At 36.7% G+C, this 72,089-nt stretch overlaps 1 long non-coding RNA gene across 1 annotated transcript; it reads right to left on the bottom strand.

Annotated features, from left to right (window-relative positions):
- Positions 1–34,216: 34,216 nt before the first annotated feature.
- LOC133816416 (uncharacterized) lies at positions 34,217–39,601 on the bottom strand. Its single transcript, XR_009885223.1, has 2 exons — positions 38,962–39,601; positions 34,217–34,468 (listed from the first exon to the last, which is right to left on the bottom strand). It is a non-coding gene; the product is annotated as an uncharacterized LOC133816416 (long non-coding RNA).
- Between the last annotated feature and the right edge of the window lie 32,488 nt (positions 39,602–72,089).

Genomic DNA, 72,089 nt, shown 5'->3' with positions numbered 1-72,089 from the left:
TTAGTGATCTTGATTTGATAATTTTTCCAACTCAACTTAGTTGACGAGTTCTCACCGTCAACACACATAGCATATAAAATTATAGTTATACCCTCAATGGGTCAAAATTACAGAAATGCCCATTTCTAACATAAGCGGGTCTTTAAGCACATTCAATAGACATAAGCATGCATAACTGGTCATATCATAATATTACTCACATAATTCACTTAATCACATATATATATAATTATAATCACATAATTTCCAATCATGCCATCTAGGCATGTTAATCAACAAACTAATCCTTATTAGGAGTATTGGGACACTACATATATGGTGAAATTGTTTAGGCACGAAGAAGTACTAAAACAATAACGATTTCACAAAAGACAACATATGAAAGTTGATTTTCGGTATAGGAATTTATAAATTATGTTTTTGGGTCCAAAATGTTTATTTGGAGTATATAAGAGTACCCAAGAAGTTTGGGAGCATTTGGAGATGTTTTGAGACAAGTCTTGGAGTGCTAAGTCAGAGGCATTGGAGATGCATCGCCTAGGCCTTTAAAAATGGCTCAAGATAGACCAGGCGATATATTGCTTGGTGTTAGGTGATGCATCACCTGGTAGGCGATACATTGCCTGGTGCCAGGCAACGTGTTGCCTGCGCCATGCATGCATGTCCCTACAGTTACATGTTTATCTCCAAAACATAAATTTAAATACTCTAATCTCATTGGTTGAGTCTAATGAGGGTCTTATACTATTTAAGGGGTTCATATGAGTTAATTGGTTGATTGGTCACTCACCTCTCTCTCTCTCTAAAAGAAGAATTCTCTCTCTCTAGCTCCAAGATTACTAGTTTCTCCAAGATCTTCATCAAGAAAGCTTGATTTGTATGAAGGATCAAGGCTTGTGTATTCCAATCTCATTCCATTGTAGTAACTTCAAGAATTTCCACAGAGAAGGCTATGAATAGAGATTTTTGGACTGCAAATCTACATTTGTGTCAAGCCTTGAAACTTTTGTGTTTCACATAAAATCACAGTTTTGTGATTTTATGTTCTAAGGTTTGTTCTTCAAGAAAGATCCACTCTACACTTTGATCTTATTTATGTTGTTTTCATTCTAAATTCATGTTATATTTATTTTATCTTTAAGTTTCAAGATTTGCATTCATACATTGAATATGTTTCTTTAAGTTTCAAGATTTGCATCCATACATTGAATATGTTTCTTTAATTATCATGATTTGCATTAATCCTATGAATATGGTTCTTGCTTAGTCTCTCGGGTTTGAAATATTATACTATTCACATTATAATTGTTTATTTAATAAAGTATAAGCCTTATATCCCAAACAATAAAAAAATCTCTATTCTCTAATTACTTTCTTTTTGTATTTTGCATAATCTACAATGAGTAAAATGTGTTCATCTTCTTCAACCTTCAAATCCTTGATTCAAGATTTGGTTTGTGTTGAACACACAACCATGGGAGATCAAAGAAAATAATATTTGGATATGCTCTACATGAATGTTGATATTGATTCAAAGTCTTCATCAACAAATGATGAGACAACTCAATTGGATTACATACTTAAGGAGGTTGATATCATCACATTCCTTATTTCTAAATGTGTAGAATTCAAGAATTTGAATGAAGTGTGTTTGCTGCAATATTTTTGTGAGTTTGAGATATTAGTTATATTAAGAGTACAATAGTGAATTTTAATAAAAAATTCAAGGGATATTATTATACTTGTTTTGTTTGTAAAATTGTTGATCATCATGAGAGATATGGTAATTGCAAATTTAACCATGATAACATTAGGGTTAAGGAAATTGATGTTGAGTTCATTGCACTTCTAAATGAATTTAATTAGGTCACTATATTTGATGATGAGATCTTTGTGACCTTGATTAAATTTATTGCATTCAATGAGGGGGGCATTGTAACCCTCATTGAGAATAATGTATTCAATGAGGAATGCATTGTAACCCTAATTGAGAATAATGCATTCAATGAGGATTATATGATAACCCTAAAGAGAATTGACATAGTTAATGCATGTAGTGATTAGACTAATGCAACCTTAAGAGAATGTGAACATATCAATGAAATTGATGATGAGATCATAGAAAAACAAAGTGAAGATACTTAGGTCAATGCATTTGATGATGAGATCATTGCAAACCTAAGTAAGAATACCAAGGCCAATGCATTTGATGTTGAGATCATTGCAACCTTGAGTAAAGTTAATGAACCTATAATAAGACTCTCTTCAAATCCTTTGAAAGTGAAAAAGGAGGGACTTAAAGTCCAAATGAGAAATGAAAAGAGATCCAAGGCACTTGTAAGGGGCTGCATTGATGTGTTCTTTACTAATGGAAAGAAAGTGACCCTAACTAATGTTTTCTATGTTCCCAATATGAATAGAAACATTACAAGTGGAAGTCTATCAAGAAAATCCGGTATCAAAATGGAGTTTGAATCCAGTAAACTCATTTTGACTAAGTTGGGCACTTTTGTGGTAAATGGTTATTAATGTGATGGGATGATCAAACTATAACGCCCTACTAATCTAGGTCCATTAAATTGTGTGTTTAAAATAGTGCTTAAGTCGATAAGTGAGTCATTTGGACTCAAAAGTGTAATTAAAATTAATAGATGGTTTAGGTACTAAAAATTTTGGTCGATAAAATTAGAATATTCATAAAAAGGTTGGAATATATTGTTGGGATTAGTGCCCTTTAAAGCATATGTTTTGAACAATGTCTTATGAAATAAATAATTGAATGGATTTTTGCATATATTGTTTGTTTATAATTAGTATTAGAATAATATTATATGAATATTAGAAAATTCCCAAATTCATTATTGTGACTACAATCTTGTATTGGTACGAGAGGATTAAGACTGTAGGGAACAAATTTAAACAATTTGCAGTAAAACAAAGTTATGTGGAATCTTTGGATTAAATACTGTAAGTACGGTTCACTAGTATTATGAATACATGTAATCTAGATCCAGATACTGATGTAGTAGGACATCTTGGTGGAGATACTTTGTATAAAGTGGTTATACATGAACGCAACCCGATATGTTATTAATATCGTTTACTTTATAAGTATTAATTAAACATACCAATAAGATGATCATATACAAATTGATCTTAATCCTGAAGTTATTATGAACTCCTATTTATGTCATAGGAGTTCTTTGATTCACTCGTTACGGTTTGTCAGAATGATCAGGCTGAAAACTTTTGTTTTGGGAAATCTTTGATTTAAATGGCTGGAGACATAATATACATATATGAAATCTATATCTTTTCGACATGAAATAAATAATGGCTCTCTTAAGGGTTGGCTTTCGGAACTGAAAGGTTATTGAGCTCAAATTCATAAATCAGTTTATGAATTAACATTCACTAATAAAGTTAATGGTACTTAAGGAAACAAGATATAATTAAAGAGGTTAAACATTGATTAATTCCTACTACTTAACTATGAACTATTGATAGAGGATTTAATTGTATGTAGTGATTAAATCGATGGACACTTTTTATATATTTAAAAGTACTCAATAAATAAATGTCTATAATTACAAGAATGCAATCTCATATTTTTAGTGGAATAATATTGAGATTAATAAATTAAGGTTATGATATTAAAGAGTTTTAATTAATAATCTAAATTTATTGGAGCTTAAAATTATAGGTCCATAGGTCCCCAAGATGGCTCTATCAACACTATTCAAGGTAAGAGGTGAAATTGGGAAAAATCACGAAAATGACATATTTGGAAGAAATTTGTTCTTGAGGGTCAAATATGTAATTGAGAACAATTCATTAATTACTTATATTTTTTTGAAAATTATTTTGGTATTTTCGAAAATAGCACTTAAATGATTAAGATAATTAATTTTAAATTAATTAGCTTTATTTATTTAAATAATGTGAAAAAGATTTATCTAATAATTCAAATTGGATTTGAATTTGAAATGATATTTATTCTTTAATTAATCTGATAAATAATTTATTAGGTTTAGATATTTTTAATAAATAATTATTAAATAATAATTAAAAGAAAATGGTTGGAATACATTCTTGAAATCAGGGATGTGTTACACGCCAACTATAATGCATGCACTAAGTTGGTGTGTAACAAGGTCCAAGAATGAGTCTTGGATATTTATTTAATTATTTAATAATTGATATATAATTTTAATTTTTGAATTTTGAATTTAAATAAATTAATTAATTCTTTTATAAATCTATCAGATGGAACTAGTTTCATAACACTTTTGACAAAAAGAAAATAGATCTTATTGTTTTCTCTATCCATGAAAACTATCTCAGACATAATATTCCAAGATATCATGTGTTGAGAATATCTTGTGAATCAGAAATTTTTCCCTACCATAACTCTACGTGCCCACACACGTTTTGAGGTGTAGAGATACATCTCAGAAGATCTTAGTTTGAGTATTTTGAAGAATTTCTTTTGATTGGATGTTCGTTGGAGATACAAAAAGATAATGAGGATTCTTGATAGTTATTCAACTGGTATATCCTCATTTTTATTTCTCTAAGATTAATGTATTGCATGTTAATGGATCCGATTATTTAAAGTTCGTTTAAATAATTTATTTTTGAAATCTCTGGGCCCAACACCCCGTGCTTTCCGCTGCGCACATGGTAAACCAGTTGCCAACAAATGGTACCAGAGCGGTCATTAATCTCTACATGCATTAATTATTGAGTGGGTATAATATGCATTCTTATATTATCGTAATATGTGATGAATTCATGGATGTTTATATTGGTGAATGTATGTTCTTAAGATTCGTTAATTATATGGTTTTTTGGGTTTAGGAATTGTTCTTATTTTTCAAGATCTAAAAAATTGTGAGCCATATATGGGGCATAGGGTTTTTTTGTAATTTAATTTTATGCAATAGTATGATTTATTGCAAAAGTGCAATCCCGAGCCCCAAAGGGTGCCGAGACCCTCTCGGCAAACCCTAACCCCAGCCCCATGGCTGCCCAGTTGCACCAGCCTCGTGACTACCCTACACCGCACCCCTAGTGCACCTTGTGCGTCCCTTAGGTGTGCCCAGCAACGCCCCTGGCGCACATCGCATGAACCTTGCACATGGTCCGTGCCTGCCCAACCGAGTACCAATGTGCCCCGAGCCCATGCCACTTCCCCTACGCAGCTCCCGCACCTACCCGCGTGTCCTCTCGATTGCGTGTGTGCCTACCCATGCGCATGCACGTGCATGTCGCGCCGTGTGCACCTAGAGGTTGGATCTTGGGTTCGTTGCATGCCTAGCTGAGCCCCTAGCTGCCTTGTTGAGCCTGAGCCTTTACGACTTGGTAAATGGTGGCTCTTTGAGTCGCTCCACCAAGCCGAGCCTTAAAATTGCAAGCCCTAGCAGTTGTTAATAAGTCAAAAGAGAAAATAGTTGGTTTTAAGTTTTCACTTATGAATTTCAGAAGTGTCTCAAAATTAATTTAAGATTAGTCTGGCCTACCCTAAGGTTGGTCCATTAATTTTTTAAACTAATTTATTGCAGGAGTAGTAATAATTATTTTTTATGTGTTATTTAAATTTGTTGATTCACGCATCATGTTTACTATTCCAAAAATTGTTGATAGTCATAATATATGCTAAATTCATTTTTATGATATTATTTATTTATTTAAGCAATGATGAATTCAAACCCTATTATTGCTTTACTTGCAAACGAGAAACTTAATGGTGATAATTTTATGAATTCGAAATCAAATATGAACATTGTTTTTATTTGTGAGAGCAATGTCCAGAGGTCCCTGCTGCCACTGCTCCCAAAACTGCTAGGGAGAAGTATGATGCTTGGATTTTATCCTACAACAAGGCTAAGTGTTACATGCTTGCTAGTATAAGTGATGTACTCAGAAAAAAGACATGGAGACTGCATATGAGATATGGGAGTCTGTTCAAGCCATGTTCTAAACATTAGGGTACTAGAACCTACATGAACATGAAGAAATGAGTTTCTGTCAGAGAACATGTTCTAAACATGATCAATACAATGCATGATGCAGAAGTTCATGGAGCAACCATTGATGAGAGAACTCAAGTTAGTCTGATACTTGAATCACTCAGTTTTTTCCACATTTACTACCAACTATGTTATGAACAATTTGGAGTATAATATGACCCATCTATTAAATGAGTTGCAGACTTTTGAATCACTCAATAAGAGTAATTCAAAAGTAGCAGAAGAAAATGTTGCTGATTCTAAACCTTCCTCTTCTAAATGGAAAATTAAGAAGAGAAAGAAATCCATGACAATGAAAAGGACAAACATGAAAGGAAGCCTAAAAAGTCATCCAAAGGCAAGGAGATCAGAGATAACAAAACTTCCAAGAAAAAGCAACCTAAAGGGACATGCTTTCATTGTGGAGTTGAGGATCATTGGAAGAGAAACTATCCTATGTATCTCTCAGACATAAAAGAAAAGAATAAAGGTAAATATGATTTACTTGTTTTAGAAGCCTGTTTAGTGGAAGATGATACATCATCCTTGATTGTTGATTCTGGTGCCACTAACCATGTTTGCTTTTCTTTACAGATTCTTAGTTCTTCAAGGGAACTTGCTGATGAGGAGGTGACTATGAGGGTTGGTAGTGGTTAGGTTGTAACATCCTGAATTCCTAATAAGGCTTAGTGCCTTGATTAGGGGGTTAGGAGGGTAATATTGGATTAAGTATGTGTTTATGTGATATATGTGTATATTATTATGTGAGTTATATTATGATATGAATACGCTTGCATGTTTAAGTGTATTAAATATGCATGTAGGCTCGTTTCTTAGTAGAAGGGTATTTTCGTAATTTTCACCAGTTGAGGGTATATTTGTATATATGTGTGCTTTATGATTGAGACCACATTATTATGTGGATATATTTAAGTTATTTGACAGGAGACGACCCTTTTAAGAAAAGTAGCGGTTAAGTCACAATGGGGTTAAATACTCAACTCAGGGTGAGCCTAGGGGTATTGTAACGACCCAAATTTGCTAATAAGGCTCAAGGGCCTTGATTATCATGCCGGGAGGGCATAAATGGGATTAGAGTGGATATTGTTGACTTAAATGTGTGAATATGTGATTAATGTTGATTATATGATAGTTGATGATATTATGTGATAATATGAAATAAATATGTGATATATGTAAGAACCACATTATTATGTGGGCAGGTTCGCAGAGCACGACTCGAGACGATCCTAGGGTCAGATAGCGGGAAAAGTCACAATGGGACTTAAGATATGACTTTGGATAAGTCAGGGGTATTTTAGGTATCGGGTAGCAATTTGGACTATCGGGTCATGAAAATAAATACATGGAGATATATTTGAGGTTAGGATGTCTAGGCGGGAATATTGGGGGATTTTACCGTTTTGGCCTCGGGGACAGTTCCGGCACCCCGAGCCTTGGGATTGACTTAGAAATAAGATAGACTTAAGGAAACCTTTAGAAGAAAAGATAAACTGACCAAAACTCTTTACCTCAGTTCTCTCTCACTCTCAAGGAAAACAAAGGGGAAGGAAAACACTGAAATTCTAAGGGAAAATCAGCTGAAGCTTGGAGGATTGAGGGATTAATCTAGAGACTTAGCTCAGGAATTAATCAAGATTAAGGTAAGGGCTAATCCATGTGTTTTTCTAGAAGTTTAATCTTGTGTACCAACTGGTTTTGAGATGCTGTCCAATTATTGATTAGGGTGGAAATTGAGCTGGGAACTTTGGGAATCAGCTGGAATTTGGCTAGGGGAAAGGTTTTGTTGACAAGGTAAGCTCTTCTCCATGAATTAGAGGTTTGAATTTGGGTTCTTGGCTGGTTAGTTTTAGGTGTTTATGTTCTTGGGTTTCAGAAATTAAAAAGAGAATCCTAGTGTGTGATGGGCTGAATTTTCTGTGAAATTTTGTGTTGTTTAAGATATGTTAAAAGTGTTGGGATTGTTGGGTGTTGAAGTAGGGAGCTTAAGGGTGGTTTTGGCTGAGGTTTTGAGCCTTGAAATGGTGGATTTTATGGGTTCGAAGGGAAGAGTCGTGGCTCTGTTCTAGAGCGCTGCGGCCCTAGGATGAAAAAGGGCCAAGGAGGCTCGGCCATGGGAGGGCGCCGCGGCGCCCAAAGCAAGGGCCGCAACGCGTGTTATGTTTGGGAAGGCATGGGTTCTGTTTTGAGGCTAGGGCCGTGACTAAGCTTCAAGGGCCGCAGCCCTTGGTTGCACACATGAGTTTTTGAGGGTTTTAGGCACGGGAAAGTGGTCTAGTATGATTAGGATTGAATTCACCACCGTGTTTGGTGGAATTCGGATTCCCGGGAGTTAGTTTTATAACCAGAAACCTATATTCGAGTATTAATGGAACCCTATACTTTGGTTGTGACTAGGTGATAAAGGCTTAGGCTCGGGAACGGATTGTGCTTGAGGGGCGTGGCTCGTAATTAAGAACCGTACAGACTAAAGGTAAGAAAACTGCACATGGTTGAATATATGTGACGGGACTAAGGGCTCCCTATTGTAAACGCTTGAAAAGATGGTTTTATGCCATGCAAGCCATTTAGTGAACCAACGACCTAAGGGTGCCATGGGTTTCACTAGCGAACAGGGCGCGACTCGGCCACTGGTAGCCGAGGATAGCTTATTATGCACTAAGCTCGGTTTAAGCGGGCCGGAGTCAGTGGGTTAAATAGAGGGTGCGGCCTAAGTCGTCGGCCCTGAATATTTTGTGATATGAGTGTAATATGTGATTGATTGTATCTTGAATCTGAATGTACGTGCTGAATATCTGTTGTGGATTATCTGATGGGAATACATGCATAATGAATTAACTGTCTGTTATCATTGATTGAGTTTTATAAGATGTTTTCTTGTTGGGCCTTGGCTCACGGGTGATACGTGGTGCAGGTAAAGGCAAGGGCAAGTTAGATCAGCTTTGATTGGAGAGCTCAGCGAGCAGAATGTACATAGCCAGTTGCCCGGCCACCACGGTTGAGGTTTAGGCAGGGACGCGAGACCTGAAGACTGCCTTTTTGCCTTAATATGGCTAGTGATTACTCATGTACTTTTGGGAGTCTGTAAACTTATTTTAACTCTGTTTTCTTATGGGTTCCCGTGTTTATAATAGTTTAAATATATGAAAAGATTCTTTTGAGACCAAAACCTTTGTAACCCTAGCTCTTACATGTCCAGTGACACATTTTTAAAATAATGACTTGATTAGTAAGTCTTGCACCTTTATAAGTACACAGTGTAATAGTCTTGGCTATCCCGGGCGTTACAGGTATTTTGGTCATTTAGTACATTATCGGGAATTGTCGAGTAATGGGAAGTTAGTTGTTAATCATTTGGGAATATTGGAATTAATTGGGAAATATGGTGTTAATTGAGGATTAATGGGACATGGTGGCATATGACCGTTTTACCTTTGAGGGCATTCAAGAGCTAAGGTTTGGCAACAGGCATTTTGGTCATTTCATGCCCCTGAATTGACTTAGTCAATTAGAAACCTTTAGAAAATCAGATTACATAAAACTCATTCCCTCTCTCTCATTTGGTCTCCCTCACTTTCAATATTGTGCTTTGGAGTTTGGAAGGAAAAAGCTTTGATTCTTTGTATTAAGGGCAAGTTTTAGTGGGAATTGGAGCTGTGGTTAGAAGTGAAAGCTTATAAGCTTAAAGAAATAGATGGGAACGATTTAAAAAAAAAGTAAGTTTGATTTTCTTAAGTTTTGAATTCTAGAAGTTCTTTATGAATTTTACTCACAATTGCCCTCGGTTACTAAGACTGTTTCCACGGTCAATTGTGAGTAAAATTGGGAGTTGGGATGTTTTGGGAGGTTGGGCAATTTTTCAAATCGTTGGAAAACTAGGTTCGCAGGTTCGTGGCGCGACCCTCATGATCTTAGAGAACAGGGGATGTGCCTTTAACCACTCTGGCATCGTGGCGCTAAGCAGGTTGGGCCGCGACATGTGCCCTGTGGTTTTGGGCTCAGGGCTATCTGACTTGTTGCACCACGGCTCAAATTGGGGAAAGTGGCCAAGTGACATTTTGAGTTGTGGGGATTCAAACCTAAGGCATTGGGAAGGATTCTACTACCCGATTTAGTATAATTCAAGGTCCCAAAGTGTAACGACCCAAAATTACTATTAGGGCTTAAGAGACTTGATTAGTGTGTCTGGAGAGCATAATTGGTTTATGTGTAATTTTATGATTATATGATTATTTGGATAATCGAAATGCATGTTTGTGAGTATTAAATATGCATGTGGGCCTTGTATAGTTTATAAGGACATATTTGTAATTTTGGCCCGTTGAGGGCATAAATGTGATTATTTCTGGTAAATTGTCGAGACCACATTATTTTGTGGATATACTTGTAGTATATGGCTCGAGACGGTCCTAGTGAGAGGATTGGAAAAATAGTCACGACGAGGATTTATACCAGGCTCGGGGGAGCCTGGGGGTATTTTTGGGAATTTAGAAAATATATCGGGGATTATTAGACATTGGGTAAATAATTAGGGATTAATTGGATGATGGGATTTAAGTGGTAAAGATTAGGAACACTCGAGGAATTAGCGGGAATTGGGAGCAAAAGACTATTATATCCTTAGATTGAGTAGAGGATTAGTTTTATTTAGTTTTACATCCTTAAATAGTCTTTTCCTATGTCTAAGGATATACTCAACATTTTCTTAGAACAAAGTAGAAAATTCTAGAAGTAACTCAAGGAAAGAAACAGAAAAGGCTCTCTCTCTCGTCTCTCACGTTTCCTTCTCTATCTCACTCTCCCTTGTGGGGATTTGAAGCTAAGAATCAAGAAGGGGCCTAGGCTTGTCTTTGGGGCTGGTGATCTTTGAAGATTTGGAGGAGAATTAAGCTGGAATTGGAGTTGGAAAGCAGAGGAAAAATTCAGGGAGTTGAGCTGAGTTGGTGTGAAGGTTTTTGTTGGAAATTGGGTCACAATTTGAGGTAAGAATGTTGCTTTAATTTCTGTGTTTATCTGAGTAGTTTAGGTTGAATTTTGAGCTCTTGAACTTGAATTGGAGGATGAAATTAGACTAAGTTTTTAGGATGTTAACAACTAATGAATTTGGTTAGTGACTTTAGTTTTGTTGCTAAGGTTTGAGGATTAAAATAGGTGATTTATTCTTGAAATCGTAGTTTGTTTGGTGTTGAATTGAGGGTTTGTGTTTGGAAAATTCTGGGTTCATTTCCTAGTGTTCTTGGCTAGCAAGAAGAAGAGAAAACCCAGGTTTTCTCTGGGTTCGAAGGGGCGCGCTACGACCCAGCCTGGGGGGCGCCATGGCGCTTGTGGTCCTTCTGTCCTGGGTTTCTCTCTGACTTGGGGGCACGCCACGACTCACTAGGCCAAGTCGCGGCTTGCCTGCCCTTTTGGCTGGGGTGCTTTCTCTCTAACTTAGGGGCAAGTCGTGATCTACCTGTGGTGTTTAGCCTTAGAATTGTTTCAAGAACTATTAGGGCTCGGGGGTTCGAACTTAAGCGCTTAGGACAATTTCTACTACTCGATTTAGTAGAAATGGAGGACCCGAAGGTTAGTTTCTGTCTCCTAGGTATTTATATTGATTGGAAGTTAACAAATATCATTGGGCCTTGTGACCAGGTTTATCGCCAAGGCTCGAGGCTAAGGATCGTGCTTGGAACCATTTTACCTTCTCCGCTTGGAATTAAAGGTAAGAAAACTACACCCGTTTGTGTGGCTATGTTGGGACTAAGGTTCCCTATATTTGAATACAAATATTGTATGATTATGATATGCCATGTGAGCATGAAATAAAAGGCCTAAGAGTGCCGGGGCTGATATTTGCGCACTAGATGCGGCTCGGCCACTGAGAGCTGAGGTCAGCTAAATAATCACTGAGCTCGACCTAAGCGAGCCAGAGTCAGTGGGCTAATTAGAGGGTACCTTGAGTATTGTATGATGAGTATGATATGTTTATTATTGTTAAGATGATGTTTATGGTTTATTGAATACTAAGATGAATGGCTTGCGATTCGTTGATTTCCATCACTGATTTCTGTGTCTGTTATAACATGTTGAATACCTGGTTAATTGTCTGATGGATCATTTGATTGTCTGTATTGTTTGTGCTATGTTATATGGTTTTCTTTCTGGGCCTTGGCTCACGGGTGCTACGTGGTCCAGGTAAAGGCAAGGGTAAGGTGGACCAATCCTGAGTTGGAGAGCTCTGGGGGCGGGATGTACATAGTCAGTTGCTCGTCCGCCACGGTCGAGGGATAGTACAAGGATAGGAAAAACCTGAAACACTTATTTTTCCATTAGAGTGGCTTGTGATTGTATATGACTTTTTAAATTTTGTAAATTGTCCTTTAAACCCTATTTTTGGGATCCCATGTACCAAATGTTTATTTAAATGAAATTTATTTATTTGTGACCAAAATCTTTTGACCCTAACACGGTTATGGTTCTAGTGTCACATTTTTAACTAAACGACTTGATTAGCAAGTCTTGAACCTTTATAAACACACATTGTAACAGACTTGGTTATCCAGAGCGTTACAACTTTGTATTAAAGCATCCTAGGTTTAAGGGTTCCTGAAGACTAGTTGGACATGTACATTCATCGCTAAAGACAAGCTCGACTCAGGGTTTGGTAATTGTATATTCATGTTTATATCTTTAAGTGTTTGAAAGGAATATGAATGCTTTAATCTATTAGATTAATAGGGAGCATGAGATACTGATAGGGCCTGGCCCTTGACTGATGTGTGGTGATATTGAGGCATGCTTATTAGCATTGCCGTTGCATGTGAATGAATATTTAGATAATTGTTATATCTTGTTTGCTTGTGATTGGTTGTGTTCCAATGGTGGATCATGGAAAGATTGTTACCCTGTCATCATAGTCTGACCGCCGAGTCATTGATTGCAGATTAACTTGGATAGCTATGTGTCCAAGGCGATCTATACGACTAGCCGGTGCTGGGTCCGAGGCTAGAGATGATGACCAGGGCTAGAACCCTCAGCCAGTTCCTGAGAGCTGGCAATAGATTTTTGTAGACATGCAAGCCCGGATTCAGAGCCAGGAAGAGCAGATCTGTCTACTGAGACAGTAGACTCCGTCAGGGACTACTGCATCTATTGCACCACCTGCTGTGGCACCAGTTTTGCAGACACCGGAAGTTGGGAATAGGTGGGAGCCACTGTATGAGCGGTTCAGGAGGCAGCATCCTCCGACCTTTGAGGGAGGACCAAACCCATTGAAGGCATAACAGAGGATGAGTATGATTACCTCTATCCTAGATTTCATGAGGGTAGAAGGTAATGACTGGGTGGCCTGTGCCACATATATGATGAGAGAGGATGCCCGCATCTGGTGGGAAGTGGCATCACAAGCTAGGGATGTTACTACTCTGGATTGGGATGGATTCAAGGATTTGTTCAATCAGAAGTATTATAACGTTGCCGTCAGGGCAGTGAAAGTGAAAGAATTTATGGGGTTGGTACAGGGCAATATGACAGTTACAGAATATGCCGTGAAATTTGACAGACTTATGAAGTTCGCACCAGACCTTGTGCCTACTAATGCAGCTAGACAGTAAAGATTTATCATAGGGCTTAATGCTATGATAGCCCGGGATATGAGAATTAAAACAGTATCTGGGGGGACGACTTATGCCCAGGCTGTTGAGAAGGCTCTTACTGCTGAGAAAGAAGAGAACAAGATTTGGAGGGAGAACGCCGCGTGTCAGGAGGTTCGCAGGGTGGTGCCTCCATACTATGGGTCTAGTAGGGGTGGGGGCACCAGTGATCTGAAGAGGAAGACTCCTGACACTCCGAAAACTGCTGGCCCTGATAGGAGGGGTCGGGGTGTTCAGGATGGCCGCTAGGGAGGCGGTGATACATGGAGGAGCTACCTAGAGTGCACGAGGTGCAAAAGACGTCATTCGGGTGAATGTTGGGCCAAAGGCTGTTATGTGTGTGGGGTGGTGGAACACCTCAAGAAGGACTGCCCGACAGTGAAGAAAGGAGAAGCAGGGAAGGTGGATAGCTTGACTCTAGCTCGAGTGTTTACCTTGATGCAGGCAGAGGCTGAGGCTAGTCCCTCGGTGGTGATAGGTCAGCTTTCTAGCGATGTCTCTCCTTTTATTGTATTGATTGACTCTAGTGCTACACATTCATTTGTTTCTAGTAAGCTGATTGATATATTGTGTAGACCTAGTGAGTACTGTATTGTGGGGTTCGAGACTATTTTGCCTACAGGGGAACTGGTAGTTTCTAGGAGATGGATTAGAGCATTGCCAGTGATGGTTGATGGTAGGGAGATATCAGTAGACTTGATTGAGTTAGGTATGGAGGACTTTGACATGATTCTAGGGATGGATTGGCTGGTCAGATATGGGGCTACCATTGATTGCAGGAAGAAGATGGTAACTTTTAAGCTTGAGGGAGAGGATCCCTTTGTTTTCATGGGTGTGGTATGTGGATCTTGCATACCCATGATATCAGCACTAAGAGCTAGGGACCAATGACAGGGAGGATGTATAGGTTTCCTAGCTAGAGTGATGGATACTACCAGAGTTTTACAAACAGGCCCGGGAAAGACCAGATTAGTTCATGAATTCTTGGATGTGTTCCCTGAGGATTTACCAGGGCTACCGCCGCACAGGGAGATTTAGTTTGTCATTGAGTTGGCACCGGGGATAGAGCCAGTGTCAAGGAAACCATATAGAATGGCACTGATAGAACTGAAGGAATTGAAGATCCAGTTATATGAGCTTCTTGATTTAGGGTTTATCAGGCCTAGCTATTCACCTTGGGGTGGTCCGATTTTGTTTGTGAAGAAGGATGGGACTCTGAGGATGTGTATAGACTACAGAGAGTTGAACAAGTTGGCCATCAAGAATAAGTACCCTCTACCAAGGATCGACGACTTGTTTGATCAACTACAGGGAAGGATGGTATTCTCGAAGATTGATCTACGATCTAGTTATCACCAACTGAGGATCAAGGATGAGGATATACCGAAGATGGCCATCTGAATGAGGTATGGGCACTATGAGTTTCTGGTCATGTCATTTGGTTCGACCAATGCCCCAGTAGCCTTCATGGACCTAATGAACAGGGTGTTTAAGGAATTTTTGGATTAGTTTGTGATTGTCTTCATCAATGACATCCTAGTGTATTCCAGTTCAGAGGCATAGCACGAGCGACATCTTCGATAGGTCTTGCAGAGGTTGAGGGAGAACTAGTTGTACGCCAAGTTTAAGAAGTGTGAGTTTTGGCTACCAAAAGTGACATTCCTTTGACATATTGTTAGTGAGGATGGGATTAAGGTTGATCCATCTAAGGTGGAGGCAGATAGTGATTGGTCGAGGCCAAGGAATGCCTTAGAGGTTAGGATTTTTCTCGAACTAGAGGGTTATTACATATGATTTGTGGAAGGGTTCTCGAAGATTGCTGCACCAATGACAGAATTGAGACGGAAGAATTTGAAGTTCGTCTGGTCAGACAAGTATGAGAATAGCTTTCAAAAATTGAAGCGACAACTAATTATGGCACCTGTGTTGAGTCTTCCTTCAAAGGGAGGAAAGTTTGTGGTTTATTGCGATGCATCAAGGTTGGTTTCGGGATGTGTGCTAATGCAAAATGAGAAGGTTATAGCTTATGCGTCAAGACAACTGAAGGAGTATGAGCAGCGGTACCCTACCCATGATCTGGAGTTAGCAGTTGTGGTGTTCGCACTGAAGGTATGGTGACATTATCTGTATGGAGAGAAGTGTGAGATATACACTGATAACAAGAGTTTGAAGTACTTCTTCACCTAGAAGGAACTAAACATGAGGAAAAGGCGTTCGCTAGAATTGGTAAAGGACTATGATTGTGATACTCTTTACCACCCAGGGAAAGCCAATGTAGTGGCATATGCATTGAGCCAGAGAGGTCCAGGAAAATTGTTTAGTTCCACTCAGATATCGAGAGAATTGGCATAAGAGATGTCCAGAGTGAAGATAGAGCTAGTGGTGGGCCGGTTGGCCAATATTACTTTGCAGTTGACCCTGCTGGAGTGAATTAAGGAGGGTTAGTTGGTAGATGTGCAATTACAAGAAGTTAGAGGGAATGTCTTAGTGGGAGCGGCTAAGGACTATTCTATTTCTGAGGTTGGTTTGTTACGGTATCAGGGTCGGATCTGTGTTCTGACTGATATGGGGATTAGACGTGAGATACTGGATGAATCCCATACTATGCCATAGTCACTTCATCCAAGCACCACGAAGATGTATTAGGATCTACAAATGTTTACTAGTGGCTAGGGATGAAGAAGGATGTGGTTGAGTATGTGGCCAGGTGTTTGACCTGTCAGCAAGTGAAGGCGGAACATCAGTGACCAGCGGGGCTGCTACAACCTTTGGGTATTCCCGAGTGGAAATAGGAGGATATTACGATGGATTTTGTGGGAGGTTTACCTAGGATAGTGGGGCTACATGACTCGATGTGGGTGATAGTACACAGATATACCAAGTCAGCTCATTTTCTGCCAGTGAAAACGACTTATACTGTGGATCAGTATGCGAAGCTGTATGTGATGGAGATTGTGCGTCTCCAAGGGGTTCCCAAGTCTATAGTGTCAGACCGGAATCCTAGCTTTACTTCCAAGTTTTGGGGTGGATTGCAGAAGGCTATGGGAACTCAGTTGAAGTTCATCATGACATTTCATCCTCAGACTGATGGATAGTCTGAGAGGATGATTCAGGTGTTGGAGGATATGCTTAGAGCATGCATGATAGATTTTGAGGGGTCTTGGAGTAAGTATCTCCCGCCGATTGAGTTTTCATACAACAATAGTTATCAATCAACGATTGGAGGAGCTCCATATGAGATGTTATATGGGAGAAAATGTAGATTGCCCATTCATTAGGATGAGATGGGTGAGAGGAGGAATTTGGGACCAGACATAGTTTAGAAAACTAATGAGGCCATTGAGAAGATCCGAGCTCGAATGCTCACTTTGCAGAGCAGACAGAAAAGTTATGCTGATCCTAAGCATAGGGACAAGAGTTCCAGGTAGGGGACCACGTGTTTCCGCGAGTTTCACCACTGCGAGAGGTGAGAAGGTTTGGAAAGAAGGGCAAGTTCTGCCCTAGATTCATTGGACCCTTTGAGATCCTAGAGAGGATCGGGCAGGTGGCTTACAGATTAGAGTTGCCACCATCGTTGTTGGGAGTTTATGACGTATTCCATGTTTCTATGCTTCGGAAGTACGTCTTAGATACAACACATGTGTTGAAGTATGAAGACTTGGAATTGCAGACCGATTTGTCTTATGAGGAGCGACCGGTTCAGGTCTTAGACAGGAAAGATAAGGTTCTAAGGAACAAGATGATTCCTCTAGTTAAAGTGTTATGGATAAATAGCAAGGTTGAGGAAGCAACCTGGGAGCTTGATTCAACAATGCGGGGATCAGTATCCCGAGTTATTCAGGTAAATTTCATGGACGAAATTCTCAGTAGGAGGGGATAGTTGTAACGACCCAAAATTACTATTAGGGCATAAGGGCCTTGATTAGTGTGCCAGGAGGGCATAATTGGTTTATGTGTGATTTTATGATTAAATGCATGATTATATGATTATGTGGATAATTGAAATGCATGTTTATGAGTATTAAATATGCATGTGGGTCCTGTTTAGTTTATAAGGACATATATGTAATTTTGCCCCGTTGAGGGCATAAATGTGATTATTTGTGGTAAATTGTTGAGACCACATTATTATGTGGATATATTTCCAGTATATGGCTCGAGACGGTCCTAGTGAGCAGATTGGCGAAATAGTCACGGCGGGGATTTATACCAAGCTCGGGGGAGCCTGGGGTATTTTCGGGAATTTAGAAAATATATCGAGGATTATTATACATTGTAAAATAATTGGTGATTAATTGGATGATGGGATTTAAGTGGTAAAGATTAGGAACACTCGAGGAATTAGCGGGAATAGGGAGTAAAAGACTATTATATCCTTAGATTGAGTAGAGGATTAGTTTTATTTGGGAGGGCAAAATAGTCATTTCCTAAGTCTAAGGATATACTCAGCATTTTCTTAGAAAAAAGCAGAAAATTGTAGAAGTAACTCAAGGAAAGAAACAGAAAAAACTCTCTCTCTCTCATCTCTCATGTTTCCCTCTTTATCTCACTCTCCCTTGTGGGAATTTGAAGCTAAGAATCAAGAAGGTGCCTAGGCTTGTCTTTGGGGCTGGTGATCTTTGAAGATTTGGAGGGGAATTAAGCTGGAATTGGAGTTGGAAAGCAAAGGAAAAATTCAGGGAGTTGAGCTGAGTTGGTGTGAAGATTTTTGTTGGAAATTGGGTCACAATTTGAGGTAAGAATGTTGCTTTAATTTCTGTGTTTAGCTGAGTAGTTTAGGTTGAATTTTGAGCTCTTGAACTTGAATTGGAAGATGAAATTAGACTAAGTTTTTAGGATGTTAACAGCTAATGAATTTGGTTAGTGACTTAGTTTTGTTGCTAAGGTTTGAGGATTAAAATAGGTGATTTATTCTTGAAATCGTAGTTTGTTTGGTGTTGAATTGAGGGTTTGTGTTTGGAAAATTCTGGGTTCATTTCCTAGTGTTCTTGGCTAGCAAGAAGAAGAGAAAACCCAGGTTTTCTCTGGGTTTAAAGGGGCGTGCTGCAATCCAGCCTGGGGGGCGCTGTGGCGCGTGTGGCACTTCCAGCTTGGGTTGCTCTTTGACTTGGGGGCACACCGCGACTCACTAGACCAAGTCGCGGCTCGCCTGCCCTTTTGGCTGGGGTGCTTGCTCTCTGACTTGGGGGCAAGTCGTGACCCGCCTGTGGTTTTTAGCCTTAGAATTGTTTCAAGAACTATTAGGGCTCAAGGGTTCGAACCTAAGCGCTCGGGACAATTTCTACTACTCGATTTAGTATAAATGAAGACCCCGAAGGTTAGTTTCTGTCTCCTAGGTATTTATATTGATTGGAAGTTAATAAATATTATTGGGCCTTGTGACTAGGTTTATTGCCAAGGCTCAAGGCTAAAGATCGTGCTCGAAACCATTTCACCTTCTCCGTTCGGAATTAAAGGTAAGAAAACTGCACCCATTTGTGTGGCTATGTTGGGACTAAGGTTCCTTATATTTGAATACAAATATTGTATGATTATGATATGCCATGTGAGCATGAAATAAAAGGCCTAAGAGTGCCAGGGATGATATTTGCGCACTGGATGCGGCTCGGCCACTGAGAGTTGAGGTCAGCTAAATAATCACTAAGCTCGGCCTAAGCGTGCCGGAGTAAGTTGGTTAATTAGAGGGTTCCTTGAGTATTGTATGATGAGTATGATATGTTTATTATTGTTAAGATGATGTTTATGGTTTATTGAATACTGAGATGAATGGTTTGCGATTCGTTGATTTCCATCACTGATTTCTGTGTCTGTTATAACATGCTGAATACCTGGTGAACTGTCTGATGGATCATTTGATTGTCTGTATTGTTTGTGCTATGTTATATGGTTTTCTTGTTGGGCCTTGGCTCACGGGTGCTATGTGGTGCAGGTAAAGGCAAGGGTAAGGTGGACCAATCCTGAGTTGGAGAGCTCTGGGGGCAGGATGTACATAGTCAGCTGCTCGTCCTCCACGGTCGAGGGATAGTAAAGGGACAGGAAAAACCTAAAACGCATATTTTTCCATTAGAGTGGCTTGTGATTGTATATGACTTTTGAAATTTTGTAAACTGTCCTTTAATCCCTGTTTTTGGGATCCCTTGTACCAAACGTTTATTTAAATGAAATTTATCTATTTATGACCAAAATATTTTGACCCTAACACGATTATGGTTCTAGTGTCACATTTTCAACTAAACGATTTGATTAGCAAGTCTTGCACCTTTATAAACACACAATGTAACGGTCTTGGTTATCCAGGGCGTTACACGGAGGCTAGGACTCGATCTGGAAGCCTTTATTTGCTTGTTATTGATGGTTATTCATTATTACAGTTGTGACTAGGATGCAGCGATTGGCTCAGGAGGAAATGGATCGTGCTTAGGGTAATGATACGTGTATGGTTAAGGACCTAAGGGAAGAAAACTGCACCCTCTATGTGATTGGGGCTTGGCCCAGTTATTGAACATGGTTATGACCATGCTTGGACTGTTTTATTAGACATGTTAATTGTGTTGTGCATACGTGTGATATATGATGTATGCTTATCTGTTTTATCTGAGTGAAAGGCTTGACTTATGAGTCAAGGGCGACAATGCGCGCTTAGCGTTGGCCGAATTGGTTAGGCCTATCCAGAAGCGTGATATACGCTTGAACAAACATATGGTCACTTGGAAAATAGAGCACCATGTACGCTTGGCCAGCCCTAAGGCTAGTTATACAGAGAATAGGGCAACAAGGCTCGATGTGACTCTATAGTCACCTATCTAGGGGAGCAAGCCCCGGTATGATTCTATAGTCACTTATCTGAATTAAATACATGCATGAGTAGTGTTATTAATGATGGGCATGCTAGATAACATTCTTAAATCTATTATTAATTGCTTATGAGCATGTATATGCTTTCTTGCTGAGCCTTGGCTCACGAGTGCTATGTAGTGCAAGTAAGAGAAAGGGGAAGTTAGACTAGCCATGAGTTGGAGAGCTTTGGTGGCGGCGTGTACATATGCACCTTGCTCGACCGCCACAGTCGGGGATTCTCAGAGGAACTAGGGTCGAACCCTAATTTTTCCGCTTAGGCTGGTCTGTTTGTATTCCTTTGAGTTGTAATTAACTTTTAAACACTTATTTTGAGATCCCGTGTACGAACTCAAACATTTTCATGAAAGTAAATATTCTTTTGACTAAATTTTTTAACCCTAATCTGTTACTATTAGTTACACGTTTGTGTCCAAATGACTCGGTTAGCGAGTCCAGCACTATTTGAAATACACAGTGTAACGGTCTTGGCCATTCAGGGCGTTACACAAGTCGTCTTTGCCAAAGTAGCTGGAACAGCCTGTCTAGAATTTGATTAAATTAAATTTATTTTTTTATACAATGTTTATTTTATTCCTGGATTTATTAGGAACTTAATTTAAGTTTCTATGTTTCTTGAATAAGGTTTCAATATTTCTTTTAAAAATAATTTGATTGTTATCTCAAGATCTGGTATTGAAATATGTCATTCAAAATCCAATGATGGGTTGTAAACTTAAAGCAAAAGAGAGATCTATATATAACTCTGAAATAATTAAAGTTGCAAACCCAAGATCTATTAAATGTCTAAGAACTGATTTCGACAGTGAAACATTTCTATGGAATTTAAGATTGGGGCATATTGGTTTGGATAGAATTAACAAGCTAGCAAAGGAGGACCTTTAAGAGAATTAACCGTTGGTTCTCTTCCAGTCTGTGAATCCTGTCTGGAAGGCAAGATGACCAAAAGACCTTTCTCTACAAAGGGTTCAAGAGCCATAGAACCAATCCAACTTGTACACATTGATGTGTGTGGACCACTTAATGTGAAAGCTAGAGGAGGGTTTGAATATTTCGTCACCTTCATCGACGATTATTCTAGATATGGTTACCTATATTTGATGCAAAAGAAATCTAAAACTTTTGGAAAGTGTAAAGAATTCAAAGTTGAAGCTGAAAGCAATTAGGTAAGTCACTGAAAGTTCTTCGATCTGATTGAGGAGGAGAGTACCTGGATTATAAATTCGAGGACCACCTGTGCGAGCATGGAATTCAATCCCAACTCACTGCATCAGGAACACCACAACAGAATGGTGTTTCTGAAAGAGGGAACAAGACATTATTAAACATGGTTAGATCATATTGAATGTTGTTCCTTCCAAGTCTATCAAGAAGACACCATTGGAATTATGGAATGGTACTAAACCTAGTTTGCACCATTTTTTCTATTTGGGGGTGTCCAACACACGTGCTGCAAGGAAAGACTGAAAAAATTGGAATCTTGCACTAAACTGTGCATGTTTGCGGGATATTCCAAAGAGACTAGAGGTGGTATATTTTATAGTCCTAAAGAAAACAAAACATTTGTATAAAAAAATGCTACATTTCTTGAATATGACTATATTAACAATCACAAACCTCGCAGTAATGTTGTACTAAAGGAGATAGTCTCAGATCAAGTAATAAGATCACCAAATGTTTTAATGAACAATGACAAAAGGAAACCACAAGTTCTAGTCACAACAATAGAGAGCTCCATCGTAGTGGGAGGGTTGTTATTTAGTTAACTCGCTATGAATATGAAGTTCAGATGCTTGTGTCTAATACAAACAAAGATGATCAATTGACATACATAGATGCAATGGAAGATTCTGACAAAGAAAAATGGCAAGATACCATGAACTTGGAAATGGAATTGATGTATTCCAATTCTGTCTGGACTCTTGAAGATCTTCCTGAAAATGTTAAACCTATTGGTTGCAAATGGATATTCAAGAGAAAAAGAGGAGCAAATGGGAAAGTGGAAACTTTCAAAGCTAGGCTTGTAGACAAGGGTTACACTCAGAGAGAAGGGGTAGATTGCATAAAAAATTTCTCCTATAGCCATGCTTAAATCCATCTGCATACTCTTGTCCATAGCTGCTTGCATGGATTATGGATATGGAAAATTGATGTTAAGACAACTTTTCTGGATGGCTATCTTGATGAAACCATTATATGTCTCAAACAGAAGGGTTCATAGTAAAAGGTCAAGAGCAAAATGTTTGCAAGCTTCTTCGGTACATTTATGGACTCAAACAAACTTCAAGATCTTGGAATCTAAGATTTGATGACACAATCAAAACGTATTGTTTTGAACAAAATGTTGATGAGCCTTGTGTCTACAAACAAATGAAAGATGGGATCGTGGTATTCCTGGTTCTTTACGTTGATGACATCCTACTAATTGGTAATGATGTGGGAACATTGACAGAAAAAGAAATGGCTAGTCCAGCAAACTATGTTCTAGGCAAATAGATCCTTCAGGATCGTGAGAACAAAGTTTTGGCTCTGTCTCAAGCTACTTATATAGATAAGGTATCGGAGAGATTCGGTATGCAATATTCCAAGAAAGGTGATATGCCAACTCGTCATGGAATTATCCTTTCTAAAAAACACTGTCCTAATACACCTCAAGAAGAAGAGGATATGAGACATTATCCCTACGCCTTTGCGGTAGGTAGTCTAATGTACGCCATGTTGTGTACAAGACCTGACATTTGTTATGCAGTATGGATAGTCAGTCATTATTAATCCAATCTTATCTTCAGAAAACTAGAGAATATATGCTTGTATATCCAGGTGGTGACCTAAACCCCACTGATACACTATTATGATTTTCAATTAGATAAAGATAGTCAGAAATCGACTTTTGGATTAGTGTTCACACTTGGTGGAGGAGTTGTGGTCTGGCGTAGTATTAAACAAACTAGTATCACTGATTCTACCATGGAAGTCGAGTATATAAAGGCTTCTGAAGCACCTAAGGAGGTTGTGTGGCTAAAGAAGTTCTATTCCGATCTGGAAATTATTATAGATATGAATAAGCCAATTTTCCTATACTGTGGCAACAGTGAGGTTGTAGCTAACTCAAAAGAATCGAGAAGTCACAAGAGGGGAAAGCATATTGAAAGGAAATATCACTTGATCAGGGATAATGTTCATAGAGGAGATGTAGCAGTTACGAAGATAGCTTCGGAACATAACCTTGCCGATCCTTTTACTAAGACATTGTCTACTAAGTCTTGTAAAGATCATGTTAGCAATATGAGTTTGAGGGAGATGCCTCATTTTCTTTAAGGGAAGTGAGAGATTGTTGGGATTAGTGCCCTTTAAAGCATATGTTTCAAATAATGTTTTATGAAATAAATAATTGAAATGATTTTTTTTGAATATATTGTTTGTTTATTATTATTATTACAATAATATTATATGAATATCAGAAAATTCCCAAATTTGTTATAGTGAGTACAATCTTGTATTGGTACGAGAGATTAAGATTGTAGGGAACAAATTTAAACAGTTCGCAGTAAAACAAAGTTATGTGGAACTTTGGATCAAATATTGTAAGTACGGTTCACTAGTATTATGAATACATGTAATCTAGATCCGGATTACTGATGTAGTAGGACATTTTAGTGGAGGTACTTTGTATAAAGTGATTATACGTGAACGAGATCCGATATGTTATTAATACTTATTAATTTTTTTTACTTTATAAGTATTAATTAAACATATCAATAAGATGATCATATACAAATTGATCTTAATCATAAGGTTATTCCCGTTTAGTATCGAGGCACACCCCAGTTGCGCCACGACCCTACAATAGGTCGAGAAGCCTCCCCTTAAAATAAGAATTTTGAGTCGCGACGCCCACCACTAAGGATTGCGGCACCCTACTAGGCCGAGAGTTTGACCAATAATTTTTCCCCATTTTGAGTTGTGGCGCTCCCCACTAAGGGTTGCGGTGCCATGGCGGTCCAAGGGAAACCTAACCTCGAAGACATTCAAACTGGTCGCGACGCTCCTGCCAATCGCCGCAACACCACCACGAGAAACCAATAAATCGTAAACTGACCCAAACACCCAATTCAACTAGATTTTACACTAACTTAACACCCATAGAATCGATACTAACCACCCAGAAAACCATAAACACATTACTTTGAAAAATCATAGTTCCCTAAGACCTCAACTTCAACTAAAACACTAAAATCACCCAAAACCTTAATGAAAATTCTTAGAGGAAAGCTTAACTCTACTAAGAACGAGATCCCTAGCTTGAACTCCCTAGACTGGTAGCTCCAAATCCTCAAGAACAAGCTTAATCCCCACTTGAATTACCTCCAAGCTTGGTGTTCTATGAGAAATCCTTCAAAATCCCAAAGAGGGCAAAGAGAGAGAGGGAGAGAGAAAAAGAGAGAGAGAAAGAATGAATGTGAAAGTTCTATTCTCCTAAGCTAAGACCTTAGTCATTTTAAATGGCAAAAGACCATTTCGTCCCTGCCTTATCTAATCCTCAAAGTAAACCCCAGGGGCATTTTTGTCATTTACATTAAATTCCAGTCAAACCTCAAATTACACTTAAAAGTTCCCAATCGACCCACTAATCCTTCAAATAATCATATTTTTCCCAAGTATGTCCCATATTTTGATAATTCCCGGTAATTCCCCAAATTATCGAAATACCCTAGGCTCACCCCGCCGATATTAATCTCCGTTGTGACTTGTCCGCTAACTTGCTCAAAAGGATCAACTCATGCTGATTATCTCAAATATGCCCACATAATAATGTTGTCTCAAACACCTAACATATAAAATTACAACTATACCCTGAATGGGTCAAAATTACGAGAATGCCCCTTTTTAACAAAAGCGGGCCTTTAAGCATATTTAATACACATAAACATGCATAAATAGTCATATCATAATATAACTCATATAATTCACACTATCACATATATATTTAATTAATTAACATATACTTACTCCACATACCCTTCTGGCACGCTAACTAAGGCACTAACTAAGCCTCGATAGGAATTTCAGGACGTTACACAAACCATGTACTCTTGGTAATGACAATAATAATATGACATCTAAATCTTGTAATGTGATTGATTTGCTCATATAGGTTTAGAACAATTAAAATAGTTGTTAAATGTGGATTGATTAATTGTGATGTGAATGAGCATGATGAATGTCAATTATGCATTAAATCTAAAATGGTAAAGAAACCTTTTCCAAGTGTTTATACGTAACGACCTAAAACATACAAGACCAAAAATCATGCATAAATTTAAAACTTTCACTTTAACTCACCATACCAAAAATCCATATACAAAAATCTTTTAAAAAGGTCGTGTCTGCTCACTTTTAGTTTAGCAAACAGAAATACAAATACTTATCCACAAAGTTATAATAATGTAATTATCACAAAAGTAATAATGAGCTTTCATCTTTTTCTTTTCAAAATGGCAATCCATCAGAAACCTCCCCAAGTCAGGCCACATGTACATATCCGCAAGCAGGCTTCGAAGCTCACTGATCCACTTTTCTTTTGCACTTACCTACAACATGAACAACTAGGTAAGCGACAACGCTTAGTAAGAATAGCCTTACACATAAGTATACTAAAACCAGTAACGAGTCGACCTAAGGTAGATATAGATATCGCTTACTAGTGTATTGGATAAGTTCCAACCCTATCATACAATTTCACAAATCATAACAGAAAATCAAGCACTTTGGTTGCACCCAACAACCAATTTTCATACATATTATAACAACATGCAATTAGAAAGTCTCAGACATTCAAGATATATAACCATATCCAAAATAAATACTTTGGTTGCTTCTAACAACCAAGTTCACACATATCACAATAACTTGCACTCAGAAAATTCCCAGAACATTCAAGATATATAGCACATATCATAATACCTTGCACTCAGAAAATTCCCAAAACATTCAAGGTATATAACACATATCATAACTAATCAATAGATTACCAGCAAGGGATCTGGGCCTCAACCTGGTTCCAACTAGGACTATATTACCATTGTCCTGGCTCCAACTCGGACTATATATTTTTACCATGTCCTGGCTCCAACCCGGACTATATTTTTACCATGTTCTAGCTTCGACTCGGAATTCAGCTTATCGTGTCCTGGCTCCAACCCAGACTATATTACGCTAAGGTTCTGGCTCCAACCCAATCCTACTTACCATTTAACCGCAGAATGCAAAAGCATTGCAAGAGTAGGTATTAAGCATACCCTGGTTTTCACTACCCAAACAAAACTAGTGAAATCTACTACTACAAGCACACAAAAGTATATTCATGTTATAGCCAAGAATGGAAAGGCTAACTTACCTGGAGTCCTTAGTTCCCAGCCGGATCCTTAATACTACTATTCATTTTTCCCTTTGGTGGTTACTATAATTAGTACAGTGTACTCAGATTAAACTATGGCATATTCTTATAGCTAATATTCTACAATAGTTGCATGCAATAAACTCTCAGAGACTCTATATTGTAGCCTCTTATACACTTCATAATGTATAAGGCCGGGTTTTCTTTTCAGTCTTTAAGTTATCGTAGGAAAACCAACCTCACCATAACACGCTCTTCATACCGTGTGTTTTAATATTCTTTCATTAAAGAACTCTCTTATTTGAAATCTTGTACTTTGGTTTTAGAAAAGGGAGTTTTAACAACTCACATCTTTAGAAAAATATCGTAACTAATAAATCTTTTACGCAGTTCACCACTTTTTATCATATACCAAAATACAACTTTTTGACCCTTTGTTCATAAAGGTCCTTCATAACATAAACTCCCATTTTTACCAAATTTTTATTGATAACCTAGAATATCTTTTTGTGATGTTTTTGAAAAGTAGGGCAATTTGAACCATTATTTATAAAATGCTAAAAACTAACACTTTAGTTAACTCAAGCTGATTTTTGGACTGGTTAAACCTCCAAATCCTTAGTTACCTTTGTAAAAGAACCATTTTTCCCATTTCCAAAATTTTACTTTCACTATTTGATTTAAAGTGATAAAGTCCAATTTTTAAATTTCGCCATGAGTTGAGTTTTTTTTTTTTGCCAAAACCTTTAACTATCGTTCACGTATTCTATGTCATAAGGATGGGAACTAGGAGAAAATCTCGCATCAAAACTCATTTTAGATTAGGAGAACTAACCTCCCAAAAAATCAATTTTCGTTATGGTCCGAAATTACTACTTTTCAGATTTTAGGGCAAACTTAGAAAATTTGTTTCTCTTAAACCGACATAGTTTTCTATTAAATTTTACAGGGGTTCTGATAGATATCTTAACTAACTTTTGGGATAGTAAAACCCATTCAAATAATTAAATCAATGTGGGCAGTACTTGCTGCCCAGAAGTTTTTTCCAAATATTAGGGCAAACTTTGAAAAAAAAAAATTCTCTTAAACCATAACATATTTTCCTCTAAACTTTTACAGGGACCCTTATAAATGTATCAAATAACATCCTACCAAATTTAATATTTTTTAGATTAGTAAAACCCATTTAAAAGATAAAGAAATCTGGGCAGTGTATGCTGCCCAGAAATTTTCCAGATTTGCATCACAATGCCAAAAAGTGCATAACTTGGGCTTAAAAATACTTTTTTTGTGATTTTCCAAAGCCTAACATCAAGTACTTTCAAAGAAATACACAAATACACAAATTATTTTCACAAAAAAGGCAGTAGGGTGCGATCTGACCCGTTGGAATCCAGACCACGAAGTTTGGCAACATGCATTTTTACTCACACCTAACCACAACAAGCATTTCTATCATAAACCCTAGCCACATGCATGCATGAAAATCATCATATCACACAATCTCAACCTTAAGCATAAAATAGGCTCCAATATTTTTTTTGAAATATCCTATACAACCAGATCTACAAAAATCATCACAAAACTCAAAGAAACAACCATACATGTCTACCTTTTGAAGCCCTAGCTTGGAGATGTATTTCTTAGCTCTTAAAAAACTTCCCTTTGTTCTCTACACTCTCAAAACCAAGCCCCAAGTCCCACATGGAGATTTTTTTTAAGAAAGGATTAGGGTACGAAGAACTTAGATGAGGGACAAGAACATGCAAACTTACAAAAACCTCTTACCTTGCTTTATTTGATCACAAAGGTGCTCAATCTTTGAGATCCAACTAGTGAAAGCTTCTATTGAACCCTAGAACACAAGATCAATGCCATGCATGGCTATTAGATTACATGCATGCATAAGGAAACCCCATAGGGTTTCGGGTTTGAAGGGAAAGAGAAGGAAATGCACAAGGTGTTTTATACTTACACTAGACAAGGATTTCTTCTTAAACTTATTCCTTCTCCAATGGAGAAGATGAGTGTAGCTTGCTAAGAAGGGAGTTTGTTGCAGCAATGGAGGTTAGGGATAGAGAGGGTTTTGGTTTTGGGGAAAGAGTGATGGAGAGGAAGTGTTTGAGAGAAAAACAAAATGATTAAGCTCTTAACTTGTGAATAAGGTAAAACTCTTCATATTCTTGGCTCTTTGGGGTATGTGACCTAGCTCATGAATGCCCTAGGTTCTACCCCCTAGCCTTGCCGCCCATCTCTCTCTCTCTTCCCTTAGAATTTACCTTTATGCCCTTGCTTATTTTACCACACACATAAAGAACTCAAGGCCCCTTTGGTAATTTTGTGCTCTTAATTTCCCTTAATTTTTAACCTATAGTTTTTAAATCTCCAAGCATAATTAAATAAATTAATTTGTGACCAAAAAATAAAATTTGTCACAATATCACATAATTTTGGCAATTTATCACATATTGACCAAAATGTTCTTAAAGGCCCAAGCAAGAAATTTTCATTCTTAAGCCCGGTTGATTGGAATTCAAACCTCAATCAATTCTCTTAAATTTATTGGCCCAACTATAAAGTCCCAGTTGCCAAAAAATATGCCATAGTATTCTCCATTTTATTAAAATCTGAGATTTTTCTACCATTAGGGATTACCCCTTTGTTCGAGGCCAATCTTTCTTTGCATAAGCCTAGACCATTTATTAGATCATCACAACAGCTATAAATTCATGAAATAACACAATTTCATATAATATCATTTATGAAAATAATATTCCACATAATTCTTCACCTGCTCGAACCGGCTACTAACATGTTTTCAAAACACGGGACGTCATTATAGATGTTCAAACTTGCTAGATTTAATACATAGTGATTTATGTGAATCAAATGACATGTTGACTAATGGAGAAGATAGTTACTTCATGACTTTTATAGATGATTGCTCTAGGTATCCTTTGGTGTATTTTCTTAAGAATAAGGATGAGGCGTTTAATGCATTTAAAATCTATAAAGTTGAAGTAGAAAATCAATTGGAAAGGAAAGTTAAGACTCTTAGAAGTGATAAAGGTGGTAAATACTTTTCAAATAATTTTAATGTGTTTTGTGAACAACATGGTATTATACATGAATGCATTGCACCACACTCTCCACAACAAAATGGTATAGATGAAAGAAAGAATAGGACTTATCTTGAGATGATTAATTCTATGCTTTTACATGCTAAATTGTGTTATAATTTTTAGGGTGAAGCTTTGTCTGGTGCATGTCATATATTGAATCGAATTCCTATGAAAAAGAACAATGTATCTTCATAAGAGTTATGGAGAGGAAAGAACCCTAACCTTATCTTAAACTGTGGGGGTGTCTTGCTCATTGCAATAGCACAAAGCCTAAAAGGACCAAGTTGGGTCCAAGGACCTGTTTGTAGGCTATGCCTCAAATAGCAAGGCTTATAGGCTATTAGACTTGGAGTCTAATGTGATAATTGAATCAAGAAAAGTGGAGTTCTTTGGGAATATGTCATATTGTGATAACAACTCTAAATAACCCACATGTGTTGGAGAATCTCATAAAGAGAAAGATCCAAAGGTTGATGAACAACCAATATTGCCTTTGAGAAGCCAAAAACTTAAAGAGTTGGGAACAATTGAGAAATGTTCTGAAGTAGAGGTACTCTGCGGTAAATTTAAAAAAGCCACATGGAAATTTACTATGATTCTTCAAGTTGAGGATGATCTCAAAACATACCAATAAGCAATGTCTTTGAGATTCTCCACTTTTTGGAAGGAGGCAATAAATGGATTCAATTATGTAAAACCACACATGGGAATTGGTAGACCTTCCATAAGGTTTAAAACCAATTGAGTGCAAGTTGGTATTTCGGAGGAAATATCACACCGATGTCACATACAAACTTTCAATATTAGATGAGTAGCTAAAGGGTTTAAATAAAAGGAAGGGTTCGATTATTTTGACATGTATCCACCGGTTGCTAGGACAACCACAATAAGAGTTTTATTTTCCATATCATCAATATATAACTTTTATGTTCATCAAATGGATGCCAAAACGACATTCCTAAATGGATATCTCGATGAGGAGATATATATAGAACAACCAAAGGGTTTCTGTAATGCCCCAAATTTCTAATAAGACTTAGTGCCTTGATTAGTGTGCTGGGAGTGCATAATTGGATCTATATGTGATATTGTGTGATTTTATTGAAAATATATATGTGATTATATGAAATATATGAGTTACATTAGGATATGACTGCCTTTCCATGTTTAAGTGTATTAAATGTACTTAACGACCTGCTTTTGTTAAAAAGGGGTATTTTCGTAATTTTGATATGTTAAGGGTATAATTGTAATTATATGTGTTATATGTTTGAGACCACATTATTATATGGATATGTTTGAGATATTCAACACGAGTTGGTCCTTTTGAGAAAGTTAACGGAAAAGTCACAACGGGTATAAATACCTGGCTCAGGGTGAGCCTAGAGGTATTTTTGGTATATTGTCGAATTACCGAGAATTATTGGGATATGGAATATACTTGAGAATGATATTAGTATTTGGAGGATTAATGGATTAATTGGGATTTTAAGTGTAATTTGAGGTATAGTGGGGATTTACGCAAAATAACAAAAATGCCCTTGGCTTAGCTTTGAGTGTAAGTCAAAACTAGGGGCGAAATGGCCATTTGACCCTTAGTATAGGTTGAGTAAAGGACCAGGTGTTGAGCATGGGCATACAAGATTCTCTCTCTCTCTCTCTCTCTCTCTCTCTCTCTCCATTAGTTCAAGGCTTAGAACTCAAGTTGAAGATCAATTGGTGGGGGATTTGAGGAAAATTTCTATAACGTTCCGCTACGCCGAGCACGTCTGCCGCACACTCATTGGACAAATCCTACATATATGTCAAGCATCTAATACTAAAACCATAACTCAAAAGTACATAAAAATGCAAAAAATAAAAAATAAAATTGAACTTTAATAACACATGGTTATTTACAAAGTCGAATTAAACTAAACTTGTACAATAATACAAGACTTCTGAATATACTATTCATAAAAGTCATTGCTACTGAGTCTGGAGTCCACAAGAGCTCCAAGTATCAAGCAGTTTATGGTAAGAACTCGTCAACGAATTAAGGTCAAAAAATTCAAAGACTTAACAAGAAACTTATGAACTTATAAAACTTGTAGGAGTTTAGAGAAAAATTGTAGAAGAGTAATGGAAGAAAATGTGTATATTGCTCTTAGAATAGTCTGGTGTTACAAGAATTTTCCAACCCCCTCAATGATGAAGTGAGGTCCTATTTATAAGTGAGCCTTAATGACCCTTAGTATATTGTGGTTCTGAAGGGACAAAGAACTACATATCCCGGCTGCAAGTGATCATGGTGCAGGTGGTAGTGTTGGAGGAGTGGTGGTCATCTTCAGTACATGTTAGGGATCTGCAAAAGTATTCCTGCCTTGGTACCATGTCGTACCTCTACTACTTGTCGGTTACGAACCTCATAGGCATGCTAGGGGAGTCCTTACTATGTACCATTCTTGCACTGCCACTACTTGTCTGGCGTGGACATTGTGTTCGTACCCTAACTCCTCTTGGTTTATAGGAGCATTCCTTACCTGTACGAGCTCCTCGATTCATTCGTAGGTTCTCACCCTCCTAAGATACCTTGTTCCTATGAGCTTCAAGTATTGAAATTGTTATATGTTATCATGGATGACATGGTTCGTTGTTCTCACCATTTCTAACTTTATACTGAATCGTTGTGGGGTCTTCTCTAACCTTCCTCAAATGCATGTTCAAGAGGTCCTTGACTCTACATCTTGTGAGACCAATAGGGGAGGATGTGCCTCGTTGGTGACACTTATTCTTAGGGAGGGAGATAAGGCCTCTTCAATGAGGCCTATGATGTATGTGATGAGACATGTTGCTGTGTGTGCACACCAGGGGCAAGATGCGTAGGCATAAAATGAAGGGCCCGCAGGGCTTTGGCTTTGCCAGGCGTGAGGCGGCATGGTGCCCATGCGTGATACGAGGGTCTCGTGAGGCACAAAATGAGGGGCTATGAATTCGCGAGGTGTGAGGTGGCTTGGTGCCTATGTGCGAGATGAGGGTCTCGCTAAGTTCACGGTGCAGCATGGTGCCCATGCACGAGACGAGGGTCTCGCGAGGCACAAAAGGAAGGGCCCATGGGGCCTATGGATTTGCGAGGCACGAAAGGAAGGGCTCGCGGGGGCTATGGCTTTGCGAGGTGCAAGGTGGCATGGTTCCCATGCATGAGACGAGGGTCTCATGAGGCACAACAGGAAGGGCCCGTAGGGGATATGGATTCGCGAGGCATGAGGCAGCTTGGTGCCCATGCGGGGGAAGAGGGTCTCGCTGAGTGGGCGGTGTGGATATGTCTAGGATCTTGCGACGATGCAAACAAGGTTTTGAGGAGCAAAGGTTTCACCATTTTGACCCATGGTGTCCTGGGACTACCACGGGAGTGTGTCACTTTTTTTGGCATCCACACAAGCCACACCTAAAAAAGGGAAAACAACAAAATAATGAGCTAATGCCTAGTAAGTAAATCCCATGCAATGCTTTTATGCATATATACATATGTCGTGACCTAATAATGTATGACAGGATAACATAGCCATGAGTGTAACATACATAGGACAATCATGTGAGTCCACATTTCGTCATCATTAATTCAAACACTATAAAGTCATGCTCCAATAATCAATTGTACAGCTGACAAAGTAGTGGCCACAAGTATTAGCTACTAAAAGAAAATAGCATAGGCTTATGGTCATCCGATATCACAGTACTATGAAAAATAAAATCCCTCAAACAGGGTTTAGCTATAGCCTTTCACTAAGGGGTGGCAACAAGTTTAGTAATTACGGTGATACCACACCCTCAAGACCGCAACGGTCAAAACGCTATTCCGTGCCAACACTATGGTCTATGATAATCTTAGGAGCACCTATTTACATAAACCCTAATTGAGAACCTTTACCTTCCTACCCCACTAATAATAATTTTGTGACTATCACATGACTATAATCTCCCTTAATGAGCCTTTATCAATTCTATATAATGTATTATGTATAAAGGCTCGGGAATCAACACTCTAACCAACATACAAAATGTTAGCCTTGTATACTAATCCTGAGGTTAGAGAATGTAATGAACCAACTACTCTAGACCTTGGACCATTACTAACTTCTATACAAAACTTACGAAAACATACATTTGAAATAACATATCTTCATTTCAGAACTGTAGGGTAGAGGCTTAAAACTATATAAAATTCATAAGTATGACATTGGGATCCCATTGTTAGAAACAAAACATAACTTTGACATAATGAAAACTTAATTAAAACTTATTACAACCAATTGCAGAAAAATACATAGGAAACCATAATTAAAGAGACTTCATCCTCGAATCGAACTCTCGGTCCTTTGATTCCATTCCGCCTCAATACACATCCCCAAGCTTCCAAGAACCTTTCCCGCCACCAAAGCTATTTTCCTGCACATATAAACATAAAGGAGTGAGCCTAATGCCCAGCAAGGAAAAATCTAACACATAAATCATATACATAAAATTCATATCAACATATACTAAAACATATCATAACATATGTCACATATACTATAATGGCCATTATTACTTGGGGTCCTATAAACTAAACAAGTCATATGCCCATTAGATTTGTGGGGCTTGCTAGCTAAGCAAGTCATATGCCCATAAATTTATTGGGGCTTGTTAGTTATACAAGTCATATGCCCAAGTCTACAACATACATAACATAACACATAAATCATAAGTTAACATAACACATAAATCATAAGATAACATATAGTGTAACATATAATATCCTATCCTATTTTCCTTACCAAATATACCCGGATATGTGAACAGGTTTGGGACCTTGGGACACTCCTAAAAACCATCAAAGGAAGGTGAGTATACTTAAAGAAAAGGGATGAAAATAAAGAAGGAACTATTCCATCGAAAGATACTTACCAAGAACTTTATGTTCAAGATCTTAGATTTCCTAACCAAGAATAAAGAATAGAGTTAGGATGTTGAGTAGAAAACTATAAGAACTTAAGGATAACAATACCAAAATGAACTAGAGTTTGGAATACCTTGAATGCTTCTATGACTGATCTAAACCTTGAACCGAAATGTGCTATAAACCTTACTTCCAAAGTGTTTGGTAAGCTTATAATGATTAAGCTTATAATCCCCAACCCAAGTGTTTAAGCAGTCAACAATAACCTAGCAGCTTGCAGCCTCTGAACTCAGCTTGATGAATGAATAAATGGCTGGGTACTAGGTCCTATTTATAGAGTTCAAGAATGAAAAGATCTTCATTTAACTTGAATAAAATAATGGCTTTTTAAGTGAAAAATATTTGAATTATCGTTCAGCAGAGGCTGAAGACTCAGTCAGAAATATGCTAGACTTATCAAGAGGCTATAGATTAAAATGAGAACGTTTTAAAAAACATTCAAAAATATACTAAGGGAGCCGATATATCACCCCTTGTAGGCGATATATCGCCTAGGCCAGCATGCCCGAGGCTCGTCGAGGTGATCGTGCGAAGTTACGTGTTTTTCGTATCCCCGTACTGCGATATATCGCTCCCTATAGCTGTGATATATCGGCATACGCTGAATATTTAAACACGAAATTGTAAATTTTTAGCTTAATTTGAATTGAGTAAACAGCCTTGACTAAGTCCTCTAATGTTTTCAAAGCTGCTGACAGACCCTAGGATATTCAAATATTACTCTTAATAAACTTATTCCTCAAAATACTTAATTATCATTAAACATACACAAGACAAGTGTTACTATCTTATTGGGTCTATCTAAACCTTATAATATAATAAATATCACCATCAATATCAGTCATATTAATCAAACCTTAGGTTAAAATTAATATTCTTAAACTATAGGTTAAACTTAGAAAATCTACAAGTGTTACTACGAGTGTCCAATTAAATCCCAGTCTGAACCATAATCCACAGTCATAAAAATACTACTACTATTACTATTATTACTACTATCTAACTAGCTAAGTAAAGTTATTGGACTCTACAGAGAAAGAGATGCCTAATTAGGTCACAAGGCTAACGGGATAACGATAAACTATGTGTACTATTTAGCATGTTAAGATTGGTCACAGTCTATGATCAAACTCTTACAAGTCCTTCTTGAAAATTTTTCCTAAATCAAGTTTACTAATCACACCATTTGACCGATCATCTCAATTGAACATAATCCAAGTATTTAATTCAAATCATTCATGACTTACACCAATTCTAATAATACAGCGACCATTCAACTCACAGAGATAATAGCCAATAATATTATCAACCTGCAAGGTAACTGATATTACACCAAAGTTAACCCTAGAAGACAACTTCGGAGTCACCAAAATAATTGAGGCTAACAGGTACCCCTAAACATGCATACCACTAATAATGGGGAACCAACAATCAACATTATCCATTCCAAACATACAATCCCACAAAGGGTAAGCATCGGTTCCCAGTGCATAGATGCTATCACGGGTGTAAATAAGCTCACACCAATTTACAAAATCTCCTAGTTAATATTGGGTTACTCATCTAAGTGAAATTGTCATGGACTTGAACTGGACCTAATAGTAATTTCACAGACTTAAACTGGACCAGATAATGGCCAAATGTCACGGACTTAAGCTTCACTGATAATAATTGCCACAGACTTAAACTTAAACTAATAGTATTTGTCATAGACTTGAACCGGTCTTATTATACTTGTCACGGACTTGAACTGGACCAGATAATAGCCAAATGTCACGATCTTGAATCAGACCAAATATAATTGTCACAGGCTTGAACCAGACTGATAATAATTCTCACGGACTTGAACTGAATTGAATATAATTGTCACGAACTTGAACTGGACTGATAGTAATTGTCACAGACTTGAACCAGACTAATAATAATTGTGACGGACTTGAATCAGACTGAATATAATTGTCACAGACTTGAATCGAACTGATAGTAATTTTCACAGACTTGAACAAGACTGATAATAATTATGAGCGGGTCAAACCGCATCAAGACGAGCCTCACTAGGTTACAATATCTATATAAATCTTCTACGATAAGTGTATGCATGTGCATGTGTTCCTATACTAACATATATAACACAAATATTTCATGTCTTGGCCACAGAAGTCAAAATGTTGACTTCCAGCAAAGCAATTCACAAAGTTCGCCCTAGTCATACCAACTCCACAACATCGCATAGACGTGAGCTCATTCATAAAAAAAATACCCATAGATATAAAATAAAACCATGTGAGCATAATCATAAAGTTTTTCATTCTTAATTAACAAGATAATGCAAGTACAAATACAAAATCAATTATATTCTAAATTGCCTAAAAATGCACCTATAATTACCATATCAATCTTTCTCAATTATTGAGACACCTCATATCACATAACCAGGAAACACGTACACATCCATGGAGTCTACGTCTTAATAATATCTAAGAGTACAAAAGTCATGCAGTTTATATGTAGCCATATAATCAAATACATGAGTAAGTAAATCACGTATTGTGAGATTTACTTACCTCGGGTCCTTAGATTTATAAAATTGCTCAGCAAGGGCTATCAACCAAGAATTTTCACATAGGTTTTAATCCAATCCAAGGATCATAATTGAGTTAATCACTAACTCACAAAATTATGTACTTTAAAAATCTAGTGCATACTGAGGGTGACAAAATTAACAAAATGATAATATTAGTTATCATCTATTAATGGCCCCGAATTCAAATTCTAACCATTTAATAAACACAATTACATAAACCCTTATTAGTATTAGTATTGACCCAAGTTATACTAATATTCATGTTGATAAAACAAGAATAAAACAGCTCACATAAAATATTAAAGCGATATATGTATAACTGATTTAAAACAGAGTCCTTAGTTATGGATAATTTCTCTATGCCTATAACCTATTAACTTAATTCAAGTGGTTAGAACAAATAGCTTAAATCTCAAACTTCTAAACCTTTAATTGATTTGCTTGGAAACCATTAATATATTCTTCAAAAATCCATAATGAACCAAAATATATTATTCCTTCACTAATAAACTCTTACCTTTATTATAAAATTTGAGTAATAAATTAAGTTGTGATAATAATATCGTTCATTGGTTTCCTCTATAGAAATTATTGTCATTAAAATTGTCCAAGACCTTAAGTTTGAAAATACTAGAATTAAACAATTATAAGTCCATTTGTTTCTTTCTTTCCAATCCACCCAAAATCGTGAGTTAACCATTTTTCTTTATATAACAATTCCAGTTTCATTATGACCATCACATTGGTCTATTCATAATAACACATTAATTAAACATAAGCAATTATTGGTAATATAATTATTGATAACAATAAGTATACTCAAAATAGCGAATTTCCTTTTCAAAATCCCTTTATACAAAATTTTTTTTTTTTTTCAGATTCTAATTTATGTTCAATTATGTAATTAGCCATTAAAATTTGTCTCTCGGGTTTTAAATGATTTCTATCAAAGTGCTTAAGTCTTTAAACCATTAGCTTTTGAGACTTAACCACCTACCAATTTATAACTCTCAACTAACATATTTCTTTTTTGTAAAGATTATGACTTAACTTTAAATTTTTCTCAGGGATTTCAAAAATCACAATTTACCCTTTGATAACGTTTTTTTTTATAAAAACAAATTCACACGAGTCCGTAAATTTCTAGAAAAATGCGCAGTAAAACGATTGCAAATCGGACATCGCCATATTTTAAAAACATGCAAACAAGGCATATAGCAGTCCCAGAGTAGTCAAATAACATCACAGTAGGCTAATTAACTCATAACATATTATCAACATACATGATTGCATTTAATTTCCTAAATCACAATTGATTCTAAAACCCAAAACAATTAAAATTGGGGTTATAAATTATACCACCATGTTTGGGATTCGACATGAGTTGAACGCTACTCTGTGGAGCTCGAAAGTAGGCTTTGAAGCCCCTGAGGTGGTCGCCGACCGTGACTCATGGCAGAGCTCCGGCGACGACGCTGGTGCCACCACTCAATAGTGGGGGTTCGGGAAACTAACTACTTTGTTTTGAAGCCCAAGCCATGGGAATGTTGTGGTGGTGGTGGTGGTTTAGATTGGAATGGCTTAGAAAAGCTCGGATCTAAGCTTGAAAGTTCATAAATCTCTGCGGATTCTGGAGAACGTCGACTTCAAACTCCGATGACCATTAAGTATGATATTTTTGTGGGTTTTGAAGCCTGCGATGTAGAGAACATGATGGTGGTGGTCGCTTGGCCAACAGAGGCTCAAGGTGGCCGGATCGAAGATAAAACCATAATTGACGTCAGAACTTCGAGCGATTGTTTGGGAGGCTTAATCAGCGAGTGAGGTCTGGTGGCTCGCGAGGCTGATAGTTTGGTGGCTTCTAAATCTTCTAATCAGGCGTGTGTAGAATTTGGAGGTCGGCAACATGGTCATCAGAGCTCGAGAAAACAGCTGACTTGAGAGAAAAAGAGAGAAACGAGGGAGAGAGAGGGCATCTGAGAAAAGAGAGAGAAAGAGAGCTATTATGTTAAAAATTAATTTTTTCTTTTTATTTAAAATCAGAATTTACTATATAACTTATTTATTTAATTATTATTTATTTTATTAATTAATTCTTTTATTAATGTAACCCTTAATTGCTAAAATAAACACTTTAAAATTGGACTAATATTTATTTTGATTATTTTTTAATCCCAAAATATAATTAGATGGAATTTTACATCATTTTGTCACAATTAGTTAATAATATTCTCTTTTTATTGAAATAAAAAAAATCTTACATTATTTCCATAAATACCATAATAATTGATTGATCAATTTTTTATTTATTTTAAATCTCATAATTTAAAATGTAAATCTTCAAACATTGATAAATCTCATTTGGGACATAAATACATCTATTATCCTATTATATAATCAAATCATCATCGATTTAATTTTCATAATTTTCCATTAAATCACCTTTTTAAATAAATATTATTTTTCCCTTAAAATTCCCAGGGTAGAATTTGTGGGATGTTACAATTGTTACAAGTGTCCAAAAAGGAGTAGAGCTGCTAGGATCATCCTCTGGTACCTGTGGCCTCTAGTTTCAGTGGGTAAATTCCTTCCTCTGGTTTAATTTTTTTATTTTCTTTGGTGTTTTTTAATGTTAAGAATTTTGGTTTCGAATTTTGAGTATGTTATGGTCGAAAAACTGTTGGGAATTTGATTTGGGGTTGTTTTTGGGTCATTTGGCACGGATTGCGATTTCTGAAATCACAATTCCTGGGTTTCTCACAGTAGTGTCGCAACCCACTTAAATGTCTTCGTGGGTGGGTTTCCCTCAGACTGATGTGGTGCCGCGACCCTTAGTGGGCAGTGTCGCGACACAAAATGAGGAAAATTTATGGGTTATCTCTCTGCTAAGTGGGGCGCCGCGACCCTTACGGTTGGTCGTCGCTACGCAAAAAGCTTGGAATTTCAGGGTGGGCTCTCAGCCTAGTGTGGGGTTGTAGCCCAGGTGTGGGGCACAATTATACTAAATGGGGATTTTAGAATTTGTTAAGCTTGAGTTTTGGGAAACCGAATCAAAGGGCTCAGGAACGATCCCACTACCCAGTTTAGTGGAATATGAGGTTCCGAGGGCTAGGGCTTGGTCTTAAAGACCTCTATAGATTCAGTTCTTGATGAATATTCCTTGATGTGTTATGACTAGGGGTTTCCGCTAGGCTCGAGAGGAAAGTATCGTGCTCGAGGTCGCCTCACTTTATCACTCATGACTTGAGGCAAGAAAATTGGCACTTGTCGAGTGTAGGGCAAGATACTTGATTATAGGACACGAGTGGGGCCATTACAGGGGTACGATATGCATATACTTAGCATGAGTCGTATACTGATTGGAAAAAATTAAGTTGAACCTGTGGTGACTATAAAGTATGCAGTACATGTTAATGATGGAAAAACAATCAGAGTGCGCAACATGGTGGGTCCAGTTGATAAACAGCAATTTTTTTTCCACATCTCATATAAACAATTTATATGTTCAAGAATACATACATACAAGAAACATTAATATGCAATATCATTAATCATTCAACATATATATATACACATGTATACAAATATTCAATGACATAAATATTTAACGCATGAAGCCTATGAAATGTCCTTGAGTCTTTTTGTATAAATAACGATCTTCCTATCCAACGCATTGAGTACTCAGACCACGATCTTCCGGAGTGTTCTCTACACCTCAAGATGTGTGTTGGCACATAGAGAACAAGAGTTTGTAATTTAGAATTCACAAGTTTATCTCAACACATGAATACTTGGATTATGGCTTGAGAAATGTTGGAATAATAAGAGAAGAAGATGAGAATTTCTTGTCTCACAATTTTTGAAACTCTTCTAAATCACCTCCTTGAGACTCTTATTATCACATAATATACATACGGATTATATATTTCATTATTATTCATAATAAAAATTATGATAGGAATTGATTTAGGTAATATCTAACTTACCAAATTTGAAAAATATATATTTTCAAATTATTAATTAATTAAATAAATAAAATAAAAAAACAATATTGATACATTATCAGTATCATATACACGCATGGCACAGTCCTTGGACTGTGTCATGTGTGTAGCACTATTCCCTTTCAGGGAATATTGCATTTTTCCTATTTGCTTTTATTTATTTATTTAATTAAATAAATCATTTCCACAAAATATGCTATTATCTTTTTAAGGAAAAAATCTTAACCATAATTCAAATTTAAATTTTAAATTCAAAATTTAAAATTTAAATTTGCTATTATCATTATCATCATCTTTTTTTTTAAAAAAAATTAAAAAATAAAAACTATTTTGACTTACCATTTTTATTTTCTCCCACTCAAATAAAATAATTAATTTAAAAAATTAATTAATTAATTATTATTATATATATTTATAAATTCTATATTTAAATAAATAAATATATTTTTGAAATTTATAAATTAATTCCAAATTATTTATTCAACCTCAATTATCATATAATTGTATGTTTGACCCGAACAATAAAATTCTTCTAAAATTTCCAAATTATAGTTAATCTCTTGTATCAACTCTTACGTTGATATGGTGTTGATAGAGCCACCCTGGAGACCTATGGGCCTATAATATCAAGCTCTAATAATTATTAGATTATTAATCAAAGCTCTTGGATTAAATAATCCTATTTATTAATCTCATGATTACTCCATTATAAATATGAGATTGAACTCTTGATAATTATAGACATATATTTACAGGGTACTTTATTAAAGAATAAAGTGTCAATTGATATAATCATTACATACAATGTTAATCCTCTATTAATGGTTCATAATTAAAAGGGAATAAAATTGTCATTTTATCATTTTTAACTATATCTAGTTCCTAGTGTACCATTGACTTTACTAGTGAAGGTTGTGTCACAACAAGTTTGCGACGTGAGCGCTCATAACCTTTTCAGTTCCAAAAGTCAAACCAATAGGGAACCATTATTCAATCTATAAGAAGGTATAAATTCCATATCTGTTAAATTATGTCCCCATCCATATATATCATTGAGTCCCCAAAATAATTGTTCTTAGCCTAATCATTCTGACAAACCTTAACGCATGAATCAAAGGATCATATGACACATATAGGAGTTCATAGCAACCTCACGATTAAGATCATCATGTATATGATCATTGTTTGATGTGTTTGATTAATACTATGAAACAATGTTTAAACAAGTATTAACAAATCACATCTGGTCCAGTTCTATATATCACTATATATAATGTACCTTCACTAAAGTGTCCTACTACACTAGTGACCCGGATCTAGGTCACTTGCATTCATAATGCTAGCATACCGTACTAGCAGTAATTAATCTAAAGATTCCATAATTTTATTTTACTGCGAACTGTTTTAAGTTCATTTTCTCAATCTCAATCCTCTTATACCGATATGAGATTAAGACCACACGGATGAAATTTGGAATTTTTTATATTGACTTAATATTATCAACATAATATCGGACATAATCTCTCTATATATAATAATTGAATTCTATTATTTATTCTATTTAAAATATTTGTCAACTAAAATTGCTTTAAGGGACTATTCCCAACCATCTCCCACTTGCCCTACAACAAATTAAGGCATCTCTCTAAATGTGTCATACACATTATCATGAATGAATTTGTCTAACAAAATCTTCATAAACAGTTTTGTAAGAAACTGTTTTGAAGCTATCTTCAAGATCATTACATCAATTATGTAAAATTGTCTTGAATTAAATGAGACTTCATTTCATGTGCTTTTCCTTCTCATGATTTCTAGTTCTTCTAGAATAGTTATATCTCCATTGCTTTCGCAATCAGATACTAGTAGTTTATTCAAGTCTTAAACCCTTTCTAGAATGGCAAAGAACTCAAGTAAATCAAATAGCCTATTTAACTGCTCAGTAGCTGTTACATTTCGGCTTCTATGGTGAAACATACAATTCTGAAAAATGTCCAACACATTTTCAAATTAATGTGTTTCCTCCATAGCTATAGAAACTGATTCTGATATCAACCTTTGAAGATTTCTATCTGGTTCAAAATCAGTTCATCCTTTGGGATTTTATGTCACTGCCTAAATACACAAACATATAATCTCCATTATATTCAAGATGCTCAAAAAATTAAGTCCTTATAATTATTCCATGACTCAATCCATCATTGGATTAACAACTGCTGACTATTCCCACCGCTTAACAAATGTTAATTTGAAGATATAACATTGGATACTTTAAACATTTCATCACTGAGTTGTAGGAATACTGTCTTATGTCCTTCTTTTCTTGTAAGAGAATAAATGGACATTATTATTTAGATACTACATCCTCTGATCGGGAAGGCAAAATGCCTTTCTTAGACTTTTGTAAACTAAAGTATTTAGACTTCTAATCTATATAAGTCACTTGAGACAGTGCCAAAAGATTGTTCTTTCAACCTCTCTAGATTTTATTGTGTAGAACATGTTTGGCTTTTCCAAATCTAATACTTAGAAATGTTCAACTAACCATTTCTTTTCTATTGATAATTTCTCTACATCATTCCCAATGATCAGAACATTATCAACATGAAGAATAAGAATTAGAACAAAATATTTCTGGCCAAGATCTTCAAACAGTTTTGTCATGTCAGCCATTTAGAAAAGACTACTTAGACATTCATTTTAATTAATCTTATAATCCATGCATAAAGCAATGGATAAGAGCATGTAAACAGATTTAAGCTTGGTTACAGTAGAAGATATTTATTCTAGTAATAAATTTTTTCTTTCTATTTATAGCCTTCGGCTATTAACCTTACTTTGAAAAGTCTGTACTCTCCTCTGTTCTCCTCTTCATTTTGAATATCCTGTTTCAAACTAAATTTTAATGAACTTTAGTTGGATGTTCAAGAATCAGATGTCATAGGAATTCCAAATTCCATTTTTAGATTCGTGGTGTTTCAACCATTATTTTCTGTTAAAACCTTTTATTACAAATTAGTATGTGAAATGAAAAATAGCTAGATTGTGTTACACACAACCAACTAAACTTTATATTTGTATCGGAGTAGTTGCTAACTAATGCTCCCACTACAATAAAGCTTTACATAATTTGTGATATTCTTTGGTTTCATCATTGTTAATTATCAGTAACTTGCTTACTTGACTTATAGTCATTATTTCTAGTAGAACTTGACTAGAAATATAGTGATTATAATAATCATGCTTCATTAAAGTATCATTTAAGAGATACAAAAACTTATATAGTCCTTTATGATTATTAAATTGTTCCACTAAATGACTTCATGGAAAACTTTCAATTTATTCACATAACCACTTGTGAATCCCAAATTTTAAGTCTTTGATGATGTACAATCAAACATGTACAGAGTATAATAAGTGTCAAAATTATAGAAATAATAAAGATGAAAATGATCACTCATTATCTATTAATCTTATCTAATATGATTATATTTCATTTCCAAAATGCTAATGTTGCTTAGCATTCTAGTTGTATGTGAGTTGGGTTTGAATTCCAAGTTCGCATGCAAATTACCTGAATTCCGAATTTGAGTTTAGACTTCCTTTTGATCAGATCAAACAAGTCTTTAAGTAACTTTGCTTTGAATGTTGCATGAAAATTTCTATAAATTTTCTTTGCATTCCACAAAAGTAAACATATCTTAAATAAATGTCAATCAATATTGACTTACTATTAATTATCTCTTTTAGCTTTGAATATTAAAAGGTTCAACATACATCTCTATGTATTAGCTAAACGATTATGTGATTTTTGAGCCTTTATTAGAGAAAGATATTTTGGTTAACTTTAATTAATAGACTATATAAACAAGGAGAGAACCAATGAATGGTTCCAATAAAAGAATGTCTTTTATTTATTTTTTGTGTCTAATTAATTACAAACCAATCTAAAAAATAATCCACACATATGTTTCACTTAATTGTTTTTGGAATAATATATCTTATTTATTAAATCTATGATTTGCACAATAATGAATAATTCATAATTATCATTTATACTCATTGATGAAATAGGGAGAACAAATATATTTAAAAAATAACAACCGAATTTATTATTTAAAAGAAATATTAAAGTTGTTCACTCATCAAATAAAGGAATCTAAAATGTAATTTGTAGAAATAATTCTAGAACTAATTTAAAGAAACAGACTTAATAGAAAGTTGAAAATAAAAACTAAATTCCATGCCAGTTATTCCTTGGCCTACCAATCTACAATCATTTTCTTGTTTCTTTTCTGCATTTCTTTCTTTTCTTGAATAATGCGTTCCGAAAAACAAGATAAAAAAAAATATGGTTTTTGGCATCCAAATTTGAATCAACTATTCAAATATTACAAAAGGAGATGAGTAAATCATATTTACCCTTTCTTCTTGCAAACTTCTCAAGTGATCAATGGAGTCTCTTTTGATCTTTTCCCATAACTCGTACGTAGAATTAAGGTTTACATATCTCAATTTAATATCATCAGGCATAGTCTTTAGTATGCAATGACGAGCCAAATAATAACATACCATCTAATTTGCATATTTTTTATGATCATCATAATTAGATAAAGTTGATGGCTCATTTCGAGGCACATCAATTTTTGCATCATACACTTTAGTTTACTCAGAACTAAATGTCTGCTTCTTGTAACGCCTTAGATGACCAAGACTGTTACACTGTGTGTTTGAAATAGTGCGAGACTTGCTAATCAAGTCATTTAAATAAAAATGTGAATCTAACGACACGAACAAATTAGGTTTAAAAGGTTTTGGCTATAAACGAACAATTTTCATTAAAATAAATGTTTGGTACATGGGATCCCAAATCAGGGTTTAAATAACCTAATTACAGAATTTCCAAATCTTATAAATAATCAAGCCACTCTAATGGCAAAATATACGTTTTAGGTTTCCGTCCCTGCACAATCCCTCGACCGTGGCGGCTGAGCAGCTGACAATGTACACCTCGCCCCCAGAGCTCTCCAACCCATGGTTGAACAATCTTACCCTTGTCTTTACCTGCACCACATAGCACCCGTGAGCCAAGGCCCAGCAAGAAAACATAATATCATAGCACAATCAATATAAATAACTAAGTAGTTCACATAGCATAACCAAATGATTTACAAGACATTAATCAATTACCTAGCAAGCCATAGCATTCACTTAATCATGAATACTAGTAAACAAACCAATGATCCAACATCCAGATATTCAGCCTATCATATACATCAAACTAGCAATAGTACACATGTCATGCAATAACTAGGGTCGGCGCTCTTAGGCCGCACTCTCTGTAATAAACCACTATCTTTGGCTCACTTAGGCCAAGCCCAGTGTTATACCCATTGACTCCGACCAGCTTAACCGAGCTCAATGATTAATATGCTGTACTCAGCTACCAGTGGCTGAGCCGCGCCCTGTGCGCAAGTATTGATTCCGGCACTCTTAGGTCGTTTATCACATGTCCCCATGGAATAATACTACCTCATGACATTCATACAATTATAGGGAGCTCTTAGTCCCAACATATTCACATGGTTTATCACAATCATATAACAGTGCATACAAATATAGGGAACACTTAGTCCCAGCCTATCCACATAAACTGGTGCAGTTTTCTTACCTTTAACTCCAAGTGCTTTGATTAAGAAAGACGACCCCTGAGCACGATTGTAACAACCCAAATTTACTAATAAGGCTTTAAGGGCCTTGATTAGTGTGCCGGGAGGGCATAATGGGAATATAAGTGATTTAATGATTAAAAGTATGCTATATGACTATTTTCATATCTGAGATGCATGACTATGTGTATTAGTATGCATGTAGGCCCTGATTAGGTTAGAAATGGCATAATTGTAATTTTGGCCCGTTGAGGGCATAATGTTATATATATGTGATAAATTGTTGAGATCACATTATTATGTGGATATATTTGTGATTTGTGGTTCGAGACGATCCTAGTGAGCGGTTTAGCAAAAAAGTCACAGCGGGGACTTATACCCGGCTCGGGGTGAGCCTAGGGGTATTTCTGGAATTTAGAGAATATATTGGGGTCTATTTTGACATTAACGAATATAACTGGTGATTAGTTAAGTATCGGGAAGTAAGCGGTAAATATTAGAGACACTTGAGGAATTAGCGGGAATTGGGTGAAATGACCAAAATGCCCCTAGGTGGATTAAAAGACTTAGGATTTAAGGGAGGGTATTGTGGTCATTTGGCTTATAAAGGATTGGCATGTAGAGTCGAAGAACTTTACTTAGCTAAGTTAGATAGCAGTATAATAGTAATAATAGTATTATCTTTATAACTGTGGATTTTTGGTTCAGACCGGGATTTATTTGGACACTCATAGTAGTACTTGTAGATTTTCTAAGTTTAACCTATAGTTTAGGAATATTAATTTTAACCTAAGGTTTGATTAATATGACTGATATTGAGGATAATATTTATTATACTATAAGGTTTAGATAAGAACCAATAAGATAATAGCACATGTTATGTATAGGTTTATTAATGAATAAGTATTTTGAGATATTAAATTTATTAAGGGTAAAATTTGAATACTCTAAGGTCAGTCAGCAACTTTGAAAACGTTAAAGGGCTTAGTCAAGGTTGTTTACTCAATTCAAATTAAGCTAAAAATGTGTAATTTCGTGTTTAAATATTCAGCGTATGCCGATATATCGCAGCTATAGGGGGCGATATATCGCAGTACAAAGATACGAAAAACACGAAACGTTGCACGATTGCCTCGGGCATACTGGCCCAGGCGATATATCGCCTACAGGGGGCGATATATCGCCCCTTTCAGCACATTTTGAAAGTTTTCAAAATCATTTTCCATTCAAACCTTCAACCTCTTGATAAGTCCAACACCTTTCTGAACGAGTCTTCAGCCTTTGCTGAACGATAATTCAAATTATTTTCACTTAAAAAGCCATTATTTTTATTCAAGTTAAATGAGATCTTTTCATTCCTAAACTCTATAAATAGGACCTATTACCCAGCCATTTATTCATCTATTACTCTAAGTTCAGAGGCTGCAAGTTGTTAGGTGAGTGTGAGAGTATAAACACTTGGGTTGGGAATTATAAGCTTGATCATTATAAGCTTATCAAACACTTGGGGAAGTAAGGTTTATTCACATTTCGGTTCAAGGTTTAGATTGGTCTTATAAGCCTTCAATGTATTTCCACACTTTAGTTCAATTGATATTATTTTATTTAAGTTCTCATAGTCTTCTACTCAGCCTTCTAACCTTATTCTTTATTTTGGTTAGGAAATCTAAGAACTTGCACATAAGTTTTTGGTAAGTATATTCTCAATGGTATAGTCCTTCCATTCTTTTCATTCCTTTTCTTCAATTTACTCACCCTATTATAAATGGTTTTTAGGAGTGTTCCAAAGTCCCAACTCTGTCCTCATATCCCGGTATTTTGGTAAGGAAAATAGGATAGGATTTATGTGCTATATGATTTTATATGTTATCTTATGAATGTGTGTTATGAAAAATGCTATGTTAAATATGCTTGTAGACTTGGGCATATGACCTATACAACTAACAAGCCCCAAATAGATTATGGGCATATGACTTGCTTAGCTAGCAAGACCCCACTAATATAATGGGCATATTACTTGTTTAGTTTATCGGACCCCAAGTAATAATGGCCATTATAGTATGTATGTGACATAAGTGTTATAGTATGTTTTATGTTACCTTATGAATTTTATGTGTATGGTTATATGTTAGATTTTCCTTGCTGGGCATTAGGCTCACTCCTTTTTGTTTATATGTGCAGGAAAATAGTCTTAGTGGCGGGAAAGATTCTTGGAAGCTTGGGGAATGTGTATTGAGGCAGAATGGATTCAAGGAGTCGAGAGTTTCGGTTTAGAGGATGTAGTTTTTGTTTTCTTATGGTTTTGATATGTATCTTTTCGCATTTTGTTATGTAATCTCTTTTTAATTATCATTATGTCTTGTTTTGATTTTAAAACAATGGGATCCCATATCCTAACTTCAATTTTATATAAGTTTGACTTTTGTTATTTTTAAGTTTTAATAAAGTTATGATCTTGTCACTTTTAAGTGTTATTAAGAATTAGTGTTTATGTATAGTTTTCGTTAATGGTCCAAAAGTCTAGAGTAGTTGGGTCATTACATGGCATAACTGAGGCTTTATGCTTAGTGGAGTTTGTAGAATGAAATAGAAGTCTGAAGGAAAGAAAAGAAAGAGAAAGAAGGGAAAGAAAAGCAAGGTCGGTTTAGGATCTTCTCCACCATTTCTTAGGGTCTTTTGGAGCTAAGGTTCAGAGGAGAGCTAGGTTAAGCTGAGCAATTAGGTTTCTAAGTTAAGCTTGAGGAATTGGTAGGGAAATTCATTCAGTGGAGGTAAGGCTTTGAGGTTTTCTTCAATTTCTGGTTTTGGTGATGAACTACGATATCTAAGTAGAATTTGATGGGAATTTTAGGGAATTCAAGTCAAGGGTTTGAGGAGGAGGAAGCCAAGGAAGAGTAGAGGATATCCTAACATCAACTTTCCAATTAAAGGTAAGAAACTTTGAGCTTGGACACTTGAATTATGAAGTTTTGTTGTTTGGCTGAGTTTTTGAACTCTAGGTTCAACTATGGTGAATTCTATGTTTAGGGATGCATGTGATTGGGTTTTGTGTATTTGGGATGCTTGGGATGAGTGGAGTATGTTGATAATATTTTTTTTAAGTTTGGTTGATGATTGGAAAAGTTTTGGTAAGGGTTGGCTCGGGGAAATCGCAGGAAGGAAAAATGCAGGGTAGCTGGTTCTGTGACTAGCGCTACAACGCTAGCCTTTGGGCGCTGTAGCGCTAGGCTAGGTTGTCTGGGGGGTTTTTGGGTTCTTCTTGTAGTGCTGTAGCACCCTCCAAAGAGCAGCGCTACCCTGCTTCCAGAAGTTGGTTTTTGAGTTATTTTCAAGGGTTTTTGCCCGGGGGTTTGGGGTTTGATTCCACCACCCCGTTTGGTGGAATTAGAGCTTCCCGAGGGCTCGGGATTGGTCCCGAGGCTAGGTTTTGGACTTGAGGTTTGGTGATGATTTTGACCTATGGTTGTGACTAGGTGCGCGCTAGGGCTCAAGGGGGATCGTGCTCAAGGATCAAAGTGAACAAAGCTAGCGAATTTAAAGGTAAGAAAACTGCACCCGGTTATATGTTGTGATGGGACTAAGTGCTCCCGATATCTGTATAATGTCATAGATGGTATTATGACATGGGACATGTGATAAATGGCCTAAGGGTGTCGTATACAATATTTGCGCACAGGGCGCGGCTTGGCCACTGGTAGCCAAGGACAACTTTATATTCACTGAGCTAGGTTTAAGCGAGCTGGAGTCAGTGGGATAAACAGAAGGTGTGGCCTAAGGGCGCTAACCCTAGTTATCATTTGTGAACTGATTATTGTTATGAAATGATATGTTTGGTATGCTGAATACTTGGTTTTCATGGATGCTTAAACTATTGAGAACATGTTTATGTGATATGAGATATTGGATTGTCTGTTGATTGTTTATGCTCTGTTATTGTGTTTTCTTGCTGGGCCTTGGCTCACGGGTGCTACATAATGCATGTAAAGGCAAAGGCAAGTTGGACCAATCCTAAGATGGAGAGCTGCGAGGTTGAATGTACATGGTCAGCTATTCGGCCGCCATGGCCGAGGAGTGGATCAGGACAAGGAATGCCTAACAGTCTGTTTTGCCTTAGAGTGGCTAATTACTGTATTTGAAGCTTGAATCTTTGAAATTGTTTAATCTTATTATTTTTGGGATCCCGTGTAAACAGAAAATGTTTATTTATAAGAAATGCGACTTTCAAGACCAAAATCTTTTAACCCTAGTTCCACTATAGTCTCAGTAGCACGTTTTCAATTACATGACTTGATTAGCAAGTCTAGCACTTTTATAAACAAATAGTGTAACAATCTTGGTTATCCAGGGCGTTACAACGATCCTACCCCGAGCCCAAGCGTACACCTAGTCACAACCATGATAAAGGATTCCATCAATAGTAAATGATTAAGGGTTTCTAGATCAAGTTCTAGCATCCGGGACATCGAATTCCACCAAACACGGTAGTGGGATTGATCCCGAGCACCCTAGGTCAAGTCCCCGCACCTTAAACCTCCTCAAGGACAAAAATTCCTTTAAGAGCTGCGGCCCTAGCCCTCCATGTCGCAGCCCGCCTCCAACTAGAGGCCTAGCCTCCCCAGATAGCAGACACAGGCCGCGACCCTAAGCATCCCATGTCGTGGCCTGCCCTTCTTCTTGGCACACCTCTGCTTCAAAGGGCCGCGGCACGCCAAGAACTGAGCCTCGGCCTGACCCCTTCGAACCCAGAAAAACCATCATTTTCTCTACCAAAACCAAGCCAATTACCTCTAAAATCAATCTAACAACTTAATTTAATCATGCCAGAAGTTCCACTATGATTCCAATAGCAAAACCTAACAAACTCTAGCTTTAAAACTCATCAAAATTCAATCTTCAACTTCAAAACCTCAAAAGAACTTGAAACCCAGCCAATAATCACATAAGTAGATAACAAAAATCACAGTTTAATGCTTACCTTAGTTTTGCTTGAATCCACAAATTGATACTGAACAATCTCCAAGTTTTAGAGCCCCAAATCCTAACTTGATCTTCAAAATTCTCATTGATATGACTTAGAGAAAAATGAGAGAGAAGAGAGGGTGCCTTGGGTCGATTCACAAAGTTCTGAAAGCTTCCTTGGTTTTGTTTTATTTAACTTATGTTTCTAAGGTTACCTCAAAGGCTCGGGGTACCGAAAACGTCCCCGAGGGAAAAATAGTAAAATTCCTCGGCATTCCCACATAGTCTTCTTAACCTCAAATATATCTCCAATTATTTATTTTAATAACTCAATAACCCAAATAAATGTCCATTACCTAAAATACCCCTTGACTCGCCCCAAGTTAGGTACGAGGTCCCGTTGTGACTTTCCCGCTACTTGCTCCCTAGGATCACCTCGTGTCGAAGGCTACAAATATATATATATATATATATCTCCACAAAATAATGTGGTATCAATAGTTATCACAAATATTCACATTTATGCCCTAACGGGCCAAAATTACAATTATGCTCTTACAGACTAAACAGGGCCCGCATGCTTATCTTATACTCATAAACATGCATCCCACATATCCATATAATCATGCATTTTCACCATTAATTCACATAAATTCCAATTAAGCCATCCCGGCACACTAATCAAGGCCCTTAAGCCTTATTAGAAATTTTAGGTTGTTACAACTATCCCCTCTTTATATTAATTTCGTCCTCAAAATTTATTCGAACACATCAGATAGTAAACCTCGTACCTCTGACCAGAATTCCCAAGGTCCAACGTCTTTACTTTTACTCCTCGATAACACTCTTATGAGAGTAACAATCTTGTTCCACAAGATCTTGTCTGATAACTATACTTTCGTTAACCTCCGCTTGCACCACAAACCTACTGAAACTTCAAGGTTTGTTTAGTTCACAATGATCGCTTCATTGTCTTAACATCAATATCAGAAATACCTATGAGTCATAACCCCTACTAGGGTGCGATCAACTTATAGGCCCCCGACCTAACCCTTGGTACAATCTCAGTATTCCTGTCGAATCGGGAGTCAGAACTCCCCTTTCTTTCCCTAAATATCATAATTTTCCTTGTATGCACTTACTTGGAGATATACAAATCTTTCATCCTGGAACTTTGTATTCCAAAGTTAAAAATTTACAAGTTCTTATGTCCTTTCAGATAGGCAGACAATCCTGCCTTAAGAATTCCAACAATCTCTTTGGTTTTTTCCTGAACCAATATTGAACCGTAGTATCCACTATCTTTCACTTCTTTACTTCGCATAGTACTCCTTGCTTTTTATCCTACTATATCCTATGCCATGTCACCTTAGCTGTATTCCAGCATTCATCACTGTGACTACTTCATCAAGGATTACACTTTCCTTAATATCCCAAATATCTACACATTCAATGCACCATCCCTTAAAATAACCGACAAGTCTTCAGATTGTCATTCCATCTGCAATCAATCAATAATTCCAGGTTCCCACTCTATTCTCTTCGTTCTATAGTTTCTTTCCACATCTTAGAAGACTATAGGGTTCAACTTAGCATTACCAATGCTCTATCCCATTACAAGTTCATACAAACCAAATTCTATGGCGTTATTTTTAACTGACACACACCTCCCAAGTAAGAGGCCCACCTCCAATTAAATCTTCTCCTCGTACAATTGAGGATTTCTAACACCAACCATCCAACCATTACGTTTCACTAACTCTTGGTCTCAAGGTTATCTTTTTTACAAATGACCAAACGCTCAAATACCTTACGCTATGCATACACTGCCAACTTATCGTTCCATGTATATCGACCATGTTCCTACTCTTTTACCTCCCTCGAGGCTCGATCCATCCTCTCGTCATTCTGGGCCTGGGCGTGCCCCAACCTGTGATGTATCCCTCATAGTTTCATATCTTTATCAAAAGTTAGGTCCTTCATGCTACCCTTATGTATTCAACCATAATACACATATTCCTACATCACTAAGCGCTAATCAATTCTCACTCTGTCTTCTAAACTTCTGATCTGACACTATCCATTCAGTCTAACTTCAAGTTTTACTGTCCTTCTAATCTCTGGTGTAGCTGCCCGCGAAGATACTTACATAGTAGATGACGCGTTTACCAGCCTCGTTGTGCCCCCTATCCTTCAGACGTTCTTCAGTAGCTTCTCTTGTGGCTTTAGATCAAATCTCTTCACACTTTACCCCTCTTCTTCTTGTAGCATTATTCTGAATACCCCTAGCGAGACCAAAATGACACTTCATGTAGCTTTACCTGTGACCCTGCTTCCTTAGTACTAACATCATCAGCGTAGTAGTCATTCGCATTCCACTTCTAATTGGAGAATAGTCCAACATATCACCAATAAACCTGAAGGTGACTTGTCCACACTGTTCCTATATTTTCTGCTTGTAGAACTTACATGTGTTGTCGAAGCTTTAATCAATTAAGAACCTTTGTTACCAATTCATCACACCCTACTCGGTACAAGTAGTAATTCCTGAAATGTCTCTTTCCTTGATCCTCAGCTGGTAATAACCAGATCGTAGATCAACTTCTAAAGACATTGTCCTGTCTTGTAACTAGATATTTAAACTCTTCATCCTTAACAGACGATGCCAACAATCCCCACAGTATGATGCTCTGTCTGATCCACCCCGAGGTCAAACTTCTTCAATTGCTTTAGTAATTCTTTCTGTCAAACCATTACCATCTTTTATAATGTCCTTGATACCGAACCTTTCTGTCCTGAAGCGTACCCAGTCCTTCCTTGTATACCCATCTGAATCCCTACTGGTTTGCTTAGTTTCCATTCAGTCCAATTAAAGTACTCCAAATGATATCCCATACAATCCATGGTTGTCTCTTACCAAATTAACTCTCACTTTGAATCATGTCAAGGCTTCCATATGACGATCTCTATTGCTCTCACCACGAATCTCTCTATTACTTGTATTCCAATTCCCCTTCCAGAAGTTTCTAATTTCTCCTCCACAAATACTAATATCTTCAGCCTCTCGCACAATACCCTTGAGGCATATTCTCTATGTCTGAATCTTTCTTGGAACATTCTCAACACCGAACTCTTCTAGCTCGTTATATAACCACAAATGTGAATTATCTAGTCAACTGATCAGATCCAAGGAACTAGTCTCGGGCTTCGAATGTAACAAGGCATTCCAGCTTCCGTTCCCTAATCATGGAAAATCCATCCTAACATATCATATCATTCCATGCAGAAGTCGTGTCCTCACCTGACGTCTTTCCAGGTGGCGTCCCCTGCCTCTGGTGCATACTAAATAACCTCACTAGATCCCATCACTGTCCTAACGACTATCTTGTAAATCAGACCCCTTCCTGTCAAAACCAGGTGCCATAGCATTGTCTGGGGTTCTTCTGCTTCGATTACCGAAAATCTATCCTTACTAAATTCCACCAATGGAAATACTGTCGTTTGCATCTCTTTCCCTACGACATTCATGCTCTATACCTCATTCCACCGACCTCAAATAACATGGCCCTCCCTGATGTCAAAATACAGATGAAGATCTCATACATTGGAGCAGCCCTAATGCCCTGGACCATTCTAGAGTTTAATCCTTACATGGGTCATCATTCCCAGCTACACCCGCCTGTATCAATTTCTCAAAATGAATTACCCAACTCACAAAACTTACTGACATACACTTTCATTACCTTATCATTCCAAATCAAGCTTATAAGCCTATTAGTCTCTGCATCTCAAATTATGTCTTTATAACCTCTTTTATCAAATCACCATCTGAGTTCTTTCCAACCCATCATGCCAATATCTCGGTCTGAGTACCATTTCTAGGTATCCCCCTGCCACAAATACTTAGCGCAACTCCTTAGTTGTTACCTCCCATCTTCATATAACCAGGGATGGAAATAGCTTTGCCCATCCACTGACCAATTCTTAGTCAAACCCAAACTTTCCTCAAAACTAGAGGATAGTGCCTTTTAAGCCTTCCATTTAGAGCTCTTATCTGTCTGTATCCTTATATTAAACTAACACTGGTAACCTCACTGTCAAAGTATACAAAGCAGTTCCTTCTCCAGAAAAGTCTGCTGTTCTGCCATCTAGTCTCAGCTATTAAACCCCACAGCTTACTCACATACTGGCGAATATCTGCTGCGACTTTTCAGAGGCAGATGGAGGTTTCTAACCCCGACTATCATCTACAACCCCCTGTAATACAATGCCAAGCCCACTTAACCACTCTGAGCTCAAACAATTTGAATTCATCTAACACTGTTGACTATACTCCTCAACCCTGAGGTTCACACTCCGAACCAATCCACAACCAGGTCCAAATAACCACAATAATCATCCACACATAAAACATAACAAACACTAATAAACAATTCTACGCATTTAGCTACCAAATTTTATTGCTACCACGTATATTCACACTTTACCATGCTTCATACATACCAATAAACAGATACAACATATAAATTCAATTCAGGCAGTTAACCACATATAATCAGTATGCAAACCATTATCCAAATATTCATTCACATGAAATAACAATTCTAATTAGCACGCCTCAGTCTTATCACATAATAGTCAAGGGCCAGGCCCTATCAATTTCTCATGCTCCTTACAGTCATAAAACATAACACATTCATATTTCAATCAAGAAGTTTAGCATATAATCTCATATATTCAAGTACAGAACCCTGAGTCGAGCTTTTCTTTAGCGGTGAGTGTACATGTCCAACCTATCTTCAGGAACCCTTAAACCTAGGACGCTCTGTTACCAAGATGTAACGCCCTACACGACCAAGACCATTACACTGTGTTTGAAAGAGTGCGAGACTTGCTAATCAAGTCATTTAAATAAAAATGTGAATATAACGACACAAACAAATTAGGTTTAAAAGGTTTTGGCTATAAACAAACAATTTTCATTAAAATAAATGTTTGGTACATGGGATCCCAAATCAGGGTTTAAATAACCTAATTACAGAATTTCCAAATCTTATAAATAATCAAGCCACTCTAATGGAAAAATATACTTTTTAGGTTTCCGTCCCTGCACAATCCCTCGACCGTGGAGGCCGAGCAGCTGACAATGTACACCTCACCCCCAAAGCTCTCCAACCCATGGTTGAACAATCTTACCCTTGTCTTTACCTGCACCACATAGCACCCGTGAGCCGAGGCCCATCAAGAAAACATAATATCATAGCACAATCAATATCAATAACTAAGTAGTTCACAGAGCATAACCAAATGATTTACAAGACATTAATCAATTGCCCAGCAAGTCATAGCATTCACTTAATCATGAATACCAGTAAACAAACCAATGATCCAACATCCAGATATTTAGCCTATCATATACATCAAACTAGAAACAGTACACATGTCATGCAATAACTAGGGTCGACGCTCTTAGGCCGCACTCTCTATATTAAACCACTGTCTTTGGCTCACTTAGGCAAAGCCCAGTGTTATACCCACTGACTCCGACCAGCTTAACAGAGCTCAGTGATTAATATGCTGTCCTCAGCTACCAGTGGCTGAGCCGCGCCCTGTGTGCAAGTATTGATTCCGACACTCCTAGGTCGTTTATCACATGTCCCCATGGCATAATACCACCTCATGACATTCATACAATTATAGGGAGCTCTTAGTCCCAACATATTCACATGATTTATCACAATCATATAACAGTGCATACAAATATAGGGAACACTTAGTCCCAGCCTATCCACATAAACGGGTGCAGTTTTCTTACCTTTAACTCCAAGTTCTTTGATTAAGAAAGACGAACCCTGAGCACGATCCTGCCCCAAGCCCAAGCGTACACCTAGTCACAACCATGATAAAGGATTCCATCAATAGTAAATGATTAAGAGTTTTCAGATAAAGTTCTAGCATCCGGGACATCGAATTCCACCAAATACGGTAGTGGGATCAATCTCGAGTACCCTAGGTCAAGTCCCCGCACCTTAAACCTCCTCAAGGCAAAAAATGCTTTTAAGAGTTGTGGCCCTAGCCCTCCATGCTGCAGCCCGCCTCCAACTAGAGGCCTAGCCTCCCCATACAGTAGACACGGGCCGCGGCCCTAAGCATCCTATGCCGCGGTTCGCCCTTCTTCCTGGTACACCTCTACTTCAAAGGGTTGCGACACACCAAGAACTGAGCCGCAACCCGACCCCTTCGAACCCAAAATATCCACCATTTTCTCTACCAAAACCAAGCCAATTACCTCTAAAATCAATCTAACAACTTAATTTAATCATCCCAGAAGTTCCACTATGATTCAAATAGAAAAACCTAACAAACTCTAGCTTTAAAACTCATCAAACCCAAAATTCATTCTTCAACTTCAACACCTCAAAAGAACTTGAAACCCAGCCAATAATCACAGAAGTAGATAACTAAAATCACATTTTAATGCTTACCTTAGTTCTGCTTGAATCCACAAATTGATACAGAACAATCTCCAAGTTTTAGAGCCCCAAATCCTAGCTTGATCTTCAAAATTATCCTTGATATGACTTAGAGAAAAATGAGAGAGAAGAGAGGATGCCTTGGGTCAGTTCACAAAGTTCAGAAAGCTTCCTTGGTTTTGTTTTATTTAACTTAAGTTTCTAAGGTTACCTCAAAGGCTCGGGGTACCGTAAACGTCCCCGAGGGCAAAATAGTAAAATTTCCCAGTATTCTCACCTAGGCTTCCTAACCTCAAATATATCTCCAATTATATATTTTAATAACTCAATAACCCAAATAAATGTCCATTACCCAAAATACCCCTTGACTTGCTCCGAGTCGGGTACTGGGTCCCGTTGTGACTTTCCCGCTACTTGCTCCCTAGAATTGCCTCGTGCCGAAGGCTGCAAATATATATATATATCTCCACATAATAATGTGGTCTCAACAGTTAACACAAATATTCACATTTATGCCCTAATTGGCCAAAATTACAATTATGCCCTTACAGACTAAACAGGGCCCGCATGCTTATCTTATACTCATAAACATGCATTCAACATATCCATATAATCATGCATTTTCACCATTAATTCACATAAATTCCAATTATGCCCTCCCGGCACACTAATCAAGGCCCTTAAGCCTTATTAGAAATTTTGGGTTGTTACACTTCTGTACCAATCTTCAAGATTGTTGAAGTCTAAATGAAATGTACTTAGGTAGCCGTCATAAGGATTCCCATTTTGAGGTCCTTGATTAGGATTAAGAGAATTAACCATTGTTGCTGAAAATAAATAAATAAAATATAATGAATTAAAACATATAATAAATACCAGATATTATTTGGAAAAGTAAACATGATGCATGAATGCAACATATAAAAACACATAAAATTATATACTAATCCACGATAAATTAATTTGAAAATTAATGGACCAGCCTTGGGGTAGGTCAAACTAACTCAAAATTAATTTTGAGACAAATCTTAATTTCATAAGCGAAAACTTAAAACCCTATTTTTCTCTTTTGACTTATGAACTACCGCTAGTTTGGTCAAGATGCACTAGTCGTGCTCGAAAGCCTAGATACACCTTCGGAGTTTGACCAATTATTTTCAATTAATGACTTACCTCAAAGAGTGTGCCTTAGGGTTAGTCAAACTTAAAATACATCATTAATTATATTCTCATATGAGAAGTTAACCTTGAGATAAAATAAACATATTCGGAAGTCTTTCATTAGGGAGGCTACAAACGCAAGAGACACGCCCTTCCTATGCCTCTTAGTGTTCAACCAATAATGGAGACCATGAGACTTATTGTCATAACTCTATTTCCCACTCACTATTTTGGAAAAGTGTGTTTTTCACAAAATCAATCTTTTTTAATTTAGTTGTAAAAATAAATTTAATTATTTTTACCAAATGATATTTTTATAATTACTAATCCAATTAAGCAAAAAATAAAAAAAATGAATAAATTGTGCCATTAATTCTAATTTTAATTTTTCTTTAATTAAGAGAATATCATTTTTATTTTAATAAAATATTTTTCATTAAAATAATAAATTAAACAATATTAAATTTTATTTACCATCTTAACTAATTAAGACTAAATTTATTATCGTATGAATTATCATATATAAACATAAAATAAAATACAGGATGTTCCTAATAGCATGTTTCTACACAAATGTAATACATGCTAAATGCATACTGTGTGGGTATATGAATGACATGTTATAATGCATGACAAAATATTAAACACTTTAATCATATTAAAACATTTATAATAATTAAATAAAAGTGGGTTGGTAACTTTTGGGTATTTCTAGAAAAATTACAACACTTGCAAAATATACATGAAAATGTAACCTAGACTAGCTAAGGCTTGATGAAGAATGCCTTGATCTCGAGCCTTGACATGTAGTCTTAGTGAGCCAATGCCACCATTTTCCATATTCATTTTTAATTATACGAATTTTTAATTATTTTAAATAACTTTTTAAAATAATTACACTTTGGGTTTTAACACCCAAATAGTTTCTAAGGCCCAATTTGAATTTGGGTTATTTAATAAAACTATAATTAAAATTTATAATTTTAATAAAATAAAGTTAAGAATAATTTTAATTTTGGATATTTTAATTATGGAACTGAATACTTAAAAACAATTTAATTAAGGAAAATAATCAAACCTATTTCAATTAAAGAAATTTCCAAATTAAAACCATTTTAATTCAATTTCAAAATTTCAATTAAACAAATAATTAAAATAATTTTGGTAACAACACATTAGGGCTTGTATGACATAAACCCTAGGTGTATCATCAAGAGGGGTGACGACAGGGGTCCGGTGGCATGGGCAGCGAGGGGCGGCAAGCGACGTTGAAAGGGGCGATGCGGCGGCTATGGGTGGCCCCGGGTGGAGTCGTATGGTGACGTTGTACTGATCCGTACAGTGTACGGACGAGCCACGTCGGGGTGCGTGCCACAATGGTCAACGGTGGGGGGGGGGGGGGGTGTCGTCGTCTCAATTTCATGCCAAACTCTGTTTAATCCAATTACAACAATTTTATAATTTACATTTCGAAAAAATAAAAATTACAAAATTCCTATGCCACAAAAATGACTTACATTTTTCATCTAGAATTTTTAAGAACAATTCCTAAACCCAAAAGCACCATTATAAACAACCCTTAAGAGTCTATCATTATCAATATAACCATCCATCCATTAAAAAATATATCACATATAATATAAAAATGCACATAATCCCACACAACAATTACTAATATGTAGAGATTAATGACCTACTCTTGATACCAATTCTTGGAAAAACAGAGTGCGCAACAAAATGGCTTGGTGGGCCCAGTTGATAAACAAAAAAAAAAAATTCACCTCTCATATAAACAGTTTATATATTCAAGAATACATACATATAGGAACCATTAATATGCAATATCATTAATCATGCAACATATATATATACACATGTATACAAATATTCAAGGACATAAATTATTTACATCTTGAAGTCTATCAAGTGTCCTTGAGTCTTTTTGTATAAATAGCGATCTTCCTATCCAATGCTTTGAGTACTCAAACTGTGATTTTCCGGAGTGTTCTCTACAACTCAAGATGTGTGTGGGTACATAGAGAACAAGGGTTTATAATTTAGAAATCACAAGTTTATCTCAACACATGAGTACTTGGATTATGGCTTGAGAAATGTTGGAATAATAAGAGAAGAAGATAAGAATTTCTTGTCTGACAATTTTCTGAATCACCTCCTTGAGACTCTTATTATCACATAATATATTTCATTATTATTCATAATAATAATAATGATAATACAATCATAATGATGATAGGAATTTATTTAGATAATATCTAACTTACCAAATTTGAAAAAATCGACTTTCAAATTATTAATTAATTAAATAAATAAAATAAAAAACAATAGTGATACATTATCAATATCATATACATGCATGGCACAGTCCTTAGACTATGTCATGCGTGTAGCACTATTCCCTTCTAGGGAATATTGCATTTTTCCTATTTGCTTTTATTTATTTATTTAATTAAATAAATTCTTCCCACAAAATATGATATTATTATTTTAAGGAAAAGATTACAACCATAATTCAAATTTAAATTTTAAATTCAGAATTCCAATTGATGATCATCATTATCATCATCTTTTTTTTTTAAAAAAAAATCAATAAATCAAAAATTTTTTGACTTACCATTTTTATTTTCTCCTACTCAAATAAAATAATTAATTTAAAAAATTTATTTATTTATTATTATATATATTTCAAAATTCTATATTTAAATAAATAAATATATTTTTAAATTTAATAATTAATTCCAAATTAATTATGTAACCTTAATTATCATATAATTGTATATTTGACCCAAAGAATAAAATTCTTCTCAAATTTTCAAATTACAGTTTTACCCGTGTATCAACTCTTACCTTGATATGGTGTTGATAGAGCCACCTTGGGAACCTATGGACCTATAATATCAAGCTCCAATAAATATTAGATTATTAATCAAAGCTCTTTGATTAAATAATCATATTTATTAATCTCATGATTGCTCCACTATAAATATGAGATTGAACTCTTGATAATTATAGACATATATTTACAGAGTACTTTATTAAAGAATAAAGTGTCAATTGATATAATCATTACATACAATGTTAATCCTCTATTAATGGTTCATAATTAAAAGGGAATAAAATTGTCATTTTATAATTTTTAACTATATCTAGTTCCTAGTGTACCATTGACTTTACTAGTGAAGGTTGTGTCACAATAAGCTTGTGACATTATTCAATCTATTAGAAGGTATAAATTTCATGTCTGTTAAATTATGTTCCCAGCCATATATATCATTGAGTCCCCAAAACAATTGTTCTTAGCCTGATCATTCTTACAAACCTTAACACATGAATCAAAGGATTATATGACATATATAAGTTCATAGTAACCTCAAGATTAAGATCATCGTTTGATGTGTTTGATTAATACTATGAAACGGTGTTTATACAAGTATTAACAAATCATATCTGGTCCAGTTCTATATATCACTATATATAAAGTACCTTCACTAAAGTATCCTACTACACTGGTGACCCGGATCTATGGCACTTGCATTCATAATGGTAGTGAATTGTACTAGCAGTAATTAATCAAAAGATTCCATAACTTTATTTTACTGTGAACTATTTTAAGTTCATTATCTCAATGTCAATCCTCTTATACCTATATGAGATTAAGACCACATGGATGAACGTTGGAATTTTCTGATATTTACATAATATTATCAACATAATATCGGACATAGTCTATATATATAATAATAATTTAATTCTATTATTTATTTCATTCAAAATATTTGTCAACTACAATTGCTTTAAGGGCACTATTCCCAACAGTTAATGTCTATATGGACATCTATTTTACTTGTTTGGATTTTCTTGTTGAGCCTTGGCTCACAGGTGCTTCGTGGTGTAGGTAAGGGCAAAGAAAAGATGGACCAACCATGATTTGGAGAGTTGTAGGGCAGTGTGTACATACTCAGCCTATTCGGCCACCACGGTCGAGATACTTTTGAGGAACAAGAGTTGTTCATTTGATTTTGCCGCTTAGGTCGACTAATTTTGTAATTGTTATAAACCTGCACTTTTATTTAGAAACCTATGGGATCCCTTGTATTTAGTCAATCCTTTTTAATGAAAATTTTAACTTCATTGACCAAAATTTTTAATACCAGAATATTTGATTAACCTTAATTACACTTTTAAGTCCAAATGACTCGCTTAATGAGTTAAGCACTATTTTTAAAACACGACGTAACGCTCTTGGATTAGTAGGACGTTACAACTTGGTATTAGAGCTACCAAGGTTAATGGTTCTTGAAGATAAGCTTGGTGTGTATGATAGCTTATAAAGATAAGCTCAACTCACCACTCAGTAACTTACGTGTTAAATATGTGTTTAACAGTTTAACTGGAATATATGTGCCTTATCTACATGCTAGGATAGGACACATGAGATATATTGATAGGGCCAGGCCCTTGACTGTTATGTGATTATGAAAATGCATGCCTTATTATCGTTGATGTTGTGTGTGAAATGTTTATTAGCATGATGATAGTGAGTGTTTGCTTATTCGTTCACTTGTGGACCATGGGGCAGTTTCTGGAATTTGTTATCATCCCCTGATAATTTGAGTTATGATTGAGATATACTTGGGTGATTATGCCAAGTTGATCAAAATGACTAGCCAACACAGGTTATGAGGCTAGAGATGATGACCTGGGTTAGAACCCTTCACCTGCCCCTCAAGATTGGTAGCCAGTGCTTGCTGATAAGCAAACAAGACTATGGAGATAGGAAGATGAGATTCGATTGATGAGACAAAATGTCCCACCATGGAACACTGCACCGGCTCTGCCACTTGATGTCACATCAGTTCTGGGATGGCCAAAGATTGAGAATAGGTGGGAACCACTTTAAGAGAAGTTCAAGAAACAACACCCTCCAATCTCTGAGGGAGGTCCAGATCCACTGAAGGCTGAGTAGTGGATAAGCATGATTACCTCCATCCTAGATTACATGTTACGTAATGATGCATGCATCTAGTGGCAGGTTGTATCTCAAACTTGAAACGTGTCGGTGTTGAGTTGGGATGAGTTCCAGGATTTGTTAAACGAGAAATATTACACCAACGTAGTTCAAACTACGAACGAGGATGAGTTTACTAAGTTGGTACAGGGCAGCATGATTGTGACTGAGTATGCCCTGAAGTTTGACATGTTGGCCAAGTTTGCTTCTTACTTGGTGCCAACTGATGCTATTAGGAGAGAGAGGTATTTTCAGTGATTAAACCCCATGATAGCACAGGATGTTAGGATCATCTCAGTGCATGGAGTTACTACATATGATAAGGTAGTTGAGAAGACCCTTATTGCTAAGGGCACAGAGGATAAGATTTGGCGCGAGACGTGATTCTAGAAGGGTGGTACCTCCATTTACTGGATTTGGTAGGGGCGGAGGCCGTAGTGACAAAAAGAAGAAGACCCTTGACACTTCTACTACTCATGGTTCTGATAGGAGGGGTCGGGGTACTCAGGGTGGCCTCCAAGGCAGTAATGAGGCCTGGAGAAGTTATCCGGTGTGTGCCAGGTTCAGGAGGCCCCATTTGGGAGAATGTTGTGCTAAGGCATGCTTCCTTTTTCGGGGTAGTGGGACATTTCTAGAGAGATTTCCCACAACTAAAGAAAGAGGAATAGAAGAAGGGCGACAGTTGGACTCTAGTCACAGTGTTCACCCTGACGTAGTCAGAGGCTGAGGCTAGTCCCTCAGTAGTGACAAGTCAGATTTCTAGCGATGGCTCTACTTACATTGTATTGATTGATTCTGGTGCTACACATTCATTTGTTTCTAGTAGAGTGATTGATACACTGTGTAAGCCTTTTAATTTATGTGTTGTGGGGTTTGGGACCTTATTACCTACTGGGGAATTAATAGTTTATAGGAGATGCATTAGATCCTTACCAGTATAAGTGGATAGTAGACAGTTGTCAGTAGACCTGATTGAGCTAGCTAAGGATGGTTTTAATATGATTGTAGACATGGATTGGTTAGCCAAGTATGGGGAAACCATAGATTGTAAAATAAGGATGGTGACCTTTGAGCCCGAGGGAGAGGACCTGTTTGTGTTTGTGGGTGCTGTGAACGGGCCTCGCATTCCTATGATCTTGACACTGAAGGCTAGAGACCTATTGCAAGGAGGTTGCATAGGGTTCCTAACAAGCATAGTGGTTACCACCAGGGATGTGCCAGTTGGCCCGACAGAGACCAGATTGGTTTGTGAGTTTTTAGATGTGTTCCCATAGAACCTACCGAGGTTACCACTACAACGGGAGATTGATTTTGTCATAGAGTTGGCGCTAGGGACAAAACCAATATCCAATGCACCACACAAAATGGCTCTGGAAAAATTGAAGGAATTGAAGTTACAGTTACAAGAGTTATTGAATTTGGGATTCATTAGACCCAGCTTCGCACCGTGGGGTGCGCCAGTGTTGTTTGTTAAGAAGAATGATGTGACATTGAGGATGTACAATGACTACAGAGAGTTGAACAAGCTGACTATTAAGAACAAGTATCAGATACCAAGGACTGATGACTTGTTTGACCAGTTGCAGGGTAAGACAATATTCTCGAACATTGATCTTCGATCTAGTTATCACCAGCTGAGGATCAACAATGAGGAGATCTTGAAGACAACCTTTCGCACAAGGTATGGGCATTATGCATTTTTAGTCATGTATTTTGGATTGACCAATGCCCCGATAACATTTATGGATTTCATAAATAGGGTGTTCAGTGACTACTTGGATAGATTCGTGATTGTCTTCATCGACGACATCCTGATTTACTCTTAGTCAAAGACAGAGCATGAGAATCATCTTCGATTGGTATTACAGAGATTAAGGGAGCATAGATTGTATGCCAAGTTCAAGAGGTGTGAGTTCTGGTTACCTCAGGTGACCTTTCTTTGTCACATTGTCAGTAAGGATGGGATTAAGGTAGATTCAACCAAGATTGAGGCAGTTAGGGATTGGCCAAGGCCAAGGAGTGTTTGAGAGATCAGAAGTTTTCTTAGATTGGCAGGGTACTATTAATGTTTCATAGAAGGGTTTAGAGATGAGAAGTTTTCTTGGGTTGGCTGGATTAGTAGGACGTTACAATTTTGTTCTAAGGAGAAATGAACATGAAGTGTGTATGCTTGTTAAATCATTATATGGTTTAAAAAAAGCTCAGAAACAATAGCATGAGAAGTTTGATAAAACTATTATTTCAGATGGGTTTAGTGTAACACCGTACTACCTTAGAGCCGTTACCAAGGGATTTATAAATGTGCCATTAACTCACTAATCGAAGTTTTAGGTTCAAAAGTGTGATTAAATCAAAATAACGACTCATTTAATGAACATTGAGTAAAAGAGTTGGTCATTCATTAAAATCTATAAAAATATTACATTGGAATCCCAAAATATTGTTTTGAAATACATTTATATTCCAAAGGTACTGTACAGTTGACCTACGCGACAAAATCGAACGTTTACCACATGTTCCTTAAAATAGCCCCAGCCGTGGGGCCAAGTAGGCCAAACATGTACACACTGCTCCATGCCCTCCAACTCATGGTTGTTAGACCTCTTTCTTGCCCGTACCTACACCACAGAGCACCCGTGAGCCGAGGCCCAACAAGAGAACTTCAATCACATCGTACAATAATATACTTCAGCAAATACATACTTAATCAAAACAACAATCAGTTACCAGTTCCTATTGGAATGCACAACAACACAACCGTATATCAGCACAATAGCATAACAACCCTATAGTACAATAGCTCAACAATAAAACAACGTAATAGTATAGTAACACAATAGCACAGTAATACAACAACAACACAATATAATAGTTGCATAGTAACACACAACACAGTAGCATAGCTACGGCCTTCGCCGAGCGGGTGTGTACGACCTAGAGGGTCTCGCCCTGACGGCATGCATTCAACATGCTTAATGCCACTCCCGACTATTACAGCTTCCAGCTCTTGCTGCTTTCGGCTCTTGCTGATCAGTCACAATCACATGTATAACATAACATCTATAACCAATACATACAACACTATACACCACACAACTCTACGGGTACAAACAATTATCTTACCTAGTGTCCTGAGCTGACAACCCAAAGCGATCCCGAGCATGACTCCTAATCTCGAGCCTAAGCAGTAACACCTATTCACAATGCCATAACAAATAGATATCCATCAATCTCTAATTAGTTTAGAACTTTTGATACAAATACTAGCCTTCAAGACCTCAAATCCTACTAAACCGGGTAGTAGAATCCTTCCCGAGTCTTAACATATGAGTTACGAGCTTAAAACTTCAATTTGGTCACTTTCCCTAATTTGAGCTGCGACCCGCCCTCTAACGCCGTGGCCCGGTGCAAGTCAGAGAGAACCCTCTGCCATTTCGGGTACACAGGCTGTGGTGCAAGCTGAGATGCGCCGCAACACCTGGGAAAACTCAAAGGCTCCCAGGCCTCTTTGCACACACGGGTCGCGACGCCTAAAGAATATGGCCACGTCCTGAACACCAAAACCCAGAAACTCCACCATTCTCACTGCGTTTTCCTCAACCTAGCTTCACCAATTCCTACCTAAACTTGCCACAAACTCAGAATCACTTCCCAAACTTACAACAACATAGCATGACCAACAAAACCACCTCATTTCATATGTCATAACCCATCAAAACCCAAAAATCAAACTAAGCTCAAACTTTAAAAAAATCTTCTATCTACAGTCAAGAACTTAACACAATTCACTATAGACCCTTACCTCTGTGATAATTTCGGTCAGAGCTAATTCCCAAGCACCTCAAGCCTCCAATTCCTCAATTCCTTAGCTAAATTCCTCAAGAATTCATTAGCATATCGAAGCATTCTTAAAGAGAGGGAGAGAGCCGCGAGAGAGAGAGAGAGATTTCTTTCTAATTCAGGTGGGTTGAAGTATCTAAGGCCACCCGAGTCTATCCCCCTAGCTGAAAAGTCCAAAATGCCCCTAGGTACATCCTTAATCCTCTAGTGCCCCCAAGGGCAATCTTGTTATTTGCCACATTTCTCGTTAACCCTCAAGTAGTCCTATAAATTCCCAATTAATCCCGACATGCCCAAATAACCACTAATTAATTACCCATTACCCAATTAAGCTCGAATACATACTACATTCCCAAAATATCCCTAGGCTAACCCCGAGCCGGGTATTTGACCCCGTTGTGACTATTCCGTTAATCTGCTCCCTAGGATTGTCTTGGACCACCTATCTTAAATATATCCCCATAACACTGGGGTCTCACTCACAATACAAACATAATTACATTTATGCCCTTAGCGAGCCAAAATTACAAACATGCCCCTATTCACAGAAATGGGCCCACATGCATATTTAATACTCACAAACATGCATGTCAAATCACATTACCACACAATTCATTTATATCTCATCATCTCGCATGTAATCCATTACTCGCTCATATAATCCCAATTAGGCCCTCCAGGCACTATGGTCAAGGCACTTAGCCTTAATATCAAATTAGGGATGTTACATTTAGACACAATAATGTGGACAAATGCTTTTATTCTAAGACTTGTAATGGCTATGTTATCTTGGTGTGTCTATATATTTATAATTGTTGATTTTGAGTAATGAGATGAGAGGCATAATGAAAACAAAGAGGTTTCTATCTTCCACTTTCTAGATGTAGGACTTTTGAGAGGTCGAGCTCAAAAGTGGGGATTATGCCTTAAGTCAAGCGCACTTTGTTGAAAAAGTGCTTGACAAGTTTAGTAATCTCAAAATCAAAGTGGCAAATCCACTATTCCATTCAAGCATAAAGCTTAAAAAGAACAAGGATAGAGCGGTTAGTAAACTAAGTAGGTTTACTATAAATTCAAGTATCGAACATTGGATGGCAATTGAGAAAATTGTAGGGTACCTAGAGAGGACCAAGAAGCTAGATCTCCAATGTTTTCTAAGATACTTGAAGGATACACCGAGGCAAGTTAGATATCGAGTGTGGGAGAGAATCTCTTCACCATCGATTGAGTGTTATGCTTAAAAAGAGGAGTGGTTTGATAGGACCCAAATAAACAAACATATATTTCACTCAACCATGGAGAATGAGTTTATAGCCCTAGCGGAAAATTGCAAAGAGGCCAAGTGGCTTAGGGATTTCATGAGGAACATCCCAATGGTGATAAACAAGCCACATTAGCTAGAACTTATAATGGCATGGGAAGTCTGAACATATAATTCTAAGACATGAGTATGTGAGACAATTGATTAAATGATGAATCATATAAATCTCATATATTAAGACAAGTGAGAAATTAAAGGATCCATTTACAAAAACCTCTTGCAAAGAGGTTAGTAAGTTCCACTTCAAAAGGGATGGGACTAAAACTCCTTGATAAAGTAGATTCCCCAATGATGACAACCCAACTCAAAACTTGTTTACATCGAGCGTAGAGTTCAATGGCTAAGAACACGTCATTCGTTAAGGGAATAATTTCAATATTAACAATTTAATGGTCCCACTCAATGGTGAGTAAATGTTGTTTGCTACCAGACATGAGGGTTAAGCCATAGGATTTTAATGAAATTCAGTTGAAGAGCAACAAGCATCTCTAAAGGTTACAAAGATGTTGTAAGAAATTCACCTATGTGAACCTAGAGGTGGGCCTTCTTTCAAGAGTGTAGGATTTTTCTCTGTGGATGGTTCATATATGGATCAAGCACAAGGCCATTAAAAGTGTTGAGCGTGAAAAGTGAGAAATACATAAGTAATCAGATAGAGGTGTGTGAGACATTTTCGGTTTTTATCAGTAGGAATGTTGGGTTCAATCTTTTAAGAATACCTTAGCATTTCGATTTAAGCTTTGTAGTGTTTTCACTAAGGTAAAATTCAAACCCAAAAGGTACTTTACTTTATGCACTAATATTGTTGGTTAGATAAGTGATGATGTATTTAACCAAGTGAGGCAATGTTTAGATTGGTTAAATACATGGTGAAATTTTTTAGGCATGAAGAGGTGCTAAAACAATAACGATTTCACAAAAGTCAACATGTGAAAGTTGATTTTTGGTGTAAGCACTTATAAATTATCTTTTTGGCTCCAAATTGTTTATTTGGAGTATATAAGAGTACCCAAGAATTTTGGGAGCATTTGGGGATGTTTTGAGATAAGTCTTGGAGTACCAATTTAGAGGCATCGGCGATGCGTCGCCTCTAGGAGGTGACGCATTGCCTGGACCTTGAAAAATGGCTTAGGACATACTAGGCGATACATTTCCTAGTGTTAGGTGATGCATCGCTGGTGCCAGGCGACATGTCGCCTGGGTCATGCATGCATGTCCATACAGTTATGTGTTTTAGCTACAAAACTTAAATTTAAATGCTCTAATCTCATTGGTTAAGTCTAATGGGGGTCATATACTATTTAAGGGGTTCATATGAGTTAATTGGTTGATTTATCACTCACCTCTCTCTAAAAGAAAAACTCTCTGTCTTTCTCTCTCTAGCTCAAAGACTACTATTTTTCTCCAAGATCTTCATCAAGAAAGCTTGACTTGTATGAAGGATCAAGGCTAATCTCATTCCATTATAGTAGCTTCAAGAATTTCCATATAGAAGGCTAGGAATAGAGATTTTTGGACAACAAATCTACATTTGTGTCAAGCCTTGCAACTTTTGTGTTTCACATAAAATCATAGCTTTGTGATTTTATGTTCTACGGGTTGTTCTTCAAGTAAGGTCCACTATATACTTTGATCCTCCTTGTGTTGTTTTCATTCTAAATTCATGTTATATGTATTTAATATTTAAGTTTCAAGATTTGCATTCATACATCGAATATGTTTCTTTAAGTTTCAAGATTTGTATTCATACTTTGAATATGTTTCTTTAATAATCAAGATTTGCATTCATACTATTAATATGGTTCTTAATTATTCTCTAGGGTTTGAAATATTATACTATTCTCATTATTAATTGTTGATTTAATAAAGTATAAGCCTTATATCCCCAACAAAATCAGGATCTCTTGTTCTTTTCACTCATTTATGTGATGTTGGTTATGATAAATAAGTGCTATAATCGATGCTTTATTATTTGTTGAAGTGTTTTAGTATGTTATAAGGTTAGTGTTATTTATTCTTAAGAAGGTATAATTC

This window comes from Humulus lupulus, chromosome 2 (genome assembly GCF_963169125.1).
Source record: "Humulus lupulus chromosome 2, drHumLupu1.1, whole genome shotgun sequence".
Classification (NCBI taxonomy): domain Eukaryota; kingdom Viridiplantae; phylum Streptophyta; class Magnoliopsida; order Rosales; family Cannabaceae; genus Humulus; species Humulus lupulus.
Note: the sequence above shows the minus strand (reverse complement) of the source record. Positions and strands in the feature narration are given on the sequence as shown.